This window comes from Peromyscus leucopus, chromosome 1 (genome assembly GCF_004664715.2).
Source record: "Peromyscus leucopus breed LL Stock chromosome 1, UCI_PerLeu_2.1, whole genome shotgun sequence".
Classification (NCBI taxonomy): domain Eukaryota; kingdom Metazoa; phylum Chordata; class Mammalia; order Rodentia; family Cricetidae; genus Peromyscus; species Peromyscus leucopus.
In genome coordinates, this window is record NC_051063.1 from 74,906,053 (window position 1) to 74,978,141 (window position 72,089).

The following is a 72,089-nucleotide window of genomic DNA, read 5'->3' on the forward strand; positions in this document are numbered from 1 at the left end:
AGCCAGCCAGGAGACCCTGCCAAAAAAAAAAAAAAAAAAAAAGAAGGAAGGGAGGAAGAAGCTGGGGCTCCAGCACAGTGGTACCCCATGTAAGAAGCCCTGAGTTCAAACCCCAGCACCCCAGAAACAACAAAGATGGCCACTCAGTGGTTTCCTCCGTTCTTTCTGCTCTTCCTCCTGTCTATCACACAAACACAGATTGCCAAAGAGAGGGCCCAGAGGAGGAATAAGCAGGGTGGGTGTGCCTACAGAGCGTCTGAAGTGAGCAGGGTCTAAGATTCTCTCCAAGCTTTGGTACAAGCCGATGCCATCACCACAGGTTCACCGTGGGATGAAAACCATGCACAGGACTGCCATGTTTGTAGGGAGCACACAGGCAGGCCATCCACCACAGGCGCTCATTCAGCATGGCTCCTTTCCTGCAGCCTCTCCGGCCTCTGAGTCAGCTCGCTCCTCTGGACATATCTAGGATGCTGAGCTCTGAGTTTCAGCTCTCCAAGGCATCTGTCTCATTGCCAAAAGTGTTTCCTGCTGGATCGTCCCGGAGGCACATGTCTGTCATCTCAGCCCTTAGGACGCTGAAGCAGATGGATTGCCCTGAGTAGGGAGCCAGCCAGGGACATGCAGCAAAACAGCCTCAAGAAAGGTCCCACCTGAGCTAGAAAGATGGAGTTCAGAGCGTCTACTGATATTGCAGAGGACCAGAGTTCAATTCGCAGCACCTGCATCAGGTGACTCAAAACAACCTGTGACTCCAGCTGGTCCAAGGACTCCAGCATTCTCTTCTGGCCACATGTGCTCGCTCTCTCGCTCTCTCGCTCTCTCGCTCTCTCGCTCTCTCGCTCTCTCGCTCTCTCGCTCTCTCGCTCTCTCGCTCTCTCGCTCTCTCGCTCTCTCGCTCTCTCCCTCCCTCTCTCTCTCTCTCACACACACATTTTTATTTTTAATAGTGTACTTGGGATGTTAATTCAGTGGTAGAGCCCTTATCTGACATGCACAAGGCTCTAGGCTCTATCCTGGCACCCTCCCCCAACAAAAAATGGGTCCTTACTGCAGAAATCCCACTAAGCACACAAGGGCAAGCAGAGGCCTCCTCTCCCCCTCAGCCCGGAGAGGACAGAAGTGTTAGAACTGTCACTCTTCTAGCAGGGACAAGAGCATCCGAAGGCTCTGAGGAATTCCAAGTACCCACCGTGGGTCAATGGAGGTAGACTGCTTTTCAAGAGTGTGATCACAAAGGATCACAACCTTGGTGGTTCAAAGCACTGAAGTTAGCCTCACCATTCTGCAGGTAGAAGTCTGAAGCTGGAGTGAACAGAGCCCAGATCCCTGCAGAGGTTTCTGGGGAAGGGGCTTCCTTGTTTCTCCCTAGATTCTTAGGGTATCCATGGTGCTAACTGGCTCCTGACAGCACACCATGAGTCTTACTCTCTGTCACAGCAAGGCCTCTTCTCACTCATCTCCATGTTCCCTCCTTATAAAGACACCATCCAATGGGATATGGTCCACATAGATCATAGGCCCCACCTCCTTTCCATCTTTGCTGATTATGCTCTGGCTTATGAGGCTAAGGTTGTCTACAGAGCATATGCCTACCATGATTCCCAAGCAGACCTACCCATGGGAGTTGACCCTGGACCTGAGAACCTCTGGGACCAGGATTTGAATGACTGGTAGCCACTGTGGCCCCACCCAAGAGGAAAAAGGCCCATGCTCCCCCTTTGCCATCCTTCACTGACTTCATAATTGAAAACAGAGGCACCCTGCAGTAGCAGAGAAAGAACCAAGGTTCCAAAACCCTTGACCAAGGAACAGAGCTGACCCCAAGGAACAATACTGTGGTTTTTAAACCAACAGGTACTGTTTTCAGCTCTCTCTAAACATCTGGTACTCATCTAAAAGAAAAATAAGGACGAAGACAGAGTGAGGGCATGCAGTGGTTTCGGTACAGAAGAACACCCAAACCACAGTGGTCTCAGTTGTTCCGCTGCATAAATAGGTCTTGGAATGTCCAAACTGCAGCACAAACGGTTTGAGAAATGCTTTGCAAGCCCTTCTTTGCCGCCAGCAGCACATGCCTGACCGGCAATCCTCCATCCTGGTCCAGCTAGCTTCAGCCTGCCTCCTCTTGCTTCTTTCTCAACTGACTCCCCAAAGGAGGGCACTGATCCAGGTCCTCTAAACCTCCCCTGCTTTAGAGAATTGAAGAGAGTGGAGATGACTGGGGTAGGTGTTTAATGTACCAGGTCTTGAGTTCCCTTTTGTCCCTTACCGGTAGGGTGACCAACCACTCCTGTTTGCCAGAGAATATTTGAATTTTAGGATTGGAAGCCTGGTGTCTCAAGAAACTCAACCCGAGGATTTGAGGACAGTGTGTCACCTGGCTCTCCTTACCACTCTACACTGAGTCACGTGAGTCATGTGACTCAGAGGCTGAGATTAGGGGCCAGGCAGGATGGATTCTCCTTTGCCTGCCCTGATATCCTGCCATGCCCCTAGACCTCATCTAGTCTCTACCTGCTTCGAGAGGGGACCCTGGATCTTGGGCACATTCCTAACAGGGGACAGGTGCAGTACTATCCGAGGAACTGGGTCTGCAGATCAGGACTGGGCAGGGTAGATGCTACTCTGATGCCTGCATCAGTCTGTACTGAGGATGTTCTGTGGGACTTCCTGGGCAGATTCGGGACTGGCTAGACTCTTGGGAAAAATAAAATTTAGTTGATGTTTGGTTTTGAATATGAAGTGATTCTCATCGGCTTGTGTGTCGGGAGACTTGGTCTCGAGCTATGGCACAGGTAGCAGGAAGGTTGTGGAACCTTTAGGAGGTAGAGTCTCACTGAAGGAAGTGGGTCACTGGGGAAGCCCTTGAAGTTTAGAAACAGGTCCTGTTTCCCCTATGCTGGGCTTCCTATGACTGCAGTGTGACTTCCTGCCTCATGCCTGTGTGCCCCCAAATGGTGAGCTCGAACAAACTCCTTCCCAGAAGTTGTTTTTTTTTTAATCACAGAACCAATACAAGAACATATACAGTGCTTGTCTATAAAGTTCAGGAAAGCAAACTGCAGTTGTTTATTATTTTTGCTCTATGCTCTTTGGGGGCCTACCACCCAGCTCCCAAATAAATACATGGAGACTTACAAATGTCTGGCCTTAGCTTGGCTTATTTCTAGCCAGCTTTTCTTAACTTAAATGATCTTGTCTACCTTTTGCCTCTGGGATTTTACCTTTCTCTCTTTCTGTGTATCTTTTTCCCCCCTTCTTATTCTATGTCTGGCTGTGTGGCTATGCGGCTGACCCCGGCATCCTCCTCTCCTCCTTTTCTCGATCCCCCCTCTTCTCTCTTCTAATTTATTCTCTCTCCAGCCTAGCTATTGGATATTTAGCAGACAATGGCTGAATGCCTGTGCTGTGCATTGTTCTACCTCCGTCCTTCAGGACTGTGTATAAGCTGGCTGTGAAATAAACTCAGGCATTGTCCAGCATTGACTGGCAGACCTCTCGACTCTGTTCTGTCTTATTCATTGTCTCTACAATTCACACGCCTCCACCCAGCTACCCAGCTGACTGTCAGCAGGCTCTGACATAGCCCGCAGTGACCATGAGACACAGAGGTTCTGCAGGTACTCTACAATGTGTACTGGCTTCTCCTTCACAAAACACACGCCAGGCAGGTCAACCTTCTCACCACTATTTCAACAAACCTAGATGGGAATGTTCCTAGGATACTATGCAAGCTGCCCAATGTGATAAGGTACATGGTCCCTAGTCCCCTGGCAAAGATCAGCAACTTCAGACAAGCCAAGGACTGCCGTTCAATTGCATTGGTTTGAGGAACATCCCTAAAGGGCACTGGGAAGAACTCAAATTCTGCTGAACAGCTAAGTTCCTTTTCTCTGTGTGTTGAGGAGTAGTTAGATATGCTTCTTCTAGTAACATACATTAAGTAGCATGTGCTGGCTAATCTTATGCCAACTGGACACAGAAACTAGTTATCTGGAAGGAAGAAATCTTAATTGAGAAAATGTCCCCATAAGCTCTGGCTGTAAGACATTTTCTTAATTAGTTATTGGTGTGTGTGTGTGTGGGGGGGGACAGGTCCTTATGAGTGGGGCCATCCCTGGGCTGGTGGTCCTGGGTTCTATAAGAAAGCAGATTGAACAAGCCATGGGAAGCAAGCCAGTAAACAGCAACCCTCCATGGCCTCTGCATCAGCTCCTGCCTCCAGGTTCTTGCCTTATTTTGAGTTCCTGTCCTGACTTACTTCAGTGATGAACATTGATGTGGAAGTATAAGCCAAATAGACCCTTTCCTCCCCAACTTGCTTTTTGGTCATGATGTTTCAGCACAGCAACAGAAATTCTAAGACAGAGCACTAATAACACAGTGAGATAACTAAAATGAAGTCACAGAATTGTACCTCTGCCATAGCTGTGTGGACTTGGACTTTGGGGGCTTAGCAAGGTTTGGAAAAACCAAATGCCTACTCCACAGCTGCACCAATCAAATGTGTTAAGAGTCAAGTTCTGAAGCAGTTAGCTCATCCAAGTTCCTTGTAACTAGCAGATGGCAGGCAGGGCGCGCTGCTGATAAAGTCAACACAGCCTAGCTTACAAGTTCCTAGCCATTTCCAGAAAGCAGCAAGAGCACTGGCTTGGCCCTAGTGTTTGATGGAGCAGAGTCTGTCAGGGCGGTGAGAAGGACCCTGGTGGGTTGGACATCATGAATCATCATGGTTAGTTTCTAAGTACTGGAAGCCAGGTGCCCTCTGCTTTTCTCTTGGGTAAATTAGAGACAGAGGAAAGGGGCAGTAATCGTCCACTAAGGTTAATGAACGGCCCTTAAACATTAACCCAACGATTCTTGAGAACACGGTGAGACCTCTTCCCTCCACAAGTGCCTGTGCCGTGCCCCCGTGACCTCGTCCTGCTGATGTTACTGCAGACTCGTGAGTTCTTGTTGTTCCGCTTGCTGGTTTGGCTCTGTGGACTGTATGGGGCTCCAGTCATCAAGCTCTTGAGGACCCCTCAGCCTAGGATCTCTCCACAATCGGGACACACGTGCTTCTGCTCCTTTCTAAACTATTTTCTACATCAGGCATGCACACCGTTGGTTTCAAACACAAGTAATTTTGTCTCCTGGCCTTAACTACTTTGGCTTAAAAGTGATGGGAGGGTGACACAAGATTGGAATAAAGGCAGGGTCTTGAAGCAGAACGTGTCTGGAACAAAACAGGAAACACTTCGAATGCTTCCAAGTGCTTTTAAAACACTCTTGAAATTGATCCCTTTGTTATCATCATCCGATGCCTTTTACCTCAGAACTGTCACAAATGACAGGAGTCAGTCTGCACCATGCGTAGACATCTCCTGGAGCCTCTCATAGAACCCGGGACTGTAAAGGGCCAGATGGGACGAACTTTCTGCCACTCCTCTGAGCACAGGGTAGGGGGAGCGAGTACTGCACTCACTGTGAGGGCAATGAGAACTCAGGCCGGTCTGTCACAGTGAGACTTCACAAGGCGGCAGTGTGGCCCCTGAACGGGAATCATAAAACTGCTCTGTCAAGGGCAGCACAGGAACGTTTTAGGCCTTTCAAGCCTCCTGCCTTCAGTCACAAGCACCCCCATCAGTCTTCCAACCAGAACAACTGAAGTCAGCAAACACAGGGTCTAGTACACACCAGCACGAGCCGCAGTCACCAGTGGGTGTGGGAGCGGAACTGTGACAGACACTGCTGCCCAGCACCCCCCCTCCAGACTCATCTCACTACAGACACTGCCCCCCAGCCCCCCTCCAGACTCATCTCACTACAGACACTGCCCCCCAGCCCCTCTCCAGACTCATCTTACTACAGACACTGCCCCCCCAGCACCTCCGCCCCCTAGCCCCTCTCCAGACTCCATCGCAGCCAGCCAGTGGCTTCATTTCTTCAAATGCTGTAGCTGCAGGAAGAAGCTGGCACCTCCAGGTACACGTGAAGAGCGATAACTACGGTGTGTCTTTTCACCTTGAAGCCACTGTTCAAACCCAGTCTTTCACCACAGTGCCACATGGAGTCTGGACAAGCCATCTTTCTCAAGTGCTGCTGATGTCTCTAACTTCAAGAATGGAAGACACGGGGTCTGGAAACCCCCCAAGTTGTTGGGAACCAGTGACTCTAACTTTGACCTCAGGTCGTATTTCCCAGTGTCCCTGAAAAAATGAAGTTAGGGGTGAAGGTGTTGTTCATTTGACTATTTGGGGCCAAAAGACTCCATCTCAAAAAGAAAAAAACTCAAAACAGCAACGTCTTGGTTGGGATTTTCCTTTATTTATCACTTTACTAGTCACAGATGTTTAAATTCTGAGTAGTAATTTATAGTAATTATATCTAGTGGAAGAAAACAAAGGCAGAAAACGTACAAAAGAGGCTTCAGAAATGAAGTTACTGGAATGTATCCTAGGAGTTAAAATTCAGATCATCCAAGACCACTAGCACTAAACATAAAGCTTAGATACGTTCCATGAAGACAATGAGCCCCAAGCACAAAGTGAAGTAAGGAATCCATTGCGGTGGGCTGTCTTCAAATGCTCTGCCTGCTGTGTCCTAAATGACTGCCCATCAACACAGGCACACACAGCATGCGTCTGAGAACCCACCAGTTGCACAATCTCTTGCTAGAGATTTCTTAAACATCTTTTAACAAATGAAATGAGAAAGGAAAGCAATCCAGTCTCTTTGAGTTTTTAAGTACAAATACTGAAAAGTACTCACAGGCTCTTAAAAGCACTTTCCAAAAGTATAAACACTAGACACTTTCCCACCGTGTGTCCCCACGGTTCTGAGCTCACATGGGACACAGAACTGGCTCCTAGTCTAAATGTGTCCATGCTGCTGAGACCTGCAGCCTTAAGGTGGTACCACTCACTACCAAGGGCCAGGTCTTCACATCAGTCTGGACTGATCCTGACTGTGACTGTGAGCACAGTCAGGTCAGTTCCCCTCACACCTTGCTCCCAACATCGGCTTTCATGCACAGAACACATCAGTCTTCTATTAGATCTTCCTTGGGGGATCCAAGCTCATTCAGTAAATCTATGCCAGCCGCTCCAGCTTTTGAAGCAAAATGCACTGCTCCCTGTTTAAAGCCGAGGCTCTTCAGGCTTCGGGCATAGTCTACATAGATGGCAGTGATAAGCTTCTGTGAACCGCAGTTAAGGAAGTGAAGGGCAGAAGGGCGGGCTCCCCAGACTCCAAAGCAGAAGGGCAGCTCTGCCCAGGTGCTCTAGGGGACCTGGTGGCCATGAGGAGCAGCATGTCATGATTATAGACACGTCTTTATGAGGCGGAAGCACCTCAATCTAACCATGCTGCACTTTGCACCAGCTGAGTCCTGTTTCTTTCAGAAGACTCCAGCCAGCGTCCTCAGATGATCCATCCCACTGCCCGTAGTCACTGAGAACTGGAGAATGGCGGAGGACACGAGAGAACCTGCACACACCCCACTCCATGTGGAAGCTTCTCAGAGACTGGCAGTCAGAGCAGAACACTCGTTTAGGGAAGAGGCTTGAGACAGCTGGGCACTAGGTTTTTAGATAGCCCTGTTGTGTTCTGAAAAACTTGATACCGGACCAAGTTCACCAGTGACTAGGTCCAGGCTTTGCCTAACCTTAGGCTTTAGTTACTTCTTCAAAAATTTTGATTTAGTTTAGCTTTAAAAAAATGAGTATGTACAGAGCTAAATAACCCACATATAGAAATGAGGTCAATGTAGACACTCAAGAAAAAGTATAATGAGAAAAGGTAGAGTTTTTTAAACAGGAGGTATATTCATAAGCCCATTCTCTTCAAAAGGAGAAAGTGAGTACTCCAAGTGATTATTAGTAGAAATACAGTGTCCCTGGGTGTGGGCAGCTCACAGCAGCCTGCCTGTGTGGTACATCTCAAGGGCTCTGTCTTACTCCACATCAGAGGCTCACTTGAGTACAGTGGAGGTTTTTCAACTTTTAATCTACATTTTCTAAGTAAACATATAAAACATATTCCACAGACTGTGTTATTTTGAACACTATTTTAAAGTAGCAGGACCACATGCTTTCCTAATCACTTACTTTCCCGTCTTTCAAGTTCAAACACAGATTATAGGGAATACAGGCTCTTCCCTGCACAGTCCTGCTCGTCTCTCCTCTACCCAGCGGGCAGTGCAGCAAGCATTCTCATTCCCCCCCCCCCCCCCCCCCCCCGCCCCTTCTCTTCTGGGTTTGGTGACTCACGTGGATCTTTCTCCATATAGCTCCAAATCTTACGCATATTACCTTTCCCCTCTTAGCACAAATGTCCTTGCAAAGGATATCTGTGTCCTCACTGACTTCAAATGCACCGTACTTGAGACAGGCTTCCACAAACAAGGCAGCTCTATCGAAGTACCGCATGCTGGTCAACGGAACAAAAATAAGTTAGTTCTCAAGATCTGTCAGGCGTGGGCGGAGCCACCCAGGCAGCATTTCTGTCTGAAGATTTGTATACATTTCCCATGGAAATGGAATGTTCTGTAAGTCATGCCAACCCCTCTAAGGCCTGGTTAGAAGGAAGAGCGCACAATTCTCCAAGTACAAGCTTCACACTGGGCAGTGTAGAACACTGTGCTAAGCACTTTAAACCACTGTAATCTAGGACCACAGCTTTTCTGAATTATGCACCTGCTGCCCAGATTTAGTTATCTGTCAAATCTGTCTCATCTTACTGTCTCTCGTTTTCAGTAAGTCCATCTCCTATCAGAGTGAGATGTTTCTGGGGGACACCCCACCTTGTCATACTCTGCCACCTCTTACAGCTCTTGGGGTTTCTTCTTAGCTGCTCTCTTAAGCCTGAATCCTCCCCAACTGTCTAAAGACTTCTGTATTCTTAAGCTGTGCTTTTTAGGTTTGGCAAACATCTTGTCGGAAAATATCCCAGGCTCTAGAACCAATACCTAATGAGCAGAGGTGCCCCATCCTTCTTAGTTCTTCTCCACCACCGTAACTGGTCCACTCTCCTTCCCCGTCACACCCGAGGACCACCTCCACCACTGGAAGTGACTCTCCTTCCCCGTCACACCCGAGGACCACCTCCACCACTGGAAGTGACTCTCCTTCCACGTCACACCCGAGGACCACCTCCACCATTAGAGGTGACTCTCCTTCCCCGTCACACCCGAGGACCACCTCCACCACTGGAAGGGGCTCTCCTTCCCCGTCACACCCGAGGACCACCTCCACCACTGGAAGGGGCTCTCCTTCCCCGTCACACCCGAGGACCACCTCCACCACCGGAAGTGGCTCTCCCAGCACAGCCTGAGTGAGGGCTCACACATCGTACCTGTGAAGTGTCTCTGCCACAGTGACAAAGCAACCCAGAGAAAGGAGGACCAGGAGGGCCTTGGACTTCTGATTGACTTGTGGAGAACAAAGGTGGTCAACCCACCGCTTCAGAACATCTGCACATTCTTCAGAATTTAACCGAACCTGAGAAAAAGGTCCACATTAGAACAGAAACATCCTACTGCTGTGCTGGAAGGCCTTGCTGGTCAGAGGTTGCAGTTTATCGCGAGTTCTATCAAGTTTTCCAAAGCTTGGCAACATGGGGACTCCCTCCCCAGGGAAACTTCCTGCTCTCTACCTGCCCTTATCCGGAGAATGTCCCTGGGCCAGAGGACTGACTTTCTCTGAAGGCTGTCTCTAAGCCTCGATGCCCGATTTATCTTTGGCACGACCGTTGGCACAGTGCCCTGGTAGAAGCCCCCCCTGCTGCAAATATGGTAACTAAGACTTGTACTAGGAGCTCTGCTATAGAACCCTGCTGCCACTAACCCAGCCTTATGACAGGAGCCTGCCACTTAATGCAAATGAGGGTTTGTCCCCAGGCTCCCCAATCCTATATATACATTTCCTATACTCTGGGATACAGCTGAGCTGATTCACCGAAGTCATCTTCCGGGGAAGAAGCAGAACCACAAAGCTACAGAGAAGTGAAGTGTGCTTCTGTGAAACCAAGAGTCAAACTGTTCTACCGCCCAGAAGCTGCTGTTTATCACAAACTGCAGGGATCAGCACTGGGGCCTGGCTGCATCAGACCCCAGCAGACAGGAGGTAGCTGTTTCACCTGACTGCTGTTCTCAATAACACACGTACAGCAGCTTTGCAGGGAAAGAGCAGAGGCTCAAAGCAGCTTTTCACCTAACTGCTCGGACACCCACTGGAAACGCCTACCTTAGCAAGCCATGCTGCCCGATTCCACTCGCCGTACGTCTGCAGGTAGCGGCAGGCGTCCGCAGCCTTGTCTATCAGGCAGAGTAACTGAACGCCCTCTGGAAGACAGAAGAACAGGCGCCCCATCTGACCCTGCAGCACTCTCTTTAACCAATCATTAAAAAGTAAAACTGTATTTGACTTTAGTCCTGTACATTTTATACAGGGTGAACATTCTTAATTAATTATTTCAGATAAGGAGTATTCAACCTGGACCTAATGGGAAGTTGTTGAACTGAGTTTTAAAATAAACTGTTAGTACAGAGCTCTACAATGTTACTCTCAGGGAACCCGGGTAGTGAGCATGAACACATTCTAGAGCATGCATTGGGGTGGAGCACCTAGCCAGCCCAGGACTGTGGGACCTTTGCCTACTGTCACTTGAATTGTTAATATATCTCGCTTTATGCTTAAGATGAACTCTGCTTGTGTGCCTGTGGGCATCCCATACACAGCGCTGGTTTTCTGTCGCATACACAGAGATCTGTCTTCACCAGCCCAGCCCAGCCCTGACAGAGGCAGCGGCAGGTGTGTGTGTGTGCGCGCCCGCGCCCCTCCTTACCTGCCAACTTGCCATTGGCGATCATATTGGTTGCCACCAGCTTGATGGTGCTCTGAGAAGGGCCTGAGGAGGTGACGGTGGTGACCAAGCAGGCCTTCAGAGAGTCACAGTAATAGTGCTGGTTGTCTGCACTCGTCTCCAACAGCAGTTGCACAGCTCTGTCTGTCTAGAGAGAGAAACACCTCCTCTAGTTACGGGACCATTCTCTTCCGATAGTCTTCTAAAATTCACTAGGTGCAATGTCAAAGTCTGTGGCCTAAAGGCAGCGTTCACTTTCACGCATACTCCCGGACGTCTTACCAACATATACAAAACCAGTCCAAGTCCTACACTCTAGCTTGAAGGCAGGCATAAAGCCCGGCCTGGGGCAGAGCTGCTGGGAGGAATGTCCACTTCAGCTGTGCACCGCCAAGGGCAGCAAACCAGACCCAACAGCTGCTCTGTCTGTTTCGGAAGCGAAAGCAAGCTTCAGCAGGCTAGCCACACGACTGTGCTGCCGCCCTGTGTTTGGTGGTGGTATTGTTAAAGGAAGCCTATGTGTGCAAAGAAGGACATGCATTCTAGTGGCTATATACATACATATGTGTAAGTGAGAGTATGCGTGCATAGCGATGCTCTGAAATGCCAACCAAGTAGCAACTCCACGAAGCATCAAAACTGACATACCTGACCCAAGAGAAGTAGCTGGTCTGTGCATTTCCTTGTGTGATCGTAAGTTGACCGTTTTACTTCCTGCAGATTAACTCTTTCTAGTTGAAATTTCTGAAGGAGGAAAGAAGCAGGAGGAGGAAGATGGGAGGAGGAAGAAGAAAGAGAGAAAGTGAGGGAGAGAGGGAGAGAAGGAAGGAGAAAGAGAAGAAGGAAAGAAGGAGAGAGAGAGGAAGGGAGGGAGAGAGGGAGGGAGAAAGAAAATTTAGTTTGGACTATCAAATTTTTTAAGTCAAGTAAAAATATTGAGATTTATTGAAAATTGAAGTGAGCAAATTAAAACGAACCTTCCAAGTTAAAAAATTTAAGACAAAAACCAACTTTTCGTGTGTGCATTAAAAACTCAGTGTTTATAAGCTTTCAGAAAATGAGGCTTTTCATAAAACATTACACGTGGACTTTAAATTGGCTTGAAAGTTTCCCAAGTTTAAGATACTGAGGGAAACTTCAAAATGAAGATGGTGTCTGTGAATAAGGCTTTGCTCAAGAAAGCGGCAGCACCTGGAAGTAGGAGTTTTCACAAAGCACGTCGTAGCAGATATCCAGTGGGTTGTTCAGCCTGTCCCGTAGAGCACCATCCTTGGTTACCACTGTGTCCTCAGACTTGGTTTGGGACAAGCTGTGCAGGTAGTGGGCCGCCACTGTCCAGAAGTGCAGCTCTGACTCATCACCATAGAGCCTGGGAAGGAGGAAAGCAAGGCCTCAGGAATTCACACTCCAGGACCTGACCAGGCTGCCTCCAGAGGCCTTAAGTGCCAGGAACAGTGTTCCACGTCAGAGTCCCGCAGGGAAAGTGCAAAGCAGTGGGCCCTCTAGGCTGGTTCCTGGGTTCCCAACAGCACAGGCCTGACTACACAGTTCTTCACATCCAGCAGCTCTACAGGCCTGGTCTCCCAGTATCACTGCGTCTGGGTTATCAGCTTCACAGTAAGAGCTTCTGGATAAAGTGTCAAAATAATCTAACAGTTGTTCTCTGGACCATGGAGGGAAATGTCTTCATTGTAAGTGACTCTGCTAAACACTAGGAAAGTACATGTAATTGCTTTTAATGATAACTCATCAGCGTGTTTATGAATATATTTAAATGCATAGTTTGTAGCTGACATTGGTAAAGCTGCCTATAGGTGAAAGGCTTTGCAGCACAGCCAGCCCAGATCTCATGTAAGATGTCACCGGACTTCCGGTTTATTTTCCATTTCCTAAATGGACTGTAAGTCAAATCTAAAGGAGGGGCTTAGATTTTTAAAACATGTCAGAGTTCGGTTGTAACTTTTACAAAGTCTCAATAAAAAAAGCAAGTTAACTTGAAATGATCTCTTATGCAACATGTCAGAGAGCATTACCTGGAAACAAGCAGGCACCTCTGCAGGAGAGTGAATTCGGGATCAAGCAGGAGTTTCTTTATGTCGCTGCAGACAGGAACCCAGAGAGAGGCAGGACAAACATTTCCAACCAAACAAAAAGCAAAGAGATGAATCAACAGATGTTCAGGATTTATAAGAGCAGTCCTTTTTCCTGACTCCCAACTCTCACAGAGGAAGGATGCTGTCAACCAGTCCGAGCACTAGGGGCCAGGACTCGGCTTGCAGTCTTGCACAGTTTACTGGACTGCAAGAACAAGAATGCCACTGCTGACATTATTCTTAAAGTCCAGTTTCCCAATAAAACGCAACCGTTAATCTTAAGAAACTGAAGAGAAGCGAGGAATGGTTTTGAAATCGTGATTCACCAAGTACTTGTTAAAGATTATTATTATATACAGCAGGCTCTAGATTGCAAAAACATGCTCTGTTTTACCAAGAACTTCATGTGGACCCCTATTTTTCTCCTCCCTTTGCAAAGTAATTCTCAATATTTATTTTTAAATGCTCATGGCTCTAAGAAATGTTGGTTTCTTAACCAGCACCGTGCACTCACGGCGCCTGGTAGAGGCTGTTTCAGAGTCACCTGCCTGCGTTCTCCAACACAGCTCCATGAGGCCTTCATGATGGAGCCTCACCACATGGAAATCCTGGTCCTGACAGAGCACAGCAGTTTGGGAGCTGGGAGCTGGGTGGAGAGGGATACTCCAGTCCCGGGAATTACTAAGTTAGTCCTTCTAGCAAACAAAACTACAAAGAGGAACAAGCCTACATCAACAAACTGTCTCTCGGTGGGCCATTAACACTCAGGAAAACAACTCTTTGGGTTTAAAAAAGTCAAATTAAGTCTCTTTCCTGCGTTCTTCTATGAAATACAGAGTGCTTACTTGGATAACGCATTCAACTGTTCTTGAAGAAGAGTCTTTATTTCTTCATTTTCTGGATAATCACTGTGCAGAAAGAAGTTTGAATCATTCATTGTCTCTGCATTTACTGCCATGTATTTCTTTACTGAAAAAAGTTGTGTTCATTGAGAAATAAACCTTTTATAAACTCAGGTTAAAAACTTGGCTACAGGTCAAAGTAGTAACCAAGTGCCTGGGACTTACTGGCCATTTTTATGGCCGTCTTTGTCTTGCTGAATAGAAACAAGGAAATGAATAGAGAAAACCCGATGTCCAAATGAGGTGAGAACTGGTTAGCTGGCTCTAAGAACTATCAGGTTTAGATCCTTTTAATAAAGACCCACAGTGAATGATGACTAAGGTGCTTCGTCCCTTCTGCCCTATAGAATGACCATTTGTTTCTCTAAATAGATAGTTCTTAGGCAACAGACACTTACTGCCTTCAAAACAACAACAAAACCCTCGTCTCGCACCCACCTGGGCCATCCACATACGGTAAGTTCAGTAAACTGTCCTGAAGAATGGCTAGGTTGTTTTTCTGGAGACTTTTGCAGTGGAGTAGATACTGATTTAGAAACACACTTGGCTTCTGCTTTATGAAGAACCAGGCCTGGCCTAAACCTCTAGCATCTCTCAGCCCTCTTCACAGTCATCTTGTTCCTCTACCATGACGCACCCCTGTGTGATGATCACCCAGGCCTGAGAGCATCCTATGCACCTGCAGCTGTTCTTCTCACTGACCCCTTCTTCTGCAAAGGCCCCATAGTGGTAGAAACAGGGAGAAGAGGAATCTCTTTACTGTCTGCCTTTTCTTGGATTGCTGTTAAGGCTTCATTCCTTCTAAGTGCTGGACTGTAAGCCAGAGCTCATTTTCATGGGTGTCCCACAACCCCACGTAAACTGTGCACAGAGAACAAAAGTGAATTACTTACATGTGAGAAATGTCCAACGAATATCGCCCATTCCAAGGCTGGTGTAGTAAGAAGGCTTTCAAGGCAAGGGAGGCCCTTGGAACAAGGAGGTATGGGCACCACACAGGCTCTAGACAGCAAAGGAGTGCTTCTCAATAAGATGAACTTGGATACCTCAACAAAGCCTCAGCTATGGACCACTTAGAGGGCAGTCAGAAGAGCCAACACCTACAGCCGGGACAACTGGAACTCTATTCCAGAGCAGAGATTTTCTCCACTCAAGTTTGATGAGTACATTCTCTTTCTCCTTTTTTAATGTTTAAATATCTGGAATGGTACAAAGCTCTGTACTACTGAATAAAAGACTCAACGTAATGACTCAACACACACCGATAAAGCTTATTTTAAAAAATATTAAAAAACATTTACATTTACCTGCATTGTTTGTACCACCAGATCTGTTTTTCTGAGACTATTAAACTAACGCGGTTCACCCATCCATCAGGAGTTTGCTGCTGAAGGGACTGGGTGACCTCTGGTCTCTGGCATTCCCATGAGTCCTTTATGAAGTCTTTTGCACACAGGGATAACTTCCTAAAGCCCCCAACATGCAGCAGTTGCTTATTAGGACACTACAAAACAAATAAGAGCTGGCTGTTTTCAACATATTCCAGGGGAAAGAAACAGGACCAAAAGGCTCTGCTACCTAGCAACTACACACAGCATCTCCCTCCACTGGGCTCCCCGCTTTGACCCACTGCCCAGGGGCCCACAGGCTGGCTCTCACTACCCAGCCTCCTCCGGCTCCTGTGAAGCCTTTCTTCCCTGGTCTCTTGAACAGACACAATTAGTTAAAATGGCCCAAATCTATGACAGCCTGTACCATCTAATTTCATATGCATAGCCATTTAGCACCTGAAAGATGGCTAGCATGATGAAGAGGATGGAAAGTTAATAAATCCAGTACTTGACTCAGTCATTCTGTACCTTCTAAGTAGATCTGTAGTGACTCAAATACATAGCTACTGCTTACATGAAATGTTATAAAATCTAAACAGGGCTCAAATATTTCTGCTGAAAATTTGTCCTCGGAGTTATAGCTATCCCAATTTAGTTGGCCATACAGATAAAATAAAACAATAAGATCTTGATGACTTGGTGCTTAAAAAAGGTAAAAATATCATTAGTAATTATTAATAAAGATTATACCTAAAATGATAATTTTTATATACTAAAGTTAAATAAAATTGTTATTAAAATCAATCATCTCTTTCTTTTTAGTTCTTAAGGTGTTATTTCTAGAAAATTTAAAGCAACTCACATGGCTCGTTATGCTTCCATGAAGCAATGCTGCTTTAGCAAACATCCCATATGTCAAATAAAAATTTAATTGGCCATAAATACTGTGCACAGGCTTTTTAACTTGAGAGTCAGAAAAGGTGAGAAATGTTTCTACTACTATGTTTTCACACCTGAGAGTTACTGTTGTTCTATAAAAGTACCTAAAATACTATCCATATTCAAAGGTTGCTAGTGACTCCCAAAATAGCTTGATAATTATGTTCTTTTTAAAAACCTAGAGTCTGGGAGCTAGGGATCCAATACTGTGTGTGCTTAGCAAGCCTGAGGCTCTGGAGTCAGCCCTTAGAACCAGGGGGAAAACATAAGACACACTTGGAGCCCAGTAAAGGCTCCTTCCTCTGTACCTTCCCTGGGAAGCTGGTGTCCAGCAGTGACAGTTCCTCATCACTATGTTAAAATTCCACCTTTCTGGTTGAGGCTGTACCACTAGAGACTGAACAGGAGTAATATTTTTCTTTTTAATATTAGTAAAATTTTAAGTATGATGGTGTAAATCCTGGTTCCCAGAGAGATATTTAAGTACAGTGTACAAGGTTACTATGAACTCCAGTTCTGTAGTCAGCTCAGTTTAGAACACATTAAAGTGATGATGGAGCCTTAGATTCAAATTTTAAATCAAAAGTAAAAAAGTTTCTAGATACTTAGATTTTATGTAACTACTTCTTAGTTTAGAACTAGCAACGTTTTTTGTTTGTTGTGTTTTTTAAACACCACCCTTGGTATTCCCTAAATTTCCCTGGTAATTCAGGTTTGACGTGTTTGCTTCTGCTTGTCTCCCTGGCCAGGGGTTCCTGACACCTCTGCAGAGCTGACAAATGATTCAAGTGGGGGTGACAAGTGGCTTCTACTGTACCTGGTGGCAGTGACTGCTGCAAAGGAAGAAGAGCCTAGTGCCCCGGCATAGGGACAGGGGGTAGAGAGAGACAAGAACAGTGCACAGCACACCTAAGTCACAAGCACCCCAACTAACACCAAGAGCATCGTGGCAGTGACTCCGGCATGGTCGTAAAGTGAGGACACATCTACAAAGCCTCAGTCTCTCAAGGGCCAAATCATAAGTGACTCTACAAAGCACAGGCAATTCGAGTTGAGTCGGTAAACAAATAAACATGGCTCTAAGACACTTTCTACAAAGCAGACAGCCAGGAGTGTGCATGGAGGATGTGCCAAGAGGATCCTTGGGGCTGGGAGTTCCTGGCCTACCCCAGTTAGGATCAGAACCACTGCTGCTCTCTGAAAGCACATTCTAAAGATGATCCCACTCTGAAAGACAAACACTGCCTTTTAAATAACTGGATGGACATGCTTGAAACTTATTTTTTCTTTAGGAAAAGTAAGTCATGCAAGCAGTTTTTGTTTCGTTTAGTTTTTTACTACGTTTTTAATTTTTGTAAAAGAACAACCTCAAAACCACCACACAAAAAAGGAGCAAGATAGTATGATCACCTAATTTAGCTTTGGTTGATCACATAATAAGTCACAGACAGGACTGAAACATCATAATTCACAGAACCACTCACCAGAGTGGATCTGTACTTATTTACAATGCAGGACATATAAAGCTTTGTTGTGGATGATTGATTGATAAATAAAACACTGATTGGCCAGTAGCCAGGCAGGAAGTATAGGCAGGACTAGCAGAGAGGAGAATTGAGAGAACAGGAAGGCGGAGAGGAGGAGACACCAGCCTGCCGTCCAGGGAGCATCATGTAAAGGCAGCAGGTAAAGCCATAGAACACATGGTGACATACAGATTAACAGAAATGGGCTGAGTATAAGAGTAAGAGCTAGACAATGGTAGGCCTGAGCTAATGGCCGAGCAGTTTAAATAATACAAGTGTCTGTATGTTTATTTTATAAGTGGGCTACAGGACTGCCGGGGCTTGGCGGGACATGGACAGAAAAACTCTAGCTACAAAGCTTATTACTGAAAAGCCATTAGATTCATGTTTTCCCAAGAGTTCTCTGAAATGAAGCAGCAGTTGCCCTCTGTCTAGCTGGCCACAGTCTGCGGCAGCAAGCAGCCTCTCAGGAGTACACCCTACCTGTCAACTCCTGCTCATCCATTCTGAAACATGTAGACTTCATTGACATCTCCAAGACTCTGATGCACCCGTCATCAGATGCCAAGATCACCTTATCTGACGTGCACCAGTCCACATCCAAAATCCGAAAGGTCACATTTCTTCCACTTCTTAAACTGCTCACCATCTGAACCTGTACAAATGATTGACAGAAAGTAAAGTTCCTGACTATTCTGGATTAAACGGTCAGAGACTGTGTGGCAGAGGCCCAGAATTTGTCTGCAAATGAAAAGCCTCTGGCAGCCCATCTCCCACATGCAGTCTGCACCCCACAGGTCTCCATCACAGCGATGGCACTAAAAAGTCAATCCATCAATCTGTCATGCTGTCTCACTTACAACAAAAATACCGTGAGAGCAAAATTCTCTAACAAATAATTCCTTCTAAGAAGCTGGACATACTTATTGAAGATTCCGTTTTCAGAAAAAGTGGCAAACGGAGCCCGTTTCCATGCTGTCAGCTTCCTTTGCTCCACCGTCAGGCTGCAGGGCGGGCCTACCTCTTTAGTGTCCCAGACTTCAGCGCCATCGTTATACATGGCTATGAGCTTCTGGTTTCCTTTGCCAGGAGCAAAACGAATCTTCCTCACCCAACTTCTGTGTGTGGGTATTCCTCTGAGAACAAAGAAATAAGAACACCAACATGATATGTGTGTGTGTGTCCACTGCTTCTGATCAGGTGTGAGGATGGAAGAACCATTTTACATTCTTGGGAGCCACACTGGACAGGCAGGTCTGCCCACTGATACCTGCTGGAGTGAGGTCCCAGGGCTTCTGCAGGGCTCCCTTCAGATCGGGGTCTAATTTGGTGATCAGAGTCTGGCTCATGACCAGTCTTCCTCCAAAGTTTAGACAGTATGGGACTCAAAGCTCCAGTTTACACTCAGGTTTCTTGGTCCTATTTACAACTGTAAGTTTCCATTTGAAAAAAAGATTTCTCTTGGCTCCTACCTGGATACTCTGCCTTTCAAATCCCAGAAGTTTAAATTTCCATCCATATCTCCAAGCACTAAGGTATCCCCTTTCCAAGCGATGCAGGTAATGCTGCCCATGCTACCCTAGAAGCAAGAGCAACAAAACACCCATGAACTTCTCGACTGAGCCGCCGCCATTAGAACAGAAATAGTTCCCTGTAATGATCACAACGAAACAATAAATACATTATTTATGAAGCACTTACTTTAGGATGAATGCCATCAAATCCTAAAACTGTGAACACTGAAATAGCCACTGCATATCAACTTCAACGGTGCGGAACAGGACATTATAATGTGATGGACATTCAAATTGTCCATTCAAATGGACATTGGGTGTGGTTATCCAAACTACATCTATAGAGAAGGTGTGTCTTTTAGGAAGAAATACTTTAGGAAAAAAAAATTCAGGAAGAAAAAAATCAACCGCAGTAGAGAGCCAACTCTAATCTATCTCATTACAAAAGGTTCTGTAAGTCTATCCCGAGGGAAACTCAGTCACCCTCTGTGTATGTAGTGGTTTGTCCCCTAGAAAAGAAGCCTCAGCACTTCGCTGGCACAGTACTGTGGGAGGGAAGGGTAGTGGAGACGCGGCAGAGGCACAGGCTGGATCAGAGGCCCCGTGTGCCCTAGTGCCCTGGCATCAGGCTGCGCTGCCAGGCCCCAGCTTTACCTCTTCACACGGCTTGGGGTTGGGCGTGTTTATTTAACTTTTCTGTGCCTTGGGCCTACTGTTGGTGGAGTCGGGTGCTGGTAGTAATTCTATAAAGCTAAAGCCCTGAAGGCAATGTCTGCCACACTGTAAATACACAGTATGAGACGGTATTAAATAATGTTGTCACTCCCGCTTCGCATTTACAGAACAATGGAAGTATTCAGGGGGGTCTCTATGGTTAGGTCAGAACGTGCAAATGCTTAACAAAATGACCAACTGCCTCCTTAGATATTATGTAAATCCTGGTAAAATCCCAGAAACTAAAGAAAAACAGAATTAAAACTCATTATTAAAATGAGCTTAATAACACAAACAACTTCCATTAAGTACATGAGAGTCTGTGTAACATGAAACAATGTTCTCAGATTTTATTTCCATTTCTCAGAAATCCGAATGGAATGTGAGTTTGCCTTTAAGTTTACTTTGTCTTGAATATATTCACATTTTAAATCTTACTTTCTTTTCCACATTTGAAAATGAGAATATTATAGGTTAAATTAGCCCACAAATCAGTGCTGCTGTATAAATTCAACTGTGCAGACATGCGAACCCCCTCCTGAGGAGCTGAGGGAGCACACAGGTGCTTCTGGAGGGCCTGCTGTGCATTCCCTGTGACTCTAAACACCCTCTGCAGAGCTCACTGGGCCCTGCTGCTGTGGTGCCCACTGTGCCCTGCTGCTGTGGTGCCCACGTGCCAGGCAGATGGACAAACAGCAGACATTCACTGCATCAGTCTTTCCATTTTCAAGATAAAGGAAGCCACTGAGGAGTACACATACATTCAATTATAAATATGCCAAGTTTTCTCTCTCCTTCTACCATTGTCTGTACTTCATAGTTTGGGGGCCAAAATCCAGAATGAAAATTTCAACTCAAAATCAATGTTTAGAACTTTACATTTGAAAGAATAATAAGGAAAATACTGGATCAAAATCAACAAAATCCTTTTTCTACATACATTATGGTCACTGGAAAAAAAAATTCAGCTTCAGAAAAAGTAATAAACCAAAACCAATTCTCACATATATAGGTATCAATCCCTTCCCTAAACATAATATGCTTTGAAATGCATACCAATTTCACTGGAGGCTGCATGCTTACTAATACAGTCAACCCTCCAAAGACTCACATTCATTTGAAATAAAAGAATTCAGAGTAAAGAGAGTTGTTATACCCAGACTTCAAGACCCCATGAAATAGAGGTGACGCCTTCTAAGCTGTGTGGCGTGACTACCTTGAAAAGGGCATTTATAGGAGCAGAGTTGGCCGGTGCTTAGATGGTAGTCTCCAAGCCTGACAACCAGAGTTTGAGACTTGGGATCTCTAAGGCTGACAGAAAAAAGTGACCGCTACAAGTTGTCCTGTGACTTCCACATGTACACTGTAAATAGTAATGTGATACATTGAAAAACAAATACGCATGTCCAAAGTCCAAAGCTTTTCCTTCAGAAGGACTGTTATTTTGAGTTTTTGGCTCCTTGACATTATAATCTCAGTGTGAAGCAACTGCAAAGTGAAGAGACCAAACTATCTGTAGGTGACTCTGTAGGAGACCAAATGACATCGTTCCTGGACTTCTAAAAGAGGAGCTATGTGGAGACTACGGGTGCACAGTAGGGTCCCTGACGTTTGGCAGCATTAGCTATAACTACTTTCCTTTGCACACATTTAAAATTACTTTCCTATTCTAATCACCCAACATCAACTTTCCACTACTACATCCATCCTTTCAAAAATCTTAAAAATGGGAGACAAATCAGATGTACTTAAAAACAGATATTACTAAGTCTTAGATATGACTTAGTGTTCTATGTAATGGCCAAATGTATGCTATAATATGAAAAGATTCTGATGCTAACTTTGATTTTAGAATAATGCTTTTAGGGGAATGCCTTCCATTCTTTGCTTGCTAATAGGGGAGACTTGGCAGCTAGCCTCTGAAGGACTCCACGCATTCAAGGGCCTCAGTAGTTACCTCCTACAGTAAGTAGGACTGATCCAAGGACCAACAGCAGACTGCAAAAGTGACAGGTGTAACTTCTGCAAGCAGGTCATATGACCTGGGTCTCTTGACTCCCTCCCTCCAGGAGAAGCCAGCTGCTCAGAGGGCAGATGACACAGAAGTCCCAGAGAGGCCCCTTGAAGAGGCACTGGGCTCTCTCCACCAGCAACTTTAACTTTAAAAAGACATGTGATGGCACCATCTTGGAGTGGACACCCGTGATGGCTGGTTTTTATGCCAACTTTACACAGGCAGGGTCATCTGGGAAAAGGGAACCTCAACTGAGAACATGGCTCCAGCAGACTGGCCTCTGGAGCATTTTTTGATTGATGATTGATGGGCAGGTGGTCCTGGGTTGGTTGTGTAAGAAAGCAGGTAGAGCAAGTCATTGCAAGCAAGTCAATAAGCAGCATTCCTCCATGGCCTCTGCTTCAGTTCCTGCCTTGATTTCCCTCAGTGACAGAGTGTGACCTGAGAGATGTAGGATGAAATACGCCCTTTCTTCCCACAGCTGTAGCCTTGGTGTTCATCACAGCAACAGAGACCCTAACTGATACCATCCTTCTGCCCCATTTAACTTGAAATGACTGCAACTAGTCAAGATCCTTCCTGAGCCACTTTAAATATGGGAGTCGGCTTTCTGCTAGGACATCTATTCTTAGATGGAAATTTTAACTAAATACACATTGTGTGAAATGCCTCCTCCTGCCTCTATTTAATTATAATTTGTACTGGTTAACAGTTTATTAATTCATCTATTAAAAGCAATCTGTAAGGTGTACCTGATGCCAACTTTTTCCTATAATTGATTCCACAAGGCCAAAAAAGATACCTACAAATAAGTAAATATTAATGCCACTAAACTTACAATCTGATTATAAGTATCCCAAACTAACCAAGTATTTCATGAAAATCTATGGAACAGAGAGAGGATGGCTGCTGATGTTAGACAGAGCTGAGTTCCAAACATGGCTGTCACGACTCAGCCATGAACCTTGGAAAGTCCCTTCCTGTCATCAGCTTCATAAGCAAACAAAGATAGTTCCTGTGGACCACCATCATGGTAAGAAGGAAGAGCACATGTGATCTAGGATCATGTGACTATGTTACTTTGTAACCTCTGATTGACCAAGTTCAATCAGAGATGACTTCTCAAATAGTAACATTTATTAGGCTTTTCTCAAGATGTTTTCCTTAACTATGTCTTCACTGGGTATGGACAAACCAGACCCCTGGTCACATCCCCCCCAGAGATGTATCTGAGGACGACACTTACGTCTGGTGGAATCCGAGCACTGTCCTTCACAGAGTTCCCTTCAACAGTGAGATGATAAACTTGGCCATCGTTGTCGGTGAACACAAAATGCTCCCGAGCAGAGATGTTCTGACTGAGTTCAGACTTACTCTCTGCCTCCTGTAACAAGCTTTAAGATACAGAAAAGGGTCATTTTCTTCCCTAGAGTGACACTCACTGATACCCACAGTAGAGCTGTATTTAGAGGAGGACCAAGACCATTAAAACCTCTGAAGTTCACTATAACAATCTGGGGTTCCCAGTACATTTTCTGGGACGGTGAGTCTATCTCCAGCCATATCAGTGTTCGTTGGCAGCTTCAGCGTTCGTGGATAGAAAGGAGCTGGCCTGACCACTCCTGGCTGCTGACGGGTTAGCAGCACTGTGTGTTAGGACAACACTGAGCACAAGGACGACAGAACTCCCCTGCAGTCATCTGGGTCTGCGCTGAACGAATGCTCACAAGTGAATACAACTCGCTACCACAGATGCCCTGCATGGTGTCTGCCAGGTTCTCTGCCAGGGCGTGGGCAGTAAAAGGTACACCGACAGGAATCAGAACATAGTACCTGATCACAGACGACTCCACGGCACCCAGCTCTGCGTCCGAGACGACAGTCTGGCGGGCCATGGCCTCCCGGGTGGCAAGCTGTTTCTTTCTCAGGCTCTTCAGGTTGTGAGATGGCGACCACTCCTGTGTAGCACAGACGACAGATGTGCCAGGCTCCCTTCTATCAACGCCTGCTTAGAGCAGCTGGGCAGGGCTACTTTCTATCAGCACACAACTAGTTTTCAAGTAAGGACACAGTTTAATGGCAAACTTCTAGAAGTAGGTTTGTTTTCATGCTTTCTTTTTCACAAGATGAAATGACTTCCACTACAGTCCTGTGCATTCCCACCCATCCAGAATTAGAGAACTGTGGTCTCCCATTGGGCCCGCTCAGGTATAGGTGCTCACACAGCTGCTCATTTACATGCTTATTCTTACACCTCCACCTATTCTAATGAGCTTAATCCAATGTCATTCATGGTGAAAGTTCCTTTCTAAAGTTTATTTTATAGGTGTGTGTTTTGCTTGTATATATGTCTGTGTGCCACATGTGTATAGACAGCTGTGAGCCACCCCATGGGTGCTGGACATTGAATCCCAGTCTTCTGAAAATGCAGTGAGCACTCTTAAGCACAGAGCTATGTCTCCAGCCCCGTTACAGAAAAGTTCTTAACATGAGGTTATTGTACACATGAATATTTCTAAGACAGTCTTCCTTCCCTCTGCCTCTAGCTCGGCTGTATGAAAGGTGCTCCCCCCACTCTGCCGCTCCAGTGCTGGGATTTCAGGGTGGGCTCCCATGACCAGTTCTCACATGCATGAGAATCTAATTCACAGAAACAGTGCTGTGTTAGTTAATACCATCCTGTTTCTTACTCTTTTTTTATTGTCCTCCATTAAAGTGGAATGGTTTTTGTCTGGAGGGACACAGGGTACTAGTGAGAGATCTGAGAGTGGAGAAAAGGAAGAGTTGGGGGGCTGCTTAACATACTTGCATGACAACTTAAAAAAAAGCTGACACTGTTTCCTTAACCCCGACAACTAAACAGTCTGACTATTCTCTTTGATTTGCATATGGCTATACTGTGTACTTAGACCCCAAATCCCCACAGGTTTGTTTCCAAACTCTTTCGGATGTTGGTCTATTTCCTCTTCTTATGTCAATAGGGCACTGGTTTTATTCCTACAGTTCTTAAAAAGTACTAATACCAGATAGCGTGGCCAACTTTATATCTTCTTATTTCAAGAATGACAGCCATTTAAGGCCAATTTTCTTTTATAACGGTATTTATTATGTTCCTCAAGATACCAAATGTTAACACATTTTAACAAGAAAATACTTGGCAGGAATGATGTTAACTCAAGCCACAAAAGCAGCTATCACATAGGTCTGTACTCAGGCAAATCAGCTGTCAGGCTGTGACTTACCAATGCAGTTATAGCAGGAAAGCTTTTAGACATTTCCCTAAGAAGGGTGCAAGTTCTAATATCCCATAATTCCAGGGGCTTATCTTTGAAAACGACTGCCAAATACTGCCTAAAATAAACAACAACAACAAATTTATCAAAAAGGCCCCCTTTTACAACAACAAAACATCATGAATTAGTTAAGAAGCCAAGAAAAAAAAAACTAAGATGGCATGTCCCATGAGTAGGCAATTAAACTAACATTCAGGCCATGTTCAAAGTTACATTAAATATGAATCACTGAGAAGCGGAGATTGTGAGCGCAAACAGAACTCTGAGGAGTCAGGAGGCATGGACAAAGTCCCAGTGGGCAGAGGGAAGATGAGCACTGGCTGGTCCACATAAGGGGAAACATAACTGAGATCCAGACTTGGATGCAGTTTTAGTGAAAATCATCAGAAATGAAATACAGCACAGGAAACTGCCAACTCCACTGAAATAGTAAAACTACTTTGGGGGAAGGAGAAATTACCAAATGAGGGGCATTTTCAAAGAATCTGCAGAGGAGATGAAGACAGGAGAGCTAAGTCATGGAAATGTAAATAGGATGCTAGAGGATCTCAAACATCGAAAGTAGAGAAGTATAAGAGTAAGTTCCTAGCACACATTGTCTAGAAGAAAACCACTCAAGAGCACAAAGATGTGTCAGCGTGTACACAGAAGGATAAACAAATATAAATACCAATCAAAACAAAACTGCACTGGCTGTGCCAGTATCAGACTATCCAGACTTATTTCTAAATACACAATACCCAAGAGAAGATCCTTCCTAGTGATAAAAAATAAAAATCATGGCAACACCGATCTTAAATGTGTCCTGATTACAGAACACAGAATACCCACAAGAACTTGAGTTCTTCGAGAGTAAGTAAGTGAACGCATAACTACTGTAGGGACTCGGCACCAACCTCTCAGTCGTTCACAGAAGAACTGCAACAGAGAACTAGCATGAGCACAGCAGCCTTGAGAACCGTGTAGGACAGAACTCACGGGATACTGGAACAACAGCAGCTTTCCAAGGCACAGGGCCATTCATTCAGACAGACAGATACTGAGCCATGTGACAAATCACATTAAATCTAAGGAGTCTGAAATAACATCAAATGTGCTCTCTGACTAAAACAGAACTAGAAAAATAACAGAAAGATGTATCTGGGGGAGAAACCCCAAATATATAAATATGCCATGGGAATGTCAAGACAGTATGACGTGAAATGGAATGAAAACACACCTTATCAAAAGTACAGGCCATGTTAAATTGGTGTCATGTAGTAGGAAGTGCTTATGTAAAGGGCCAGGGCTTAAGATCCTGGCACACAGCAATTGTGTGCTCTCGCTGCTTGGGCCCAACATTTACTCCCAGCCCTACTCAATGTAACAACAACAACAAACAAAACAAAAGGCCTAGAGATGAGAAAGACAGATCAGAAATGTCTTTATGAGCAACTAAGACTGTCTACACAGAGACTTCTAAGAAATCAACAAAACTATTACTAGAACTAATAACTCACCTTAGCATGCTCACAAGATTCAAGGTAATCATCAAAAACTTAATTGTATTTCTATGTATAATAACAATTGGAAACTGAGACTAAAACATCCATTTATAACAGCATCATAAAAGATACAAAACATTAAACAATACAGACAGACTTACATATTAAATCATGTACACTACTGCATACAATACCATTTCTGTACAAAGAGCTAAATAGGTGGTGGTACATGCCACATTCATGAATTTTAAAATTTGTTAAGATGTCCATTCTTCCCCATTCTGATACACAGCTCAAAACCCAAAGGTGTTTTGGGTAAACCTGATGTGCTAGTTCTAAAATTCACACAGAAATCTCCAAAAACATTGCTATCCCTTTTGTTTTCTAAAATGATATGACTTTGGGGTGAATTTTACATGTCATGAGATTAATAAAGCCAGCTGTCTTAGAGTTTCTATTGCTGCAACAAAACACCATGACCAAAAAGCAAGTTGGTGAGAAAAGGGTTTCTTTGGCTCACACTTCCACATCGCTGTTCATCACGGGAGGAACTCAGGACAGGAACTCAAACAGGGCAGGAACCCTGGAGGCAGGAGCTGATGCAGAGGCCATGGAGGGATGCTGCTTACTGGTTTGCTCAGCCTGCTTTCTTTTAGGACTTAGGATCACCAGCCCAGGGATGGCACCACCCACAATGGACTGAGCCCTTCCCCCATCAATCACTAATTTAAAAAATGACTTTCAGCTGGATCTCATGGAGACATTTTCTCAACTGAGGTTCATCCCTCTTTTCAGATGATTCTAGGGTCAAGGTGACATAAGACAGCCAGTTTTATGAATTGACAAAATGTATTTTTCCTGATAAAGATTGTTGTCTTGTGCCCTTTTGAGCATGGGATTATTGTGAAAGACCTCATTTTCTCTATGTACAATTTAGGTTCATTTTATTTCCAGAGTCTTTTGAATTTTTGAACCAAGGAAAAATATACATAAAGTAGTATTGCTAAAAAACAAAGAAAGGGAGGTGGGGAGGGAAGCAGAAGAAACAGAGCATCTCAAGGCTGTCTCCATGTCTGTGGTCAAAAATGCTTTTGATATGGCCACACATAACTATTTGCTATTACTGACAAATTCTAGGAATAGTAACATATTCCTACCCTAAAAATTTTATTTATTTATTTATTTATTTATTTATTTATTTATTCATTCATTCATTCATTTATCTATTTGCTATTACTGACAAATTCTAGGAATATTAACATATTCTACCCTAAAAATTTATTTATTCATTCATTCATTCATTCATTCATTCATTCATTTATTTATTTATTATGCATACAGTGTTCTGCCTACATGCCAGAAGAGGGCACCAGATCTCATTATAGATGGTGGTGAGCCACCATATGGTTGCTGGGAATTGAACTCAGGACCTCTAGAAGAGCAGCCAGTGCTCTTAATCTCTGCACCATCTCTTCAGCAGCCCCCCCTCCAACTTTCTTAAAAGTTAAAAACCAGCTGTGAAATAGCACTGAGATAAAACTGTAGATGGTTTAGGTGGACACTTACTTCAAATGAGATACTTTGATCATTTCAATGGGTGATTCATCATTTCCTCGATCACCACGAAAAGCAGTGCTCCTCCCTTGAATTGAAAAACAAAGAGGTGAAGAGCATGCACCATGCACCATGTGAAAACAAGAAGCCCAACCACCTGATGTGGGTGGCCACGCAGCCACGCCCTCTGCCTCCTGTTCTTTCACTCCTTTGCTTCAAAGCCAGTTCTACTAGCGAAATTTAAAAACATTCTTAAAATGTGAAAAGAAAACAAAAGTATATTACATTCAAATATTTATTTTATCAAAAGATATTTGAATGTTATATAGTGTCTTAAATTCTGTAATTCAATTTTAGAAACTCTCCCACTGTCTAAAACTTTAGGGCATCTGTGGACGGGCAGCAATCACTGTGCACTTAAAGGTATGCCCATTAGTTGGGAGGAAAAAAACCTCTTGAAATGAGTATTTAAGATTTCTTATCCTATGTGCAAAGTATTAAATGAAGTATCTGAGCACATTCCTACCAAAATGTCTCTCTAAGTGAAGTTTGGGAGTTATAACTATATGCTGTATCAGTTAAGTGCCAAAAAAGACAACAGTTTTCATAAATAAAAACATAAATTCTACCTTCATCTGAATGCATATGCTTTACTATTTTCTGAGTTTTATTTACATTGAATTAAAGAGCCTAGGGGGTGAAAACAAGTGACCACACCTCCATGCCCCGCTCCCTCCCGTAGGCACCAAGCTCAAGCTACACTCCCAAATGGCCTTTCAAGACTCTGCTGGTCTACTAACCTCTTGAGCAGCATTTCTCAACCTGTGGGTCACGACCCCCAAATGGGTCGAATGACTCTTTTAAAGGGGCCACCTAAGACCATTGGAAAACACAGATATTTACATCATGATTCATAACAGTAGCAAAATTACAGCTATGAATTAACAACAAAAGTAATTTTATGGTTGGAGGTCACCACAACATACGGAACTATATTAAAGAGTCCTAGCTTTAGGAGGGTTGAGAACCACTGCTCAAGAGCATCCAGCTACAAAATCCTACAACCTGAGTGCTCACATTTCCCTCTTCAGGAAATCAGTACAGATAAGAGAAATCTGCAACAACAGATTCTAAATTAGCCAACAGTTCTGCTGAAGAAAACAAATGGGGATTTTAAAAAGGTGAACGACAAATAATAGTTTTATTCAAACTCAGGGATATGACATTGCCTGAGAGAAAGTCAGAGCCAGTATGCTAGCAAAGCAGGAACCCAGGACTTTCAGTGCCCAGGTAGGTCACTTCCTGATACTACAGCAACACTGGAATATGGGCGTGGCTGATCCTTTAAGTTAACACCAACTGTATACAGAAAAACAACCAAACACCTGTTATACCTACGCATCATTATTATTTAAAAATGTATATATCGATTTTACTGCTGTTTCTTTGTTTCTGTTTTGTTTTTTTGAGACAGGGTCTCGCCAAGTAGCTCTGGCTAGCCTGGAACTCAATGAGAGCTGGCCACTATGCCCAGCTACTGTATTATTTTGAAGAAACTTACTTATTTGAAATCATTGTCTTTAAAACTCATGTGCTGCTGGGCGGTGGTGGCACACGCCTTTAATCCCAGCACTCAGGGGGCAGAGGCAGGCGGATCTCTGTGAGTTCGAGGCTAGCCTGGGCTACAGAGTGAGTTCCAGGAAAGGCACCAAAACTACACAGAGAAAGTCTGTCTCAAAAAACCAAAAAAAAAAAAACCACCACCAACAAAAAACGTATGTGCTATTATAGTTTCAAGTTGTTCATTCCTTAAATTCATTGGGTTACACATTGTAAATAATCCTGAACAAGTTACTTTACTGGAATGCTTCCCTTTTTTAATCATAGTTAGTTATTTACTGAGTGTGTGGGTTTGTGAGTGTGCATAGGCAGATGTCAGGAAAACATTTGTAGGTCAGTTCTCTCCCTCTACTGTGCAGGTTACCTGCTGAGTTACCTCCCAGATTAAGAAACATTTTTCAAAATTATGAGACAGGGCTCACATGTCCTAGGCGGGCCTTGAACTCATGTACCTGAGGAGAATGTGCCTTCTTCCTCCTGACTGCTGGGATCACTCCTGGTTGTGTGGCACTGGAGCTAGAACTTAGGGCTCCCACCTGCTGGGCAAGCACTGTATGAATGGGGCTACATCCCTGGCCCTGCAATGTTTTCTATTACAAGGACTTCCTATTTCAAGTTTCCCTAATCCAATCAGCCGGTAGCTATCAGTGTTCTAAATCTGAGCATTTAAAAATCATCACTAGCCTATACCAAACTTGAAGGCTTCCTACAGTGGTCCAAACTCTAAGCAGAGGACCTACAGAGATGACTTAGAAACTCATCTTTTGGAGGGCCAGTGAGAGGGCTCAGGGGCTCAGTGGTAAAGTCACTTGCCATTGAGGTCAATCCCAGGAGCCAACATGGGCAAAAAGAACTGACTCCCACAGTTGCCCTCTGACCTCTACATGAATGCTGTCACACATACAGCACTGTGTGCAGAAGAAGACTGGATCCCACCTTTTGCTACGCATCTGTGAGTTCAGGCTAACGGTCTGCTACTTACCTTGTGCTACACTGATATTATGTACAGAGACAATGCTGTGGCTTTTTTAGGACAATTACTCTGGAACCAGAGACTGGCCACGGGAACAGGATGTAAGGACACACATGAAGGTGAGAGAAAATGCTCTGAGCATAGTTTATGCAGTGTCTTCCACCAGCATGGTACACCACCCCAGTCTTTCAGTAAGCTGACACACAGACCTGTTGGGAGATCAACCAGCTGAAGTTCATTTCTCACTAACCCCATGTTGTTCGGGGTCGAGGCAGCGAAAGAAAGGAAACTGGTCAAGCTTGTCCATTCAATACCCCTAGAAAGCAAACAAATTTTAGTCTTGTACCTTTTCTTCATTTGAAATGTTTATTTGAAAAATAAGGTTTTCCTAAGATCTCATTTAATTAATAATGTAATTAAAATTTATTCTTACCCTTTTAGGCTATGTTACTGCATACTCTGACATATGTGAAATTTGTTCAAATTAAAATTTTATCTCCAAGTGTAATGACCAGATAGTTATCAAAGTCCTTATCATCATTAAAGTGGATCCTAAGTGTTTAAAACAGCAGCACAGAGCACTCAGAGAAGTCCTTAAAGTGACGACTAGGGACGTTATCAAAACCCCCAGCTGTCAACAAGAGCAAAACTTGATGGAGCAAAGACTGTCTTCAGCTTTGAGATGGAGAAGGAGACAGAAGCCCCAAGTGTTCCATCAGCAGAGAAAGCATGGGCTCAGCGAGGGCCATCCTGCCAGGACAGCAGCGGCAGGCTGACAAGCAATGGTGACACACTGTCTTTCATGTAGAAAGGCTGGCTAGACAAAAGTCTAAAACTGGGTCCCATTTACAGTTGCTCATCAGTATTCATAGGACAGCCATTTGCAATGTGAACATGATACCTATGGCTGGTCTCAGGACAATGGCAGACTTGAGCCATCTGTGAAAGGCTTCAGGATCTAAACTCTTTTTTTTTTTTTTTTTTTTTTTTTGGTTTTTCGAGACAGGGTTTCTCTGTGTAGCTTTGCGCCTTTCCTGGAGCTCACTTGGTAGCCCAGGCTGGCCTCGAACTCACAGAGATCCGCCTGGCTCTGCCTCCCAAGTGCTAGGATTAAAGGCGTGCGCCACCAACGGCCCAGCTAAGGATCTAAACTCTTAAGCCTCCAAACTTTATTACTGATCCTTTGTGGGAAAAAATGTTTATTGACCTCTGATCTATAGCAACCTGAATGCAATCACTAGATTTGCGTGATAGGTTATTTTTTTTCTGTTTTGCTTTTTCCCCAAGCAGTACAATTAATTATTCCTATGTTGATGTAAGCTCCCATTTTCAGCTTTTAAGACCATCAGACATTTGCCTAATCCAAGCTTACTGCTCTATCCTCAGAACCTTACCTGCTCTCATTTATTTTCGTTTTGAGACAGTCTTGCTCTGTACCTCAAACTGGCCTCAAGTTCACTATGTAGCCCATGGTGATCCTCCTGCCTCAGCTTCCTAGCTGTGAGATTACTGGGGTAAGACACCCCAGTCAACTCTGTATCTGCTATGTTAACTATAAGCATTTTCCTCACTGGTTCCTGTGTACCCACGTACTTGTCTTTTGGCAGAAGGACAGCATAATCCACAGGGAGCTAAAAACAACAGCGGGAGCAGGAGCAATAGCTGTGATGGCTAGGATGACAATCATTTCAAAATAAAGCCGTACTGACACACTCAAACTAACGGCTGCTTGAAATGAGCACAGTTTGGAACCTGCACCCCGGGCACACCCTCTCTCCTTCCTTCTCCAGACGCTGGAACAGACTGACTCTAGTCCTTGCTCACCTGGATCTCTGCCTCTGTCTCACTAGTGACATGGAAACACGACTGAGTGCCCACAGAAGGACTGGCCACTACACACTCATGGTTGACACAGCTATTCAGGAGCTAACTAAAGCTGTGTTTTCCTCATCGGGTCTGTCGTCCCCCCGCCCCCCTCCCCGAAACAGGGTTTCTCTGTGTAGTGCTTCGGGCTGCAGGAATATATCAAAAGAACTCAGCTGGTTATGGCAAAATCACTATCTGGAGGGATCAAGGATTTCCTCCAGAGGAAGCCAAATTCCAAGGAGCTTTTGGTGTTACTTGGCTTGTTATGTATCAGCTGTCTTCTGTTATGAAAATCATGTGTGCCTTCATAGTTTTCCCAATTGACTTTTCCCTAAGAAGGGCTAACAGTGTGGACTGATCACTCTCTGGACATACACATTCCAGGTATTTGGAGAACAGCCTCAGGAAAGGCTTTCTCTGGAATCAGATGTCTCCCTTGGCCACTTTCAAGGACTAACAATAATAACACATGCTAGTTTCCTGATTTAAGGTAAATTCCACAAGGAGATACCACCTAGGGTCAGGTGGACGTTAAATAATAGCTTTACACAATTCAGCTCGGACCCTCCTTTCTTACAGCCTTACTAACTTTATAGACCTCTAACTCCTTACCTAACCACTTCTAAAAACATTTAGATAACTTTCTATGCTGACAGCTATGCTCAGCCAGAACCCCAGTTTAAGCCTCCCCGTAATTATCATCATTGGCAGCATCCAGCCAGGTCTATCCCCAGATGGAGGAAAGTAACTTATCAGAGATACCTCTGTACTCTCAAAGAACAGACTTAAGCATTCAGACTACCTGTTTGAGAAGGCCTGGAGGATGTGCCAATTAAGCTTTACTTCCTCCTTTCCCAAACCTTACCTCTAGTTCCAGATTTCCCTTTAACTATCACCAGAGGCATCTAGCTGTACACAGGTTGCCTAGCGACTGAGCACACTTTCCCCCACCCTGCAGAAAAATGGCAGACAGCTTGGACAGATATGAGCCACAGGACAAAAGAAGACAGTTTGACCTAGCAACTTATAGATTCTTAACATTTTCTACTAATCAAGTTTAAGACTATAGTTGAGCACATAAGATCCCTCTTCTTAGCTATTACCCGAATTTAGCCTTTAGTTAATTCATTTCCCCACTGGTCACTTCCCTTTGGGGCTGCAAATGATAATTAAAGGTTATTGCCTCTCTATGTGATTTTTATCACCCCTCCGTTTAGCCCTGGAAGCCTGGCTTTGCACTGCCAAGGGAATACTGCTTGTAAGTGTATATATACCAGGACTTCCAGGGCACTGGAGGACAGAGAAGAGAAAAGAGTATGGAAGAACTAGATGGGTAAGAACTTGAGAGGAACAAACTGAGATGGGGAAGAACTAGATTGAAGGGCTAGAAGAGAGTACTAGGGGAACGAGATGGAAGATGAGGAAGAGCCAGATGGGGAAGAACAAGATGAACGAGAAGGAGACGGGAGAGGAGCGGATATGGGAAAGAACTAGATGGATGAGAACCTAGAAGGGGCAGAACTAAGATGAAGGAATTTATGGAACCTAGAGGGGACAACAGATAAATGTATAAAGAAATTGGGCAAGAAAGGAGCTTAAAATGAGAACAGAATATAAGCTTGTAGAGAGAGAACTGACAGAATAATAAAGTATATGGACTAAGGAATTTCATGTACATAGATTCATTTCTTTTCTTCAAAGATTAATTATCAGCTGGTTGTAGATTCTTCCTGGACCCTGGGAGGGGACTATCGAGGGGCTGGACCCCCCTAGTCCCCGATAGTGTAGCTTTGCGTCTTTCCCGGAACTCACTTTGTAGACCAGGCTGGCCTCGAACGCAGAGATCCGCCTGTCTCTGCCTCCCGAGTTCTGGGATTAAAGGTGTGCGTCACCACTGCCCGGCCATCAGGCCTGTTGTAAATAAATATGCCCACAGTGATTATCCTGTAACTGAGCTAATCACTAGCAAAGTCCTTGTGTTTCTTCTCTTTTCTTCCCCCTTGCAGGGAAGTCTTCCATTTTTCTAGAGTAAAAGGAAGGGATCACTACATTTGATCTACTGCCTATAAGCCTGGTAGTGTTCAAGCAGATGCTCGCCTACAGATTCCCTAAGAGCATTTTCTAAATCCTGCTGTTGGCAATATCAACTCACCAGTTCGTTATTACACTTGGCACAGTGGTTTCAGTAGCTCTGGGTACTGGCAACCTGCCCTCCCACTTCTCATCCATTGCTTTTAAAATGAATCCATTAAGTATCCAATACCTGCCAGTGGCTATGTGGGGCACTGTGAATGAGACAGACAGACCCGCTGCCCACCTGGAGCTTATATCCTAGAAGAAAAGGGACAGTATCCAAGTGTATTTTGTAATACCTACTACAAAAAGATGATGCAGAGCTCAGCAGGTGCTGTGTGAGCTACACAGTCTCACCTCAGGGACCAGGCAAGTCTCCCAAGAGGACTGCGCCATTTGATCTAAGGCCGACCAACCAAGGCAATGGTGTAAGAGACAATGATCTAGTTGTGTGTGTTGCTGGGGATTGAACCCAGGGCCTCACATGTGCTAGGTAAGCACCCTCCCACTGACCTATACTCCCAGCACCCTGGACTATCTCTGAAGGGAGGCACCATGCATCTCGCCTAGCACACCCATGAAGCAGTGTGACACAGATTCACGGACGTGTTTCCCCTGTTCATGAGCGGTCCCAGCCCAGGAGCTGCAGCGGAACCTACAGGGGCTGCTCATTTGTAATCTGGCAGTGTGACCATGTTGCCTTTGAACAGAATGCCACAGCTGCTTACGCCTTCTTAAGTAACAGAAAATCAAGCTGGATTTCCAAGTGGATTAGATAAGGAAGGGCTTATCTGTCAGAAGAAAAGAATAAAAACTCCTGTCAGAACAGCTGAGCTCCACACCGCCGCTGGGATTAGAACTCTGTTGTCCAGGCTTAACCACGTACTGCGTAGCTGAAGGGCTAAGACCAGCAGCAGCTCATCCTGATCCAGGGGTTCTCTAATCTTTCTTGGTAGGATCCCTAGCCCCTGGACAACTGTAATCTTAGGATTGATCGTCAGACTGTCATGGGTTCACAAGCTGAGCATGCTGGGCATCTATATAAGGGGTAAAACACACAGAAGCTTCTCCACAAAGGTTGAGAGCACACAGTTCTGAAGACCCTAATCCTAAAATTCTCCTGTAGATCTCTAGGTAAACAAGAGAGACCATTCACTTTCCACAATAATTCAATGTAATCAAAGCACTACTGGGTTAATCTGTGCTATATAAACTACTGCTCCTAAGTTCTTCAGGTAGCAGACTATGTTTGAATCAGCCCACTGGACAAAGATACAAACTAATGCTCTAACAGAGTCAGCCACTCCTCTTTGTAACTTCTGTATCTACTACTGGGTTAGAAGCACCAAAGTCTCCAATTATATAGTTTTACAGAAAATGCTCAATGGCTTGTAAAACATTGAAATACCATGTTTCCTACTCCCACCTTGCACCCTCCCACAACTATCTGTCATTATTCAGGCCCTGGCCATGTGTCTACATAAGATTCAAGTACAAGCAAAACAACTATCTAAAAGTTAGCTTTAATTTGCGTGTGAAAAATCAAGACTACATTAGGTTTATTGCTAATTGGTTCAGATTTTTTTCTGGCACATCTGTGAAATTTTCATAATGGCTTTAGTTGTAATACTAAACTGAATTAATTGAAGCAGAAAGATAGCAGGATTTTAGCATCCTTTTGAGTAACATCTCTGAATATAAAGTGAATTACCTTCCAAATGTTAACAAAGAGAGAAATTCATGTGAAAAGCGGGGCATCTGCATATGGTCATTCCCAGCACTCCTCTGTGCAGGCAACACATCCCCTAGAGAATTCACTGCCCAGACAACAGTTCCAGGATGACTCAGCCATAAGTAACACCACAGTACGTGCAAGTACGTGGCCATACACATCCTGACTGATCCAGGTCAGAACTAAACTCTGCAATAAGCCAGTTACTAAGGTTCAGAACTCAGAAACTAATGCCAACATGCTCGATCTTCTGGAAGCTCAGGTCAACTTCTCAGCCTGATTCTTGGCTCAGTCAACATCTCCTTTTATTGCCATCACTGAGTCTCAATTCATGGATGTCCTTAGCAGGAGACCCAGCACACAGACCGTTCATAGCTACAATACACCAGGCTCTGATGCCTGAAAGGCCAGGACTGAATCCCACCCCCCCACCCCCCACCCCCGTTTCCCCGGGCTTTGCATTACTGTTTCTTTGTCTGTCAGCTGGAAAGGTGAGAGCGCCTACTCTTTAGGGTAGTGGTGGGGTTAGCACTACAGAGTTCTGGTTGGTTGGTGTCAGCAATAAAAGGAACAAAAGATAAGGGTAACAGGAAATGTAGACAGAAAAGGAAGAGAAAGAGAAGACATGAAGAGCAGTGGTGGCGGAGACCACTGGAAGAAGTGTCAGAATGATCAGCTGCAGACCCTGAGGCCAAAGAGGTACATTGCTGTTGTACCCCAAGTTCAGTGTCTTGAAGATATTACTAATCTTTGGAAATGCATTCGCAGAGACACTGGAGGGACCCAACGTACGATGGTAAAAGCAACCCCCTGGCTGCACCAGAGGCAGTGCTCTTGAAAGAAAGAGATTTCTATTATAACCACAAGCTGTGATACCCAAAAGGTTAGTTACCCTTGCTCCATCTGGAAAACCGATTTATACTGAAATACGTTCATTAGATTCACTAAAGCTTTCAATGTACACGCAAGACTAAATTACAAAATGTACAAAATACAGAACCTTTCTTATATTTTCATTAAAAGATCATTAACACACTGGGCATTTTACATGTGCATGTATACATGTATTTCATAGTATAGCACTCATGGAAAAAAAGAAAACAGTTCTGCATTCAGCAAAATAAAGCTGTGGGGTATGTCTGCAGTAGCACCCTAAGGCGGCCGCAGGCACATGTCTGCAGCAGCACCCTAAGGCGGCCGCAGGCACATGTCTGCAGTACATACTAAGGCGGCCGCAGGCACATGTCTGCAGTAGCACCCTAAGGCGGCCGCAGGCACATGTCTTGCAGCAGTATCCTAAGGCGGCCGCAGCAGCACCCTAAGACGGCCGCAGGCACATGTCTGCAGCAGCACCCTAAGGCGGCTGCAGGCACATGTCTGCAGTACACACTAAGGCGGCTGCAGGCACATGTCTGCAGTACACCCTAAGGCGGCTGCAGACGGCTCTCTGCTCCCAGTGCAGTCTTCTCTCAGAAGCCTCTGCACACACTGCACTCACACACAGACTGCACCTCAAAATCAAAAAAATGCTTCTCAGTTTGTATCTTTCCTGGTGATAGGCAAACTAACAACTAAAAATGACTTTATTCAAATTAGCCACGAGCAGGCTTGACAGACCTTAATCAAACTGAGAAATAAAATACAAACCTGGCAACACAGTACTTTCCAGTGAGAAAAGCATCTGGAATTAGGAGAAACCCACAAGCACAATGTCCTGAGCAAACGAACCATTAGCTAGATACGCATTGTCATTCAAACTGCTGCACACCGCAGAGCAGAACGGTCAATGCAGAAAAGCCCACGAGACTCACTGGAGAGAACGTTCCTGACGTGTGTTTGTGATCTCAAGGTCGCAAAGCCATACTCACTTGACTTCACATGAGTGGACACTCAACTCCTTGTGCAGCAGACCGCTGGTGAGGTGGTACACCAGGACAGCACCATTGCTCGTACCTGCCAAAACGACAGAGGAGACACGGGCCGACTCAGCCGGAGGGCCAATTCCAACCCAAGTCCTTCTACGAAAGGATCCAAATGATATACGTAAAAGACACAGTGAAGGGGGAACAGGGGTTGGTATGTAAAAGAAAAAAAAAAATCAAAGTGAACAGGAAGGAAAATCTGTTTCCTTATCAAAATGGGGTCTAATCTCATATATTCTGAAATCTTACTTAACTTCAGGGACATATTTCTTTTGAAAGATTTTAAAATATAAATCAATATGTATGATAATTTAAATGTTTCTACATGTGAAAGTTGATGTTTTTGAGACTTGATGTTTACTATAAAAGCAGCTAACCTGAGCTCATTAGCCAGAGTGTTCTAATATGGTTTGTCTCCTTTTAAACAGGTCACGACAAGACAATATATTATGATGATTAAATGTGATTTCTGAAGTGAAGGAAACTTTTACTCATGCCTTGGGTAAGCTTACCCAACACCAAACCTATATTCCTACCTCTTTAAGCTAGGAAAAGCACAAATCGGACTGTTAGAGAGTAGATGGGAAAATGTATAAAGCATGGAGCACAGCCATCAGTCACTGGTGTTAACGTGGTTAATCAGCATCTCTGCTACCACTGCACTGAACAACAGCTTATAGCCATTGCTGTTCCTAAAGCATTTTGTCTGCCCCAGATAGTCTCTGATACTTCAGAAATGTGCACTTGAGCTCAATGCAATTAAAATTAAAACAGGCAATGAAACAGAAAGAAATAAGAAAAATATTTCAAGGGAATTATTTGTATAATTTTCCCTAACCCATTTCTTCTTTTAAAACATCCCCAAAGAGAATAAAGGCCTTTCTAGAAATTCGGAAACCTAAGTATCTTATAAAACGAGTTTAAGAAAAGAAATGGCCAAAGACTCACCAACAGCAAGGAGTGGCTGATACATCTTTATGTTTTTCGTGGTCAGTGGTGGGCACATCCGGATGGCAAACTGAGGAGAAGGGAGTCCTGAGAGCAGTCCTGTCAGCAGGAATTTGAGGTGCACTTCCTGCAGAATGGAGCCTTTGGGGTGCTCTTCCCCAGCAATTGCACTTTGCCCTGATATTTAATGAAAAGCATAAAGGATTAATTATAAATATGCTGACCTTAAAAATCTACATATGCTCATTAGGTCTAGAACAAAGGTATGAGGTATCTCTCTAGGCAGCAGTTCTCAAACTTATAGTCTGGGGTCACCACAACACGAGGGACTGCATTAAAGGGTTGCAGCATCAGGAAGATTGAGAACCACTGCTCTAAGGCTGTAACTAGCAAGTTCTCTAGAGCTGCCCATGGGTCTTAAGTCACACCACTAACAACTTAAAGATTTACTTTAATAGATTCAAAAATAGATTACTCCAGGGTCTTGCTACCCAGAATTCAGGGACCTGTGTCTTCTGAGAAATACTACTTCAGACAGAGCTCCTGAGAAACAGGCACTGAGAAGAGGCCTCAGGAAGAGTGGGAAACCTGGCTTAGAACACTGTCTATGGAATGAGATGCCGCAACACATCCTCACCTTACTATCTTTCTTTCCTGCAGGGATACTTTTCAGATAGAGAGACTTTGTAAGACACATTAAACTAGTAAGCACAAAAAATATTCAGAGAACTTGTGATTTCTAATAGAAGCTGTAATGTACCATCATAGCTACAAAAATGTATAGTTTATCATGAAATACCTTATATGTAAAATAAATAAACATATTAATAAAGAATGTATGCAATATACAAAGTGCCATTGTAGACAGATAGTTATCTTTTTTTTTTTTTTTTTTTTTTTTTTTTTTGAGACTGTAGCCTGACTGACTTGAATTTGCTATGTAGCCCGGGATGACCTTGAACTGATCCTTTTGCCCCCACCTCTGGGACATTACAAGCTTGACAGTTCTGGGATTACAGGCTTGACAGTTGAGTATTAAGTTGCATTATTTGCATATGCATTGTGTGTACAAATTAAACAATGACTCCAATTAAAAATTATCCTAAGAAAATATAAGTACAATGACTACTATAAAATCAAGACTGTTTGCTAAAAATGCACAAACTTCCTTCCTGTAAACCACTACTCAACACTGGATTTGCCAAAAGTACACAATAAGGAATATACATGTACATTATGAGATTAAATTACTAAGAGTGGGTGAGTATAATCCTTTGAAGCTATAAACTTATTTTAGTAATGCCATTCTGAAGTCTAGAGAAGTCATAGAAAAAAATCATTAATTTAATCCAGTTAAAACAATCCCTTGGGATTGACCATCCAATTGATACCAACCACTGGGATACTGGGAAAAAGGAGATTTGACAGGTATACCATGAAAACAGACTCCTGGGAACTGTTACACGTTTCACGAATTTTTCCTAAGAGGCAGTTCACACAGTAGGGCAGCTTAGGCCTCAATGAGCAGCAGCTTTTACTCAGCAAACATAAGCCACTCTCCATATCTCACAGAATTGCTTTCCATTATGGCTAAGTACACAGTGAGTTTCAAATTATAAGTTTAATTAAAAGTTTTAATTAAAATGCTTGCAAGTGACGAAGCTTCACTTATTTAACACTTATACTCCATTGTCGAGAACTGCTTGACAGTCTCTATCTTTTGTTTGAAACACTGTCATTTGTATCACTTAGACACCTAAACAACATAAAAATTCACCTGAGTATGGGCTTCATGGTGCTGACTAGTTTTGTTCATTTGCATTCACAATTCTTTTTACTTTAATATTTTATGCTAAAAAGAGGCAAATTCAATTAACCCAGAAAATTGTTAATGATCAAAAAATTCTGCAAAACTTAGTGTGTCCAAACTTCCTCGTAAGGATTTGTCTGGAAGAACAGACAGAACTAAAAGGTGGTGTAATTTAACTAAGGACTCTACAACTGGATGAATCAGGACACAATGAAGGTCTTCAAGATCAGGGTCCATGGAACACACAGGACTGGAGACCCCTTCTAAGTGCCTTCTCCGGAACCAGGTAGATAAGGTTTACACGAAGTGTTTTCCACTGCTGCTGTGTGGTTATGGGTATGTTTGTGAACCTCTCTGGGACTCATTCTCTACATAGACGGAGGCATGTTAACTATGCTGCAGGCTGAAAGATGTACTGTGCATCTGGCACAGCACTAAGTGTAGGACTAAGCACATAGAAAGTACCAGCTGATTACTATGAGCAACAAGGTAATGTTCTTTGTAGCATGTTACTGACATTTAAACAAAACAACTCACTAGATAATGTCCATTCTCCGTATATTATGTAAAAATTCAATGCAGAAAATCCTTTATAAACCATATTGATAATTTAAAAAGAATTAGATGTCAACATTGTGTAGCATATTATAAAGTCTTACAATTCCAAGTTTTATAACATTTGACATTGTTAAGTCTCCATTATTTCTTTCATATCCTAGCTACAAGATCCTGCAATGACTGGTTATTTTATTTATAAGTATCTGCTAAAAGTAAGAATCTCCAAAGGAGAAAATGCCCACCAAAAAGTTTTCTTTTTTCTAATATTGCTCAGCTAATTTATTCCTTCAGTGAATCTTCACTGCACATCTACAAAGCACAGTCCTGGGGATACTGAACTATTCCCGCAGAGTCAAGACCTACTAGAAGAAAGAGAAATAAACACACAGCGAACAACACCGCCGGTCATTATTAGGGACTATAAAGAAAAAGCACCTAAATGAGCTAGATCAAGAAACAACACTTGGCTTGAATTCTGAATTACACGTAGTAGAAAAAAAAGGGAAAGGCAAGCAATTAATAACGAGCTGTGGGTCAGGGAGCGCACAGGCCCCGAGGAGGGAGGGACTGCAAAGCAGGGGCTCTCCACCCAGAATCTAGGCATCGGTGAGCCTCTCTCTCATTTAGATCAGAATCTCTCAAAGATGCAATTTTCTAATTCCAACAACTGCAGAACCTAACCAAGTCACTTCAGTTATCTTCATGCTTAAACACATTAGACTCCACTGGTTTACCTAGGGAAAAAAAAATCTCCTCATTTTAGTTTTCCTGACTATTAACTTTGACTTTATAATAACTACCGAGTCAGTTACTCTATTAAAGACTATCTTGTGTGTAAGTTAGAGGGATAAGACAAGCTTACCGATCATGTTATCCAGGGAAAGGTCTGGGAGTTTGTTCTGTAGCACTCCTACAGGAATCCCACAGAAAGACACTGGTGAGTACAGAGGCGACACACCGGAACTGCTGCAAAGACACAGTGAGTGAGCGAGCGGACGGTCACACGTATTAGAGCTGGCATTACACATCAGGTACTCAAACAGCAATCCCAGGCCGTGGTCTTTCACGGTGGCAGTTATCAATCTTGGCAATTATTAATCTAGGTGAAGCAACTGTCAGGACATAATCCCCTGGTGCATGTGTCCTTTAAAATGGCTTTATAAAAAACACCTCTTTTTATACGATTCTATTAATTTAAAAGCAGAAACAGAAAACAACAATCAAAGCCCAAGCCAGAGCCTCTGCATTCACTCACCTGTTCCGTGCATTTCGACTGCACACGGCAGACTTCAGTTCCCAGATCATGACCCTGCCGTCGCTCACGATGAGGGCAGCTGCGTTCTCATTGACAGGACAGCACACCATACTGAAGGGGCGGACAGTTTTTGTCACCCTGATCGCATCACACTGGCTTCTCAGGTCATAGGTAAGTTCCTGAACGGGGTCTGGGTCTTAAGGGAAAATTGTCTCTTTCAGATGCCAGTGAGGAAGCACAGCAAAAAATACCACCAGTGTCAGTGTAAATAACCTCAACTGAGAGGACAGCGTTCCGTCACCTGTGCACACTGCCCAAACCAGCGCCATGTTTCACTATTCTGATTTCTTCAGATCATAAAGATACTTCACATGAGAACTACCCAAGTGCAAGCCTAAAATAACAACCAGGACCACAACACATTGTGTTTAAAACTTTTAAGGAATGCTTTGAGAAGCATCAGTGAATGTTACACTGTAGACTACACTATGGAGTAGTCTCTACAGTCTGGAAACACCCAGGCTTCATGAAGTTTCTTCCATCTCTGTAGAGTACATATTTCACAAAAACATCACCTATATTTCCCAAAAGATCTGACGACTGGATGCCCTGGAGACTAACTAACCTTCCTCATTTTACAATGAAAGCTACCTTAGAGCAAAAGTCAGAGGGTGCCAGGCTAAAGGGGGCACAGCAGAGGACATACTCACAGAGGTCACATCTATTTGGTCCTTGCATATATCAAGAAGGAAAGACAAAGTGCTGTCTCTCTGCTGCATGAAGGAGGCACTGTTGTAACGTCAAGAGATCAGCTGGGCGTTTGCACTACTCTGTCACACAAGTAATTACATCTTAACACTTTCTCAAGACAAGGATGTCATCAACACTATTCCATGTGATGCTGTATGAGACCATTTTGAAGAAAAATGCCATTAACATCACTGTGAGACGTGCATTCACCTGGTTCATCATTTAAAGTAGTAAAGATGCTATTATAAGATCTCCGGACTCGTAAGGTTATGCAGCCATTTTCATGGAGGCAAAACAGGCCGTCTCGCTGAGAGCAGGGTATTACCTTTAAAAGAGATGGGTTGGTTTTTAAAACCTAACAAAGTATTAAATATCTATCAGGAAACTGAACTCATATTTAAAGAATATGAACAAAATAGGACACGGACACGGACACGGACACACACACACACACACACACACACACACACACACAATTATGTTCTCCAAGATTTAATGAAATAAACATTTTAAAAATTCATTTGCAAACCTAAAATTAACTTGTCCTCAACATCTATATAAGTTAATTTATTTATATATTTGTGTGTGTGTATTTTCGATACAGTCTTGCTGGGTAACCTTGGCTGGCCTGGAATTCACTATGGAGTCCAGACTAGCCTTGAATTCAGGGTGACCCTCCTGTCTCAGCCTCCTAAGACATGAGATTACAAGCACACACCACCATGCTTGGCTCTTATCTAGTTTAATAAATATTCCAGCACAAATTAGAGAAATTTTTAGGTAAGTCCAGCCAATTAGAAATGCAGGAAATAAGGAGTACTGAGTAAAACCACTGCTACCTCAATAGAAGAGAGAAGGACAGACAGCTTTTGCAAGGTCACGGGCTTGCTAACTAACATTCACAGTGACTGTGGGGCGTGCAATCGCTACATGCAGATACCTGCAGAAAGGGAACTCCGGTCCTTTCTATTGCAATCACGCCCACCGTTTGATTCACTTCAAGGTCAAGGATTAAAATCTCCCGAGGGTAGAGCAGCAGCATGTGGTTCCTCTTGGAAGGCAGATAGGCCAACTGTAGGCAGTCATTGAGAGCTACAAATTCAGCACTGAGAGAAGGATAGAAGATAAACCGCCATCAATGTCAACATCAAGACCCCATCACATAAAAACTGTCAAGAATGAACAGCTATTTCCTGAAATGACCAAAAGGATTAGCAGCTGAAACTCAGACCTCTGCTAACTGCCAGAATTGAAATTATGGCAAAAATACTGTATGGGCTGGGTAGACCCCAGTGTTTTTAAATCTTTGCAGTGTATAAAGTACACAGTAGAGAATTCTGGTTATGATGAGATGGTGGCAGTACCAGCATTCACAAGACAGTTTCATTTTTCCTTTACAATTACAAGTACTAGACTGTGGTGATATATTATGTTCCCCAAAATATATCGTGCACCCTAATAAATTTATCTGGGGTCAGAGAACAGAACAGCCACTAGACATAGAGGCCAGAAAATGGTGGCACTCACACCTTTAATCCTTGCATTCCAGAAGCAGAGATATATCTGGATCTCTGTGAGTTCAAGGCCACACTGGAAACATCCAGGCATGGTGACACACGCCTTTAATCCCAGGAAGTGATGGCAGGAAGCAGAAAGGTTTTGAAGGCGTGAGGACCAGGAACTAGAGCTGGTTAAGCTTTTAGGCTTTTGAGTAGCAGTTCAGTTGAGATCCATTTAGATGAGGACTCAAAAGCTTCCAGTCTGAGGAAACAGGATCAGCTGAGGAACTGGCAAGGTGGGGTGGCTGTGGCTTGTTCTGCTTCTCTGATCTTCCAGCGTTCACTCCAATACCTGACCCCGGGTTTGATTTTATTAATAAGACCCTTTAAGATTCTGCTACACTAGACTGCTGAATACAGACTTGGGATTTAAGCATAAAACATTCAGGGTGACAAGGACCACCGACCCGGGAGTACTGTGACCCGGGAGTACTGTGCCATCCATGTGGTCTGGGGCAGGCACATCCTCTACTCTGTCCCCATACTTTAATGCCATCCTAAACAGTTTATTCTCTTCCATTTTCTTCTAGGCAGGTAGAATATGAAACTTATTTAAAAACAATGGTACTAAGAAGTCTTAAGACTCAGACTACTTTTAGTATCTTTTATTAAACATTCAATATTTTGACATAATTACATCGAAAGTTTTGGAAGTTTACAACAGAGTTAATCTGGGTGACTAAAAAGAGAGGAATCTGTATTGCATTAACCTCCTGGTTACCAACCCCAGCGTGTGGGCCTGAGTGACACTGGGCTCTAGTGAACTCATGCAGCCCAGTTCACCGAAGGGACAACGAAGCACCCTCCAGTGCTCAAGATCACATGCCGGAAAACAAAGCAAGCACGACAAAACTATTTACTCTGCCAAATGATTACATTATTTGCTTGTGACAAGGAATCCGCAAAAATGTAAAGTTCTACTAAGGCACCTAAAAAGCAATCTTAAGCCATCTCAGCATAGGATGTGAGATAAACTAACCAGTAAATTTAACCAGACTATGGTTTAATACAAAAACAGTATTTATCCAAAATCATAATGTATTTATAGCATAATCTTTCAGCAGATATAATTCAATTAATTATTCGTGGTCTAAGCAGAATAATCTTAGCATATTAAAGATAATTTTCAAACAAATGCCAAGAAAACTTCCAAAGCTATAAAAAAAAATATAAAATTGGCCTTTAATCCCAGCACTCAGGAGGCAGAGGCAGTCGGATCTCTGTGATTCAAGGCCAACCTGGGCTACAGAGTGAGTTCGAGGAAAGGCTCCAAAGCTACACTGAGAAACCATGTCTCCAAAAAAAAAAAAAAAAAAAAAAAAAAATCCTTATAATTTTACTCAGGTGCAATTTCTTACACAGTCCCAGCTCACACTTTCTGAATGTATGCAACATGTCTGACACTACCCTAAGTGCTGGACGGATACACTGTGTCTGTCCACCTCTGTAACAAGCCTCTGAGCACTCTAAAGCCCTGATGCACAGTCTGGGAGCGTGAAATTTGAACAAGGTTAAAGATGCGCTCAGTCAGGGCTTCCTCAGCCCAGCTCTCAGCCATGCTGGCAACGCCTTCACTTGCATACAAACGTCCACCTCTTCTTGACCGGGGAGAGAGCCCAGCACGTAAGTGAGGAAGTGTATCAATGTGAAAATCCAGCTTCCCCCACTCTTCACGTGCTCAGTGACCACAACTTTAAAATTATCTCCGAGTTTCACAAGTAAAATTAGGAAGTGATACATTTTAATCTGTAAAATCAGTGAGGAAGTCTGAAAAGAGGGCACTGAATGCCAAATCTCTCCAGGGGAGAGGACAAAGAGAATGCCTTCTCCACTACTAAATTCAAGATTGGGAGAGGAGGAAGGGTGAGGTGAAAGAGAAAGTTTATCTTGATGTAGCTCCAAAGTCAACGCTCTCGGAAGTGACAAGGGAGAGCTTCAGGCTCTAGTCAGTCTTTCCCTCGACTCACCTGGGTTTCTCCTGAGTGATTAAAATCTTCACTTTATGAAGAGCCTTCTTGGCTCCCGTGGCTGTGGCCAGCTTGTTATGAGCTGGGCTGGAGTGCGGGCTGGAGATGTACACTTTCTTCCCAGGGCCTGAGGGAGGCTTGGATGGAGAGAAGTCCGAGATAAAAACAATGCCCTCGCTGGTGAGTACTACATGGGGAGAAGCAGAACTCTGATTAAGGGTTAATCCAGGTTAGCACACAGCTTTACTGTAACCCATGAAAGCAAGGTAAGAATACTTATTGTATGAGCCCGCAACGCTCTATTCTGAACACGTGGAATGCTATCCCACAGAAACAGGCAGCCACTACAATACTCCAGAAGCCTCCAATCTGAGCTTCTCAATTACATTTTATATTAAAAAGATATTACAAGATTATTGGCATAGAGGACAAATATTGGTTCTTTCAGAAAAAAAATCTATGCGTAGACTATCATTGCCATTATATCCTATAATTTCAAAATCCAAGCATTTCTTAGAATATACAAGCCACAGGAAGACTACCACATGTAAGAAACCTTGTGTTACCTTTGGCCAGGCTCAAATATTTGATTTGATGACACTAAATTTTTATGACTATTCTAAGTCTAATAATTATCTCTTTCCTTCTCAAATATCAGCCTGAACCTTAGGATAAAAGTGTTCTTTGTACCTGTATGTCTATATGTAATACATACACATACACACACACACACACACACACACACACACACACACACACACACACACACGCAGGCACACACTCAAAGACTTAGAAAAATCCTCTACCTCACACCCTGGCTAATATTGGGTAGGCAGAGACACACACCTTGCTAGGTCCTGACATCAGGGAAGCTGCTGTAGGCACAGGGATCCAGGCGATGCTCTAACAAGTATATGGCACATTAAGTGCAATTTAAATACAAAATGGCAGTGGACACTTGAAAAGCAGAGGAAGGCCGGATGCAAGTGATGAGCACCTGAATCCAGCAGTCAAGAGACCAAGGCACAGGGACCATGGGCTTGAGGCCATCTGGAGACCTTTTCTCAAAATACTAACACACACACATGTACATGTACACACACACACACACACACACACACACACACACACACACACACACACGCACTCACACAATACCTCTACAAGACAAATCAGAGACAGTGTTAACACAAGAAACTCAGTCTAATCCTTGTCACCTTTCAGGTTCCAGAATCCATCCTCTAAGGTCTCACTGGCTTCCTTCTTTCACACCATTGTCCCCCACTGACTATTATGAGCCAGCCCCTGTCTGTGTTCCTACAGCACCGAATGCCAGCAAGCCAGGGAGTGAGTGTGTGTGTACACGTACATACACAGACAGGCCTGAACACAGTGTCCTGACGTTATTTTTATAGCCAAGTTTCCCTCTTAACTTCTCTTTCTCTTTTAACATAGACACACTCACACACACTGCCTCTCTCGGTACATTCCAATAGATAAAAATCAGAATTTCCAATCATTGAAATCCAGGGGAAATACTATAGACCACAGTCAATTCCTTTGCTTCTTTCAAGCCTCTGATCCTTACTAAAATAAACGCTGTTCTGGCCACTGACCTCATGTAACTTGACAGCTCTTAGTCCCCATTCCCCCCCACCCATCTCCTTCACCTGATTTTATCTTCTTTATACCATTCATCGCCTTTTAAAGACTTATTATTATTTTGCATGCACGGGCACACATGCCACATGCATGCAGTTATTGAATTCTATGAAACTGGATTTACAGAGGTTGTAAGCCATCCAACATGGGTGCCAGGAACCAAGCTGGAGTCCTCTGCAGAATGGAACATCCTCTCAACTGCCGGGTCACTCCTCCAGCTCCCAGGCAACCTCTCTTAGCATACTAGAACTTATGACTCACTCCTTTAATAGTTTACAGCCTTTCTCTTACTAGAACACGAACTCCATAAAGTCAGGAAACTCCATCTTGGTTCCCAGAACAGTAATACTAGGTAAAGACTGAATAAAGAGTACTTTTTAAATAATAAAACTATACAAATACCTAAAACAAGTCTTATTTTTAGATAATTTGATCCACAAAATGTTGGCAAAAAAAAAAAAAACCCACTTCTACAAGAAAAATTCTCTTGAGTTTGTCTTTTACACAAAATAGCATTAATTGGAATGTTTTTAAAAGCAAAAACTCAGCCGGGCGGTGGTGGCGCACGCCTTTAATCCCAGCACTTGGGAGGCAGAGGCAGGCGGATCTCTGTGAGTTCGAGGCCAGCCTGGTCTCCAAAGTGAGTTCCAGGAAAGGCGCAAAGCTACACAGAGAAACCCTGTCTCGAAAAAACCAAAAAAAAAAAAAAAAAAAAAAAAAAAAAGCAAAAACTCTGGCTACAGATTAAATGAAATTCCTGATTCAAGTTCTTTAAACAAAGTCTAAAGTCTGATCTAGTATCACAGTAACTCTCTGTCCCAAGATAATCCAATACGGAAGCATGAATTCAACATGTGTATCGAGGGGACACTAGCCCCCTGGAGCATGTGGCTCTGGCAGGCCTTGCCCTTCTCCCCCATTCCCCCTGCCTTTCTAAAAAACATTAGATTACATTCCTAAAGCTAGCCACCGAGGTCTATTTCCTGATTCGGCTACTTCTTCCTCCCAAGGCTGACTACCAAAGTCCAGCAATCAGAAGTCCCCCTTTGGCTCACCAAATTAACATGCCCAGTTAAAATTAAACACCTCATCCTAACACGGATTTCCCCCTTTACCTTTATAAACCGCTATTTGCCTACAGGTCACGTCTGTCTCCCTCTATCCAAAGGCAGTCCTCTGTCCCTGTGGGACAAATAACCTCCCCCCCTTTCCCTTGTCCCTTTCTCTCTCATCCCCTGTCTCCTTTACCACCACACCCCAACCCATTCTCACAGACCTCCCTTCTCCTCCTCTTAAAAATGACACCTGAAGCCGGGCGGTGGTGGCGCACGCCTTTAATCCCAGCACTCAGGAGGCAGAGCCAGGCGGATCTCTGTGAGTTCGAGGCCAGCCTGGGCTACCAAGTGAGTTCCAGGAAAGGCGCAAAGCTACATAGAGAAACCCTGTCTCGAAAAACCAAAAAAAAAATGACACCTGAAAAGTCATTGGCTGCTGTTTTCTGCCAGAGTCAGAAAGCAGCCACTTTAACTTTTCCTCCCCACTTAGTAAAGGATCTGTCTGTGAAAACAGGTGTTTGGGTGTGGTCTGTGCCTGACCTGGGGTCCAGGAGGAAGCCCCTACTGTGCGGGAGTTCCCCTTCAGGTATGGCTTGCCTGCATATATTTCTAACAATAAACGTTCCTGCAAATAGTGTGGGTTACAATTCAGCATGTACATTAGGAACTGCTGTCTGAAGATGTGTTTCTCCATAGTGCTCACTTTAAAGTTAGTGAGGACATATCATGCGTGAATTTTGTGTATATAACACTAACTTTATTTTTAGTACTTCCTATAACTAATTTTCTACAAGTAATTATTACTTACAAGTTAAATGTGAGGGGTCAAAAGGGTCAAAAGAGAAAGAAAGGATGTTGTCTGCATAGCTCTTCTTCCACAGTTTGGTACCAGTGTCTGCATTCCAGAGCACAATGTAATTTGGTGGGTGGATGGCAAGCAGTAAGTCTCGGGAGGCATCTTGATTCCACAGCCACTGCACATCTGTGAAGACCAGAAGGATGAGAGCAGAAGCACAACATGTCTGGCCACCTTGTCCTTGACACTTTCCCAGTGTATAACCCTTAGAATCCAATACCCAAATGTAACCGTCTCCCAAATGTAACATATATGCATTGTCAGGCTAATTTTATATAAAAATGAATTGTTTGGATCACGTCTCAATTAACCTGAGATATTACTTTTAAGAAAATGTGCAATAATCATTACTTGAAACTATACACTCAGGATCTGAGATATTCGTAGGATGGTCAAGATGTCACACTTCACAAATGCTTTTGTGGAATTACTTGATAACAGTGAAGCTTTCTATGAGTCTCCAAAACAATAAATACCTTAGAACAAGAATGGTGCTTAGTACTTAGTACATAGTGAGTACACAATAAACATTTTAAAAATCATTACTTAAAAATTACTACATACCCAAAAGATGCCCTATCCTACCACAAGAATACTTGCTCCACTATGTTCACAGCGGCTTTAGTCATAATAGTCAGAGATCAGAAACAACCTAGATGTTCCTCAACTGAGGAATGGGTAAAGAAAATGTGGCATATTTATACACTTGAATATTACTCAGCTGTTAGAAAAAAATGACATCATGAAATATGCAGGCAAATGGATAAAACTAGAAAAAATCATTCTGAGAAAGGCAACCCAGACCCAGAAAGACAAAATGACATGTACTCATTCATAAGTAGATATTTGCTGTTAAGTAAAAGAAAATCTCACCAAAATCCACAGGCCAAGAGACGTTAGATAAAAAGAAGAGGTCTGGGGGGATTGATGGGTCTCCCCAGGAGAGGGAAACGATTTTGTAGGTGGACTGGGGATGGTTGGGGATGGGAACAGGAGGAGGGATCAGGTGAGGGAGAGATTACAGGGAGAGACAACTGGAATGGGGGGCATTTAAGGGGTGATATGGAAACCTAGTGCAGTGGAAACTTCCTGGGACCTGAAAGGGTGACCTGACAGAAGACTCCTAGTAATGGGAGATACAGAGCCTGACTTGGCTGTCTTCTGTAATCAGGCTAGGTTCCCACTGGTGGGACTGTGACATGAACCCAGTCACAAAAACCTATGCCCCACAACCTGTCCTGCCTGCAAGATGTGCCGGGGCAACAGTGGCTCAGAGTATGCGGGATTGATCTAACTTGAGGCCCAAGTCACAAGGGGAGCCCATGCCTGACACTGCTTGGATGGCCAAAATCTGGAAGCTGGATGGCTCAGAGACCTAGGGTAGAAACAAACACAACTAACAAAACAAAACAAAACAAAAACAACAACAACAAAAAAGTCAATGAAATGATTCAATGGTATTCTGCTATACTCACAGATTGGTACCTAGCCCAATCCTCATCAGAGTCATCAGAGAGGCTTCCTCCAGCAGCTGATGGGAACAGATACAGAAACCCACAGCCAAACAAACACTAGGCAGAGCTCAGGGAACCCCGAAGAAGATGGGGGAGGAAGGATTGTAGGAGCCTGCGGAGTCAGGACACCAGAGCACAGCCCACAGAATCAACTAAGCAGGAACCGTAGGGGCCTGTTGAGACTAAAGTGGCAATCGGGGAGCCTGTAGGGGTCTGACCTAGGCCCTGTGCATACAAGCTGCAGCTGTTAACATGGGGCTTTTGTGGGACCTAAAACTGGAAGTAGGGGTATCTCTGACACTTTTGCCTGCTCATGGGATCCTTTTTCTCCTACACCGGGTTGTCTCATCTAGTCTTGATCTGAGGGTTTGTGTCTAGTCTTTACTGTAACGTGTTGTGCCATGTTTGGTTGATATCCGAGGGAGGGGAGGGTGGGAGGAGGGGAGGCTGCAGACAGGATGTATTGTATGAAGGAAGAATAAAGAAAAAGACAGGAAAAAAAACTATGCAGAGCTGGGGAGATGGCTCAGGAGCTGAAGTGCTTGCCCTGCGTGCCCACGAACCTGAGTTCAGATCACCAGAGTCCACGTAAAAAGCTGGGCACAGCTGCACATACCCTGAATAGCAGCATGGGGATGGCTAGATGATGAGACAAGATGACTCCTGGAAGCTCGCTGGCCAGCTAGCCTGGCTTGTGTGATAAAGTTCGGGGCCAACCCAAGACTCTGTCTCAAACGAAAGGGAGAGGGCACCTGACGACTGACACCTGGGACTGTCCTCTGTCCTCCACTGCAGACATACAACTGCACATACACATGCCCCCAGATCCACCTACTTACATCCCCTCATATCCCTCGCGTGTGTGTGTGTGTGTGTGTGTGTGTGTGTGTGTTTCAGCCAAGAGTGTGTGTGTGTGTGTGTGTGTGTGTGTGTGTGTGTATGTTTCAGCCAAGAGGAAACATTCTCAAAGACTTGTCTAAAGAACACTGTAATAGCTTTAGAAGAACAACATTAAAAGAAAAAACCCAGCAACTCTGTTATGAGCATGAGAATCAAAGTCTGCTCATCTCTGTTGCTTTATTGTCAGTACTGACAGCTTTTCACTGCAGTCATTCAGACAAGTGTACGTGACAGTTTGTACTTCGGTATCTCAAGGGTCTCATCAACACAGCTGAGGCCGACACTGAAACTAGTATGTTTTACTACACGCTAGGAATCAGTTAAAATTTAAGGAACGAGTGCCCAGAAGTGTACTGATAGGGGAAAGAATTAAATTCCTGTCAGTAAACAGGCTAAACACCCCCAAGAGTTAGCCTGGAAATAACAAACTCAAACAAACGGAGAGAGCTGAAGACAAGAGCTTTCCGAGTGTGAGCGCATTAACAATCTCTGCGGAGCTGGTCTCCTCACCTTGGATGGGCTTGGCATGCTCTTGGATCTCACACTGAGCGACGCCTGCCGCCACATCCCACACGATGATCTTGCCATTGATATCAGCGGAAGCCAGGCGCAGGCAGTACGGTGAGCCGATGTTGTGGTGGTAGTTCTCCCGGGCCCACTTCACCTAGTTTTAAGGAGAAGCTGGATCAAGCACACTTGCACCAGATGACATCAGACATCACTCTCACAGAACACTAACCAGTCAGACGATAAAAACAGCTTGGTGTGACTAAGTAGGAAACTAGTATTAACTTTGAAATTAAGACATTTTTGTATTTCTTTTTAAATGGTGTATTTAATTTTGTTAAAAAAAAAATCACAATGCCTTTGAAGTGTGAAAAATGATGCATAGCCTAAATATTTTGTTAACATCAGGTATGAAAACAAAACAAAATTTCTCAAATGCCTTGGTAAAATTCCAAGCCATCTTGGGACTTAGTTTTCCTAAAGTATAATTTTGGCAAAACGTCTAAAATCATGAATAGCTAAGAAAAATGTTTTTTTCTATACTCTATTATCCTAATTAGAAAAAAAAAAAAAAAAAAAAAACAACTTAAGAGATACAAAAACTTTTGGAGTCCTGCCTGTAATCCCAGAGCTAGGGACCAAGAGGCCGGGGATCTCTCTCTGGGGCAAGCCGGCTAGCTAGACTTTCAAATTGATGACCTTTGGATTCATCAGACCAGCAAAAGCTGAGGGAATGAACCAAAATATTCACTTAAAGAATTTACAATAATTTCTTCAGGCAAAAGCAATAGACTATCAAACCGAACCTTGAATCTACACATAAATAAAACCCCAGAAAAGACAAAAGGGAAAAGCAAAGAGAAAGGGGCGGCAATACTTCTATTCCTCAAAAACTCAAACCGAAAACCTCTCTCCAGTACCTAGTACTTAGTGATGAAAGACTGTGTGCCTTCCCATAAGCTCAGGAAGAGACTAAAGTACTACTTAGCATCCTGATTCACTGAAGTTAGAGGTCCTGGCCAATGCAACATGGAAAGAAAAAAAATTAAGCTAGTACAGGCTATCAAATTAAACTGTTATCCTTAGCAGATGACATGATTATATCTACATATAAAAATATAGCCCCAAATTACTAGTTCTAAGGTGAGTTAAGCAAGATCATAGGACATAAGTGAATATACAAAAATCAATTGGTATTTTTTCCTCAACTTCATAACATATACAAAAATTAACTTAAAATTGTATAAAGGGCTAAAAATAAAATTGTAAATTGTCTTGATGTTGGAGAGAGTCATGGTTTCTTGACTATAGCACAAGTAAAAGAAAGAATAAATTATATAGAAATTAAAACCATTTCTTCCTGAAAAGGCACCATCAAAAGAAGTGAAAAGCAGATCAAATAATGAGAGAAAATATCAGCAGATCATGTGCCTGTAAGGGACTCATACTTAAAATATATCCCTAAAGCTCACAATTTAATAATAAAAAGACAACACACTCCAAAATGGGCAAAGAATCTGAGTATATATTTTCACAAAGACACACAAATAGCCAACAAATCTATGAAAAGGTGCTCATGATTATCCACCAGGAAAACACTAATCAAAACCACAGTGAGACTCACTCACACACACAAGGATGATTGATGTTTATATTCTCAGCACACAGAAGTCAGTGTTCAAAACTAATGGATGAGTGAGTGATATGGCAATTGACAGAACTGGTATTTTCACTCACCTCTTCAAAATGCCCTAGCACTGGTACTTAATGCATTCTGGATTAAGTCATGCCTACGTAAATGCTGGACAGACCCTAAATAACTGTACTTAAAGGCTGTTTGACATTTATACCTACAACTTAATGAGAACCTAATGATGTATTAAACCTGAGACAGACTGTTATGGGATTGATGTGTGATTTAACTTACCTTAACAATATCAGCTTTATGTTTTTCTAGAACTTGCAGAGTTTGGGCAGTATTGGAATCGATGACTACCACAAGTGAATGACATCCATAAGCAATTAAACCTTGCCAGCCCCTGGCAAAACAGCAGAGTTAAAATGTAAATGTAAAACAAAACAACTCAACTTTCCTCTTGTCTATCAGAAATGAATCTAGTTCATATGTACCATCATTAATAATAATTTATCGACTGATTTTCACTTAAATTAGCGGTTCTAAAAGATATGTACACAGAGTTTTGATGTGTAAGCCAATCTGTGCTATTTTTGTATGCACATGCTTTGTTTTATTCAGCTTCCAATAATGTTTATTTTTATAACAAACAGCATCCACAATGCGCCTAGAGTAAGTCACTAGTCTTAGTCCTTCCAACCAGATAAAACATTAATTCAGCTTCCAATAATGTTTATTTTTATAACAACATAGAATCCACAATGTGCCTAGGATAAGTGACTAGCCTTAGTCCTTCCAACCAGATAAAAAACAAGAAGTTTCAGCCTCGGTAGTAACATTCCCAGCACCACAACTATGAAATTTTGCTTCTCAGAACTTCGGTGTGGAGAGGGCCGTGCTTCACAGGAACCCATAAAGATAAAGATGGAACAGGTAGGTGCACAGGACAGAGTCTGAGGCATTGCTGAATGGGTGTAATTGAAAAAGAGGAGTATGAGCGGGTAAAAAAAAGTCAGGACCAGGACGAGATAAGGCGACAGGGAGAGAAGCCCTCCCAAGTCCAGATTGGAAAAGAGGAAACGGGATCAACCCAGGACTAAGAAGCGGAGAAAAGAACACAGGAATGAAACTGTGTTTGCACGGAGGAACTGCCCACTCGCGGCACTTGCGACTTAGATGACAACAGAAACGTTTCAGCTATAAGAAACTCGGGGAGCTGTGGGAGGCCAGCAGCGGTCTAGGCTGGGGAGACCGGAAGCCCCGTGTTCCTCCCCGTCCCCTCGCGAACTGCGGCCGAGGCCGGCGGCCGGAAGCACTGCCCTCACCAGTCTACCGCCGCCTTGTTGTGCGCGTTGAGCGCCCCGGTGAGGGTGCGCGCCGACACCTTGAAGTTCACGGTGTAGGGTAACATCGCGGCGGCACTGCGGCCCTCCCCACCGGCAGGCAGGAAGCGACACGCGCCGCTCTTCCGTTCCAAACTCCGGGTTGCCACGTCGGCGCCGCGGGCGGGTTCCGTGGGCTCCAAGGTTCCTCCTTCCAAGAGTCCGACGTCTCTCTAGGATTTCGGTCTTCTAGGTTCCTCCCTCTCCAGAGTTCCGATACTTCAGTTAGTCCCACGCATTGTGCCTGTTGAAGCTAAGCATGGAAGAAGAGTTTTGCTATACCAGTCGCACCTGTTTCTTTTTGGGAGACAGATTGCTGAAAATCGTGGAAACAAAACAATAAAAGTCCCAGTTTGCCTTTCCGCCTTTGATTTGTTGATTTAGAGCAACTACCATTGCCAGGCGCTGTTTGTTGTAGACATTAGGGATGTGCTCATGAGGACACAGTGTCTTTGCTCTCATAAAGTGTATGGAGAACAACTGGATGGATCTGTACAGCTCTCGCTTCAAATGGAGTAAGTTTTTTCTGGAGACAAATATGCATGATCATGTGCTGCGAAACACAAATACCCTCTTCCAAGGTGGTAACAATTTCGTGAAGTGTGTTACAGTAACAAAACAAAAAAAGGCATTAATCAAGGTATTTTTTTCAAATACATGGGTGGACAAATCAGATAGGTGGGTTAGGGCAAGGCAGGAAAATCTGTTACAGGCTTCAGATGCTACCGAGGACACATTGGTAATGTCATTGTGCCTACCTTATCATTCTTGGGAAACTACTTTCTCAGTTACCAATCTTAGTCGGTAAAGCCAGTGAAACCTTTGGCTCTTAATTGTCCCCTTGCAATTGGTCCCTGTTTCTGTCTCTGCTTTTCCTTGCTGGTGTTCTTTTGTTCTTTCCTGCTAATACTTTCAGGGTCCCCAGAGAATCCTCAAACTGCAGATCTAAATTTGTCTCAATCTCTTATCAAAAAAATCACGAATTTCTTGAACTTCTGGAATGTGAATTATTAATTGGCTCCCCTAAATACATTCCCTTTCATAGGAACAGAACAACAGTGTATATCTGAGCATAAAGCCAGTCCATTAAGTGAGCTTATCTTTCAGTTTCATTTATAACTAGAACAAACCATGACACAAAATTCAGGCCATGGAAATCTAAGCAAAAGTCTACCTAGTAAATGCTGAAAAACTGCTTTCTGTGCTGATGCCATGCCATTTCAGTATTCATACCCACACCATTGTTGTCTTCAGACCTATCGGCATCATCAATGAGACTGATACATTTTTATATGACTATGTTGCAGAGGAACAAACACACCCCAGTAGACTAGGAACTCTTCTCAGAAAGGAACTAACCCCCTGAGCTCCTGTTTCCTTTCTTTCTAGTGTGTAGAACTCAACTGGTTCTCAATAAATAATGAATACCCATTAGGTGATAGATCAAACAGGCACAAGGTAACAATCAGGAACAGTACAGAAGCTCACGGAGGAGGTGGATGACAAGTACTCAGACCTCCCATCCTTATGGCAGAAAAAAAGCTCTTGGAGGAAGATATATTAATTAGCTTCAGTTTCTGAGTCACTTTGAGGATATGGGTGATGAATATTCACAGCAAGGACTAGCTGGAGTTTGGACTGCACTGTTTCACTGTGTACGCTCATGGGTTTTTATGGCATTCCTTGAATCATTTTTCTTGGGCCTTTGTGGAAGACAGAACATTGAACACATTGCACAGTCAATCTCTTTAATAGGGCAGAACTATGATCCCAGTCAATGACAACAGCATAATAAGACGAGCTCCTGAGCCTGGTGATATAGACTTGGGGCATCCAGGCACTGCTAAATCATCCATGTCCAAAGAGTAGGATTTTTTTCTCTTTTGTTTTATAGTTGGTTGAAAATATTATGTAGATTTCTAGGATCTACTGTGGGTACATAGGAAGCACAAGGAATTGGCAAAGAAGGGAATAATGTATACCTAAATAAATTATTTAAGTCAGAATTCAAAGATCACAGACAATATTTAAAAGGTTTGAACATAGGACTGGAGAGATGGTCCACTGGGTGAGGATGCTCACCATCAAACGTGACGGTGCAAGTTCCATCCCCAAATAAACTCTTGGCCTGGATTTTGTCATATACCAGAGGCCTGTGATAAAAGTCTTGTGATGTGAGCATATTACATGATAAATAAAGGATTATCATCATAATTGTGAGTGCTCAGTAGTAAAGTATTAACCTCATCATCTTCATCTTCTATATCTTCATCTGTGTTCAAACTTTTACAGTTTATTTAATTTACTGTGTGTGGTTTCATGCCGTGGTGCTTGTGTGGAGGGCAGCGGTCAAATTTTGGAAGTCGATTGTCTCTTTCCACCCTGTAGGTCCTGGGGATGGAACTTGGGTCATCAGGTTTGGTGGCAAGCACCCTCACCCAAATAAGCTCTTCTGTAAGTTCCCTTGGTCATGGTGTTTTATCACAGGAATAGAAAATGCACTGATCCAGCCTCCTTTTCTTCCTCTCTTATTGTGGCAGAGGAAAAGCATTAAATTACATCATGTGTTTACAAAACCTTAACATAACTCTTAGCTTCCTACAATACCTCATTTATTTACTGATAGACATAAAACAAGGCCTGTGTTTTCAGGGGAAGCACTGGTCCCTCTAAGGTATCCTTTAAGTTTGAAGAAAGACCTTTCTTTATGAAGGTATGGCGTGCAAGAGAAAAATTGATAAGAATTTGAGTAAAAATGGAGTTGAATTTGCTTGGACACAAACACCACTGCAGCCAGATTTAAAACGAGGGTTTCCAGGTCCTTACAGTGAACACAGGCAGTGTTTAGGAAATCAATGGCCTACAAGGGACAATAATATTCTTTCTCTCTCTCTCCCTCTCCCTCTCATGTTCCTCTTTGTCCTCCTCCCCCTGGCTGACCCAAACCTCACTCAGTAGCTCCAGGTTGGCCTCTAACTTATGTCAGTCTGCCTGCCACAGCCTTCTAAATTAAAGTGCTGGGATTACAAGCGATAACCACTATACCCAGTTGCTAATGGCCTTTTCTACAGGTCAGTTGGCCTCACACAGGGAACTTGAACTGCCAGAGAGTCCCCACCTAATCCCTGCTGGAGCCCTGGGCAGGGGTAGTCAGTCACTCTGGCAGTAACATCCTGCTGACTCCAGCTGGAGATGCTGAGAGCTTTCTTATGCCGGCTGCAATGATAACTCTGAGAGGTGAGAGATGGTCAATGATCACTAGTGTAAAATTCAGCCTGGTGTGGACTCCATCTCCTCCTAGCCCTCACTCAGCTGCACTTCTTGTCTGTAGAGAACTTTCTCCTGGTGCTTGACTCCATCAACTCTAGGGTCAAAATGTACCCAGTCGTTACTTGTACTCATTAGGTGGGTCCCCTTCATCTGTTGGTGCTTTAACTGGTTGATCCCTAATTGTTTAAAGGAAAATCACTTGGATTCTAAGACAACTTGTCTTGTAAGGGGTGCAGATCACCGAGATCATTGTCTAAATGAAGGTCTCAGCCTTAGGAGGGCCCAGTGGCTTCCCCAAGTCACATATCCAGCCCAAACAGAGACAAAACAACCAAAACTTCTCACTCCAAAGCCAGAGGCCTGGCCAGGATAGAGAGCTACTGCATGTGAGGTTTAGCAGTGGGGGGAGATTTTTGTCAGGCTGGTGTGTGGATGGATCAGGAGGGCACATTGTGTAACTGTCATGACCGGTGGTACATGGAGGATTTAACTGTCAACTCTAATCTTGTTTTCCTCATTTCTGTCCCCACATTGGTCCATATTTTTCTATAATAAACACTTATTTTAAATTTGGAAAAAAATAACTATAAAAAAAGCTAGTTGTGGGCTGGGGAGCTATGAGTGAGTGGTTAAGAGCACTGACTGCTCTTCCAGAGGACCTGGGTTCACTTCTCGGCACCCACATAGCAGCTCACAAGTGATACTCACCAATCTGTCTTTTGACTACATTCAATATTAACCTCTTTTCACATCTCTACACATCACAGTACCCAGTATCCAGAGTAAGACTGACTCGTCAACAAAGTCCATCTTTGACCAGTTCATTAGGAACAGACAGGAGGGAGAGGCTTCCTGACCAGTGTGGGACTGGAGCTGGGACTTTGGTTGCCCAGACCTATACAGACAACTCTTTGAAATATGAGGAATATAAAATAGCTCAAGTGTGTGTGTGTATGTGTGTGTGTGTGTGTGTGTGTGTGTGTGTGTGTGTGTGTGTATGTGTGCACACGCACGCACTTGGGGATTGAACCCAGGGTACTCCATACATGTGAGTCAAATGCTCTACTTGATCTAACACACATCTCCAGGAATTTTTTGTTGTTTGTTTGGATCAGGGGCTCACTCGGTAGCACAGGCTGCTCTTGAATTCACTATTCTCCTTCCTTTATGTTTCAAGTGATATCATTATAGCTACCACACTTAATCTTCAAAGGTTGTTTTAAAATGGAAAAATATGTTCTTAATTTTCACTTGCCAAATGATTTATATAATAGTTACTTATATTTTCCAAGTTATTATTCAGATAAACATATAATATACAGTTTTATAATATTGTTTATCTTTTTATACAACATTCATTCACAATCATTTATCATAAGTCATCATTGGAATTATTTAATAATTTTTAAAGATTTATTTTATTTTTGTGTGTATGTGTGCATGCAATGGCCTTAGGGGCCAGAAGACAGCATCAGATGCCCTGGAACTAGTTGTGAGTTGCCATTTGGGTACTGAGAAGTGAACCCAGGTCCTCTGGAAGAGAGGCCAATCTTCTTAACCACTGACTCATAGCTCTCCAGCTCACACCTAGCTTTTTTTTTACAGTTAAATTTTTCTAAATTTTAAAATAAGTAAATGTTTATTATAGAAAAATATAGAAGTCTTAGTGCCCCGGCCAGCAGGGCTACTACATGGTTCTAGACCACCCTAAGGACGGAATGATAGAGAAAGGAGATACAAGGAAATACACCAAGTCTAGATTCTGATCAAGGTGCAACTTTATTTTTCTCCAGAAGGGTTTATATAGTTCCTGCAGGGTGGGGGGAGCAAGAAGCTGTCATCTGCATAAGGTGGGGCAAGCTAACAGGATGTTTGTATAGGATGTTTACAGGGTGAAAGGGTCAAGGGCTCTGACTCAATGTCCTGTTGCTAGGCAACCTGACTGTAAAATAATCTAGTTTCCTGTCTTATGGGGGTCTGTATATTTTCACTAACTAGAGATTCTATCCTTGTCCCTGACACCTTAGCATGCATAAACAGTTGTTTTTTAAAGTGTCTGTTTGTCTTTAGGAATATACATACAGTACTTTTATGAAATCAAGGAGCCATTTAACATTTTTTACTCTTTCACTTTAGTAATTTGATGTAATCATTTCTAATCCTCCTTTATTATTCACCTCTATCTTCTGGATTACAGAGATAAAATGTTTTTCATGGGAAGACACAGGGCTTTCGCTGCTGTGAGGCCAGGCTAGCACTCCATTCAACAGTGTCCTATGTCCTGATAACCTGCCGGCAGGACAGGGCCAAGTACAGGAAATAGAGGAGGCCTGGGCAGTTCTCAGCCTGGAGCAGAGCCAGACACTAGGCCCCGGAGGCGTTAGCCATCTTTTTTCTAACTCTGTTCTCACATGGGGGCTCCCTACAGAATCTACCCCCAACATCCTGGAGCCTTTAGGGGGCCTGACACTCCAGCCCTACCCTGTCTTCCCTAGTCCCTCGCTGCTACCACTTAGCTAGACGTCTGGGTGGCTCCCTGATTGGCCACCAGACTCAGGAGTCTGGCTCACAACACAGAGGCAGGGGACTGCCAAGAACCCCAATTACTGAGGACTGGGACTTGGCTCGAGCTGTTTAAAGATGCTCTTTGGAGGTGAAGTGAATTGCCCAGGAGTTTCCAGTCAAATGAATCAATGGAGTAATACCTGAATGTGCCACGAGCCAAGTTCCTCATGTTGGTCTCTGTAATTCAGAGGTTTTCAATAGAAATTAGAGAATGAAAACAGTGATTGATTTTCCACATTTGTTGAAGAATGTAGGAGTTATGAAAACTGATTCCCCATGGGAATCAGGCTTACATCTCCCTCATGGTTTTTTAAAGTAGAACTACCAAGGTTCTTGCATCATGGTAGGAAAGGGCACCAGCAAAACTTGCAGATTTGAGTAAGAATACTATTTATTGAGAAGCAATGTGATAAATAGAAATTTTCACTTGTTATTGTATGTTTATATATACATTATACATGATACATATTTTATGCACTATACATCTATGTTATATATTTTATGTGTGTGTGAGTAAAAAGTCACAAATATGAACCACAAATATAAAACATATGAGTAAAAACATCACAAGTGTGAATCACAAATACAAAAACATACCTTCATATAAAGTGTCTTACTTTCTCGTATAACTTGTCATGCTGGTAAGATGTCAGTAATTTTTTTGAAGTGTTCCTGTTTCAAGCCCTGCCATTCCTAGCTGCCTGCTGTCTGGCAGCTCTGGAGCAGAGGATATGGGTCACTGCAGAGAGTCCCAGGAGAATAGGCCAAAAGAGCAGCCCTTATTGAAGACATTCATGTTGTCTGTGACTGAGGAATTCATTGTTGCTCTGCTCTGTAGAGCCCTTCTGAGCAGTCTTTATATGGTAACCTGTTCACATCAGAGGGTATGGGGATTGCAGAATTTGATTTGGGCTCATTAATCCACAGCAGGGGATAGTAAGTGCCTTACATGAACTTTGGTGTCTGTTAGTGGTGATAATTAGGCGGCATCAGTTATTAAGCTGTGAAGGGATTGCCTATCCCTGAGCAGTACCCGTTCTTCTGTAACAGAGTGCCAGGAGCAGTAGACGTTTCTTTTATCTCTGAAAATCACAGGGACTCCCCAGGATCTGCTCAGGGTTGTCTCCTGAACATCTTCGTTTCCACGTGATTCTACCCAACAGTAGACCTAACCCATTGGGTAAGACACTAGGTTACTAAGACTAGTCCAACATGGACATTCCTTTTACTACCACGAGAGTGGAAGTTCCAAGAACAGAGGCAATGTTGTGTGGGCTGCTATAATACATCCAGAGGTCATCGAACATGACACTGGTAGAATCGGGATGAGCCGGAAAACCAAAGCCAAGTCCAGAAAAGAGAGCCCATCTTGTGAGGGAAAATCTCTCTGCCCGATAAGAAGGCCAGGCAAATACCACGATGGGCTCCTAATAACTCAGTTAAGAACTAGGCCTCAGTTCCTGCCTCTTGAAACTGGACAGGCAGTTTCTGAGGAAGCCACGAACAAAGGACAATCAATCTTCAATGCCCCTGACAGCAGGGATGAGGGAGATGGCAAGAAATGGCCTTTAACAGACCGTGGGAGCCTCAAGTGAAACCAGATTAGAACTTCTATTAACCATCTCTTACTGTCTTCTAACTAACTAACTAACTAACTAACTAACTAGCTAACTCCCGATCTGTCTGCTAAATTCTTCTCAGTCTCTCAGAACTTATCTGAAGAAGACTTCTCCTGGGAGACCTTCCTTGATGCCTGTTAGCCTTGGGGTTTTCCTAAAGGATGCTGAGCTGGGGTTGAGAATTCCAACTATTTGTCAGAAATATTGAGAAAGGGAAGCAGGATTGGACAGAAGTGGGGATTGAATGAGCCTGTAGACCTAGGATATTAGTTAATTTTTTCATCGCTGTGGGAAAATATCAGGAAAAAGTAACTGAAGGAAGAGTTTGTTTGGGTTCATGGTTTGAGGGGATGCAGTGTATCATGGTGGGGAAGACTCGCTGAGGAATGCTCAAAACAGCTGCCCACACTGCTTCCATAATCCAGGAGCAGAAAGAGATACCCTGGTGCTCAGCCCACTTTCTTCTTTTTATACTGTTTGAGACTCAAGCCTTTAGAATGGTAATCCTGATATTCAGGGAGGGTCTGCTCAGTCACTGATACACCCAGAGATTTGTCTCCTAGGTGATGATCAAAGCTGGGGGTTGCTATGGAGATCCAGGTAACCAGGAATCAAGCCAACTAAAAAGGCACAAAACAACTAAGAAGAGATCAAGCCGGCCCCTGGTCTCTTGGCATTATTCACATATATGCCTGTGTAGTGTGTGTGTGTGTGTGTGTGTGTGTGTGTGTGTGTGTGTGTGTGTGTGTGTATCTTGGAGGGGTAGAGATGATTTGGGGACACCCTTTGTTAGCCAGTCATTAAGGTTCAGTGCTTTACATCTGTCATCTCATTGAATTTCCAAGATCCATAGTGAAGGACAAATGACCTAAAGCCTCAGGAGAAGCTGTGGACAGGAGAGTTGCCTTGACTGACAACACCTGTGGAAGCTTCCGGTCAGGAGATCCACATTCCAATCCCACCCCACAGTCCCCACTCTGAGGAGAAACTGCGGCCCTTCAGTCGTTCTGATTAAAGGGCCATTCTGCTTCTGGAGATGCCTGTCTGGTTTCTTTTATTCCCACGTTGCCTCCATCAGTCTAACCCAATCTAACCCAGAGAGAAAAAATAATATATGTATTCTCTCCACAGAGTCGCTAATTTCTCTTAGGTCACCTGACAGCAGAGCTGACAGCCCTGATAAAATAGCCCGTCTTCCAATTTCCCACCCCCCAAAGCAGCCACACTTAATAATCCTGATCTGAGACTCTTCATACAAAGAAAAATCATCCAGAATATTTATGTTTGTTTGCTTTCTCTTACTATGATGAAGACTGTGACCAAAAGCAACTTGGGGAGGAAAGGGTTTATTTGGTTTATGTGTCTATTTCATAGTCTATCACTATGAAAGGAAGTCAAGGCAGGAACTCAATTAAGTGGGAGAGGAACCTGGAGGCAGGCACTGAAGCAGAGGCCATAGAGAAATGTGCTTCCTGGCCTGCTCCTCATGGCTTGCTCAGCCTGCTTTCTTATACAACCCAGGATCCTGCCCATGGTGGGCTGGAACCACCACAGTGGGCTGGCCCCTCCCACATCAGTCATTGATCAAGAAAGTTCCCCCTACAGGCAATCTGGTGAAGCAATTTCTTTATCAACATTTCCTCTATCCAGAGAACTCTAGCTTGTGACAGGTTGACAGAAAGGTAAGCAGCACAGTGCTTTTGAGGACTGGATTGTGCAGATGGATTTGTGCTCTGAGGGTGAAATCCAATCTGTGCGTTTTCAGCTTTCCTCCATGTGTAGAGAGGCATTTTCAGAGTTTATCACAGCTCTGTGTCTGCAGATACAGACAGTATGGCCATGTGACCTAAAGTGACCTGGAGCATCCAGGACACAAACAAGAAAAAGGGCTCTGGGATCCTAGGACTTTAGACAGGTTGTGTCTTGGAGACAGTGAGTCCCTAGAGAAGGCACATGTGCAGACTGAACATCCTTGTATGGCTCTTATATGGATCATTGCTTCAGCATAGTTCTGGACTCTGTGTTTAGAACCATGAATGTCTGGAGTTTATGTTTAGGAGATAGTCAGTCTGGCTGGGAAAATAGCTTTAGCCTAGCAATGTTAAGAGTAAGTAATGCCACTTATTATTATTGCTTCAAATTCTTGTGTAAGAACTTGCAGAAGACTTTAGAGTCACTTTATGCAGAAAAAACAAGAGCTGGCTTGATAATAGGCATTCAAAAATTACTGACTTAGAACCCTTTAAAGGAAGGTTCATTCTGATGAGAAAGTAAGTAACTAAAGTCTTAACCGAGGCTAATTATGGAACTCTAATATATGAGCTATATATGAGCGGCTGCTCATAGTGCTATTTAACACCACACAGCACTTTCTATGTCCTGAGTGGTTCCTATAATAACTTCTTTCAGCATCAACAGCCTGAAAAGACAAGTCCTACAGCTCTTCTCCCTTTACAGGTGAGGATAATAAGACACAGAAGCTACTCAAGGTCACATGGCTAGTTGTGCAACCTCAGTCATCTTTTGGCCTCATGAATGTCCTTGTCTACTTTTGGTAAGAACACTGCTGTGGGATGTCTTTCTGTATGCTGTGAATATGTGTTGCTCTGACTGGTTGATAAATAAAGCTGCATTGGCCTATGGCAGGGCAGGATGGAGACAGGCAAGAAATCCAGGAGAGAGACAGGAAAAAGAAAGGCAGAGGCGGAGGAGGCACCATCCTGCTGTCCAGAGAGCAGCATGTAATGGCACACAGGTAAAGCCACAGAACACGTGGAGACATATAGATTAAAAAAAAAAATGGGCTGAGTTTAGTTATAAGAGCTAGCTAGCAAGAAAACTGAGCCATAGGCCATGGCCATTCAATTTATAATTGATATAAGCCTCTGTGTGTTTATTTGGGTCTGAGGGGCTGCAGGACCAGGTAGAACACAGAAAAACTTCCAGCTACAGACTGCCCCTTGTATCTCAGGGGAACTGCTTGTCCCTTATCCCAGGTATCTGATTGTCCCTATTTTCTTGAGGCTTCAAACCTCCTACCTCTCACTTACAGATTTCCATGAGCAGATGTGTAACTCAGACCTAGGCTATTCAGTCATGGTTTATGCAGATTGTCAACTGTAGCTAGAGTTTTCCTGTTTTGCCCACAGTCAGGACAAATCTTTGTCACCCACCAGTCCCACAGCTGCTCAGACCCAACCAAGTAAACGCAGAGACTTATACAGTTTACAAACTGTATGGCCATGGCAGGCTTCTTGCTAACTGTTCTTATATCTTAAATTAATCCATTTATATAAATCTATACCTTGTCACGTGGCTTGTGGCTTACTGGAGTCTTCACATGCTGCTTGTCATGGCGGTGGCTGGCAGTGTCTCTCTGCTTCAGCCTTCCGCTTCCCAGAATTCTCCTCTCTCCTTGTCCCACCTACTTCCTGCCTGGCCACTAGTCAATCAGTGTTTTATTTATTGACCAATCAGAGCAATTTGACATACAGACCATCCCACAGCAGTCAACAAAACAGGATCTAGAATCACATTGGAGACACTTCTCTGGGTGTACCTGTGAGGGATTTTCTATATTTTGTAGACTGAAGTAGGAAGACCCACACTAAATGTGGGTGGCACGAATCCATGGGCTGGGTTCATACACTGAACTGTGAACTGAATGCTGGCATTCATTGCTCTCTGTTTCCTGACTGTGGACACAGTATGATGACCTGCTTCACACCCCTGTCACCAGAACTTCCAGCCATGATGTGCTGACCCTGGCTAAAATGGCTAGTCAGCATGGCCACAGACATCAAACTAAAGTTTCACATAAAAGGTTTAAAAGGACTTCTTTTGGGCTTTTCTCAAAGCTGGATGCATGTAAGCCTGGTAGAAAAGACAGCCTGAAGGTGGCCACCTCAGAGGAGAGGAGAGCTACAGACAGACACAGGTTTGGCCTGATGAGATCATTGAAGCCTTTTGTTGCTGGAGGGCTTCTCTCCAGCTTCCACCAAACCCCGCAGTCCCACAATCCACGTATAAAATAATCACTCAGACGCTTATATCACTTATAAACTGTATGGCCATGGCAGGCTTCTTGCTAACTGTTCTTTTATCTTAAATTAACCCATTTTTATAAATCTATACCTTGCCACGTGGCTGGTGGCTTACTGGCGTCTTTACATGCTGATTGTCCTGGTGGTGGCTGCAGTGTCTCTCCTCCTCAGCCTTCCGCTTCCCAGAATTCTCCTCTCTCCTTGTCCCACCTACTTCCTGCCTGGCCACCTACTTCCTGCCTGGTCACTGGCCATCAGTGTTTTATTTATATAGAACAATATCCACAGCATTTCCCTTTTCTTCTTTTTTTAAAAAGTAAGGTTTTAACTTTAACATGGTAAAATTACATATAACAAAACAATTATCGAGCAAGAATTACAGTTACAATATTAAAGAAGATGTCCTATCTATCTTATATTTGTGAATTTAAGGTTTTATATCTAACTTATCTTTTATCATAACTGAGGAAATTACAACTATCTAGTTTTCAACCACATCAAAGACCTCAGAAGGAACATAATGGTACCTGAGAAATGGTAGATGGATGCAAGCAACTTTCAGGAATCTTGCAAGAGTAGACCAAGACAGCTGGCAGCCTGGACAGTCACCTAATGTTTCTCAGCATTGTTGGTGCATTCAAATTGGCTACAGGCCTAGAGTATCTGACAGACCATTTTCAGAAGCAGGAATTCTGAGAGACCATCTTACCCTGTCTTGGCAGAGTACAGTGGTCACTTTCCTTGTGTCCCGCTTGTCCAGAAAGGACAGCATTGCATTTGTGCTGTCAGCCGTCAAGGCAAGGGCAGTTCTTTGCCCAGTAGGCCATTTTGTGCCAAAAAGACAAACTTCCAAATGGAAATGTCTTAGAAGCCCAACATTCTCTCAGGATTAATTGGTGCAGCCAGGAGCAATTGTGTCTCACGTCAACAGAATTTTAAGTTATTTAAATGCCATATTCTCTAGGTCTATGAAGTGTTTGAAGATTACCTATCTATCTGAAATAAATCTATGTATACCTAGAAGACTTAACTAACATGGCTACAAATATGATTATCATAAATGACTAATTATTAATCTATTTTTAATTATCCATTACAATTTTAAATGAGTTACATAAACATAATACCTCAAACAAGAATAGAAATATATATATATATATATATACACACAATATAACAAAATTAACTTCAAGTTTGTATCAATAAACTAAAATTTATACCAATGTAAAACATTTTAAAAATAAACTAAAATCTATACCAATATAAAACATTTTAAACAAGTTGTTCTTTAAAAGTAGTTTGACTAATCTATCCTTTTATCTTATCATCTCTATATCCTCCTATATATCTATATCATATCCCCTTTTCTTTTTTCGAAAGAGATCACATTTATAATCAACCTGTTTTAAATAAAAATATTGGTTTTTCTCTGTCCCACACCAGAGGGCTCTTCTGATTTGGGACACAAGAATCCCTTAACCATTTTTTTTAAAGCAATATGTCTGGGTTTAGGGGGGGAGTGAGCCAATTCCACCTCTAAAGCCAGCTTGGTATATTTGGGAATTTGGGCGTAGCATCTCTTACTACTTCCTGCTGGAGGGGGGCGCTGTATCTTATAGGGACACAAAGAAAATTTTAGGCCTATGGGGTAGTCCTTGAGGCTGTATTGTGAAAGCCAGTTGCCTTGAAACCGCTCTGGATGTTGGATCATCTGGGCCATGGTGTCATCGGAGACCTTTCAAGGGGTCTTGGCTGGTGAAACCTGATGTATCTTAATCTGGAACAAATCCATAGCCTCTGGCTTTCTGTGGAAACAAAAGCAGAACCTCTTTTCCAAAGTAACATATCCTTATATCCAAATTTTGAAGTCAAGGTACCTTTAAAATTTACATTTTGGCATAACTGAACTGCTTTTATAATCAAATGTTTTTCTTTAGTTATGAATATCAAAGACAACATAATCCAGATTTTATGTGTGATAGCCATCTTTACGTGGCTTATTACCTTTACTGTTTTTTAAACACTTTATTTTTAGATACTATTTGTCTATATAATGGTATATATTTTTTCTTTTAAGCCTACATACATTTTTACATGTATTATAAACTATTTCATTTGAATCATTCTTATTGCGAACTTATTGCTTTAAACTGTAGCCTTTTAAGCCTGAAACGGTGCTGTGACTGCTGGCTCCGCCCACTTCAGCTTCCCAACATGGCAGTGGTACGTTTACGACCAGCTCTGGGAGTCATCAAGTCTCAGAAATAGTGGGTCTAAGTTTTTATCAAAGCAGCATGTAGTCCAGAAACCTCTTTTTTAAAAAAAAAAAAAAAATACTAGTAAAGGCTAAATGTACCACACAGCGTAATGTGCCACTGGCAGACGCCTCATTTCCGCCATACTGTAGCCAGTCAAACGCACACTCCAGGAACCCGCCAGTGTTCAAACCTGCGTTTTGTGGCGTCTAGCTGCCCGTATGAGACAAGAAGCAGGAACCTGGTTTTTTGGCTCTGTTTAGAATTGGTTATTAAATATTTTCAAGTTTAAGGTGGAAACTCGAGCTGTTGGGCACCATTTGTTGCTGGAGGGCTTCTCTCCAGCTTCCACCAAACCCCGCAGTCCCACAATCCACGTATAAAATAATCACTCAGACGCTTATATCACTTATAAACTGTATGGCCGTGGCAGGCTTCTTGCTAACTGTTCTTTTATCTTAAATTAACCCATTTTTATAAATCTATACCTTGCCACGTGGCTGGTGGCTTACTGGCGTCTTTACATGCTGATTGTCCTGGCGGTGGCTGCAGTGTCTCTCCTCCTCAGCCTTCCGCTTCCCAGAATTCTCCTCTCTCCTTGTCCCACCTACTTCCTGCCTGGCCACCTACTTCCTGCCTGGTCACTGGCCATCAGTGTTTTATTTATATAGAACAATATCCACAGCAGCCTTTACTCAGCCATTTCCAAACACCTCCCCGGCTTGTTACATTTAAAAAATAAATCCAGTGAGTTTATTTTGTATATTTTTGCAAGCCTGTAAAATAGTCCACAGTAGCTAAGTTTTGGAGTTCTAACACCCTAAAAGAAACCCTGGACTCACTAGCATCCCTATTTCCTTTTTCACTAGCCCTTGGCAAACACTTAGCTGCTTTGATCCCCGCTGTAGCGAACATGGGCTCACACAGTGGGTGACTTCAGTGGTTGGCTTCTTTTATTTAGCTTGTTTGTGAAGTTTATCTTTAACCCTAACCCTTTTTGTGTCCAAACTGCAGTGCACTGAATGGCAGCACCACATTTTGCTTTTCTGTCTATCCTTTTATTTTGTAAAGGTCTACTTTATTTATCAGTGTATAAACAGGTACACATGCATGTGCATGTGCCATGGAGTTCATGGAGGTCAGAGGACAACTTTTAGGAATCTGTTCTCTTCTGCCACCGTGGGTCCCAGTGATTGAACTCAGATTCTCAGACTCACATGGCAGGTAAGTCTAGCTGGCCCTTCATTTATTGATGAAGGTTTTGAAGATTGACTTGTCAGACTCTTTTCCAAAACTGATTACACCCTGACACCTTCCACCCACTAGTGCATGAGAATTGCAGATTTTCTTTCACATTCTCAACTCTTCCTATCCTCTTTTTCATTATAATCCTATTGGGGATATGACACAATATTACATTGTAATTGGTTTGCAAAATGTCCTCCCACTCTGTGACATCTTTTCACTTACTTGATAATGCCCCTTAGTCTTGTTGGAATTCAACTCAGCTGTTTTTGTTTAGCTTCTTATATGCTAAACCAACTTCGAATTTTCAGGATAAATTGAACTTAGTCATGGTA

At 43.4% G+C, this 72,089-nt stretch overlaps 1 protein-coding gene across 2 annotated transcripts; it reads right to left on the bottom strand.

Annotated features, from left to right (window-relative positions):
- Window positions 1-6,290: 6,290 nt before the first annotated feature.
- On the bottom strand, window positions 6,291-56,887 carry Wdr11 (WD repeat domain 11). 2 transcript variants are annotated; one of them, XM_028868113.2, is made up of 29 exons: window positions 56,701-56,887; window positions 55,667-55,778; window positions 53,743-53,896; window positions 50,771-50,944; window positions 47,246-47,432; window positions 44,660-44,825; window positions 43,930-44,044; window positions 42,970-43,165; window positions 42,577-42,680; window positions 39,347-39,523; window positions 38,345-38,429; window positions 31,015-31,121; window positions 28,225-28,300; window positions 25,124-25,232; window positions 23,715-23,839; window positions 23,128-23,275; window positions 19,112-19,218; window positions 18,661-18,775; window positions 18,123-18,294; window positions 14,737-14,845; window positions 13,787-13,849; window positions 12,882-12,947; window positions 12,040-12,217; window positions 11,497-11,592; window positions 10,831-10,996; window positions 10,230-10,327; window positions 9,340-9,485; window positions 8,336-8,415; window positions 6,291-7,185 (listed from the first exon to the last, which is right to left on the bottom strand). In XM_028868113.2, exons 1-29 carry the CDS (start codon window positions 56,784-56,786, stop codon window positions 7,028-7,030), a joined length of 3,675 nt encoding a protein of 1,224 aa, XP_028723946.1. In that variant the 5' UTR covers window positions 56,787-56,887; the 3' UTR covers window positions 6,291-7,027. The 2 variants fall into 2 exon arrangements, with proteins under 2 accessions (XP_028723946.1, XP_037065909.1); XM_037210014.1 differs by having other exon boundaries at window positions 42,577-42,677; window positions 56,701-56,886.
- Between the last annotated feature and the right edge of the window lie 15,202 nt (window positions 56,888-72,089).

Bases quoted from the DNA above. Each gene is read 5' to 3' on its own strand.
- Wdr11 (XM_028868113.2), bottom strand. From the start codon at position 56,786: ATGTTACCCTACACCGTGAACTTCAAGGTGTCGGCGCGCACCCTCACC. The intron at 25,233-28,224 runs GTAAGTGTCCAC...TGTTTATTTTAG, and splicing joins ATCAAAGTATCTCATTTGAA to GCAGTATTTGGCAGTCGTTT. The intron at 23,840-25,123 runs GTAAGTCACAGC...TGTGCTACACAG, and splicing joins TTCCTGCTATAACTGCATTG to GAGTGGTCGCCATCTCACAA.